This window comes from Nuphar pumila, chromosome 9, assembly GCF_984573655.1.
Source record: "Nuphar pumila chromosome 9, dmNupPumi1.hap1.1, whole genome shotgun sequence".
Taxonomy (NCBI): domain Eukaryota; kingdom Viridiplantae; phylum Streptophyta; class Magnoliopsida; order Nymphaeales; family Nymphaeaceae; genus Nuphar; species Nuphar pumila.
The window spans coordinates 121,400,698-121,472,786 of record NC_143257.1 but is presented as its reverse complement, the minus strand read 5'-3'; the positions used below and the strand labels follow the sequence as shown (position 1 = coordinate 121,472,786).

The 72,089-nt window shown below is 37.0% G+C and overlaps 2 long non-coding RNA genes and 1 pseudogene across 2 annotated transcripts; 2 read left to right on the top strand and 1 right to left on the bottom strand.

Annotated features, from left to right (window-relative positions):
- Window positions 1–5,347: 5,347 nt before the first annotated feature.
- LOC149829147 (uncharacterized) lies at window positions 5,348–6,962 on the bottom strand. Its single transcript, XR_016434196.1, has 2 exons — window positions 6,518–6,962; window positions 5,348–5,668 (listed from the first exon to the last, which is right to left on the bottom strand). It is a non-coding gene; the product is annotated as an uncharacterized LOC149829147 (long non-coding RNA).
- Window positions 6,963–25,080: 18,118 nt separating this feature from the next.
- LOC149829146 (uncharacterized) lies at window positions 25,081–26,649 on the top strand. The gene is made up of 2 exons (XR_016434195.1): window positions 25,081–25,254; window positions 26,150–26,649. It is a non-coding gene; the product is annotated as an uncharacterized LOC149829146 (long non-coding RNA).
- A 25,094-nt stretch (window positions 26,650–51,743) lies between these two features.
- LOC149829145 (inhibitor of trypsin and hageman factor pseudogene) lies at window positions 51,744–53,012 on the top strand (annotated as a pseudogene).
- The last annotated feature ends 19,077 nt before the right edge of the window (window positions 53,013–72,089 follow it).

The following is a 72,089-nucleotide window of genomic DNA, read 5'->3' as shown; positions in this document are numbered from 1 at the left end:
ATTTTGTTCGTTATGTAGCAAGTTCAATCTCCATGACATGGCGATTGGCTTGAGAGGGCGTGTTCAGGGAGATGACACAAAGATGGTGGGCATCTTGAACTTGAGGTGGCATGAGAAGGAAATTGCTGATCCTAGTGTTTCTCATCTTGATCCTGGTGATTTGGAGAATTAGACAAGTGGTCAAGAAAAACAACAATTCAAAAAAGCAGGAGAAGCAAGAATTGCAACACAAGAGATTAGAAGGACAAGTGTTGATATCAGCCATCACTTATAGAAAGAAGTCACACTACAATATGACAACCATGTAGGAGCAATATATTAGTAGGGCAATACATTCAGACAAGAAAGATAACAAGTGAGTCAAGATGGCCTTTCCATAATATGGCAAGACCACTAGAGTGGCATGCCCCACCCTGTATGGAGACTTGGATCCCAAATGAGTATAATAACATGGATTCAATGCAGATTAGGAAGTCCATCTTATGAGAAGACTTCCTTTATTGATCCATGTAATAGACTTGTATATTAATTGAGTCTCTGCAAAATTGTGAAAAGCGAGAGAGAGGGAGGGAGAGTGGGAGAGAGAGAGAATAAAGCGAGTTCTTACCTTTTTATGGATGTAGGCACACATTGCTTAACCGCTTAAACTATTTGTGTGTTATTTGCATGTGTTGAGTGTCTATTATATCTCTCATAACCTTTACACACTGAGCAGTGACAAATGCCAAAACGATATTTGTTGGATGCACCAATATTGCATACCATGTTTGTGTGAGTGTGTGGATGAGTATAGGGTCCATGCTCAGTGTGTCTCATCGATGAAGATTCAACCATACCCTTAAGCCTTGTTGGTAAATAGGTGAGTAGGCCAGGCGCCACTGAAATGCGATCTAGGCCCTACTTGAAATCTAGCTCATTATTAATTTAGTTAAGTTAGATTAAAACTTATCATGCTTCAAGCTGCAGAAGGATGCCCAAACGTAGCCCATCTTGTGTTGGGTACCCCACTACCCATCACATACCCAACTTGATGTCTTACGCTAAGGATAAATGATGGGAGAACTTAACCTTCTTTGGATTAATGGGAGGTAGGCCTACTCTTGTAGGTACATAGAACTAAAGCAACGAAGGGCTATATGTTAATTTAGCTAGGGATGGCAGAGGATCGGGGGAAATCGGGCTCCACCTCACCCCATTTGGATCGGGGATGAAGAACACAAAATGGGGATGGAGGTGAGCATGAAGGTTAAAATTTATCCTAGTAAGGGGATGGAGGTTGGATGGACTTACGCTTCTCCCATCCTGCTCTGTCTCTGTCCTGATCCCCGCCTTGGCCTGCCCTGCGCTATCCCCAATTCTTCTATGAGGTGAGAATAGAGCAAGGTGAATTGAAGCCCTCCCCCGCCTCGCCCCCATTTGGACTAGGTTTGAAGGACATGAAACGGGGATGAAGCCGGGATGGAGGTTAAAATCCATCCTTTGTGTGGGGATAGAGGTTTGAGTTTTGACATGCGGCAGGGGTGGAGACCTTGTCCCCCACCCCGGTCCATTGCCATCCCCAAATTTATGAATCAATTAATGCATACAATATTGCCCATCGATTGGAAAGTCTTTTGCGGCTCTCAACACTAAATTTGTTGTAAGCCACAGGGAGGGGGGACTTTTCTCCTTATTTGATAATCAAATAATAATAATAATAATAATAATGACAATAATAATAATAATAATAATAATAATTATTATTATTATTATTATTATAATAATACATACAATATTGGGTAACATCATCATACATTTGAAACCAACCAAATATCTTTGAAAGTGAGATAATTTTCTCTTTAATATTGTTGTATAATATTTTTTTTTTGTTTTCGAAAGAAAGAGAAATTTTATTACTGATAGGAAGAATTCAGCACAAACTTAACAATGAATAGGATGATGAGAAATCACCCACTGAACAATTCCGAACAAGAAATTGTAAATGAGATAGAAGAGAGATAAGAAGAGAGCAGAACATAGCACACAAATGCAGAGCAGACGATGATTAAACCATGCAGTTTCAGACCCTCTCACTGAAAGAACTAAGAAACTTCGATCTGGCCCCTTGAGGAAGATAAAGATGGGATCCAAAAAGGCTGTATCACAGTTTTGTTATAACCTGCAATTGAAATTTTCCATGACCAGAACTGTGGTAATGTGTCTTCCACGAATTGAATAAGAAAATGGATGATTGAAGCAATTTTCCAGCAAGTTTTGACTGGCTCTTCAAGAGGGCCCTGAAGAAGGAGCACAACTCACCATAAAGGATGAAATGGATAGATGCTTATATTTATAAGGTGTTAAATAAAATATGAAAAAAATTATACAAGAAGTGGTTCATGTAGAAATAGCCACAATAGGTCATGTAAGTGTGGGTGTCGAACACCAATAGCAATTATTCATGTTCAAGCACCAATGGCTGTTATTCATGTTCAAGCTGGTTCCAACAATACTATTGTTGTGAATCATCATTACCAACAAGGCTTCTGAAACTCATCCATGATATTGACAAACTTTTTTATTCATTAAATATTTCTGCTGATATATAATTGGTCATCAAACACACTTATTTAGTAATTATAAGTAACATTGTTACATATTTAAGAGTCATTTATTGTATGATAGGGGTGTGAGCAACCCTTCCATAGGAGTTAAGCAAGATGCAAACGCGGTCGCAAAAAATATCTTTAGTAGCACATATTGTCGCCCCCACAAAGGAAGCCTTTACATGGTGGTTCTCCCTTTCAATAATGGTTTTGGCAAAGCTTCCTTGTGTACCCACCAGTTCTGGCCATGCGATCTTACCTGCACCCAATTGTTGCATCTCATGTTCTTGAAGAAAAAGATTAATGATCAAAATAATTACAATTACAATGTTAAGATAAATGATTTGGTGCAACTTTGTCAAAAAGCCCTCAGAAGTAGAGTTGATCTAAGTTATGGTAGACGAATACGACCAATAAGGAAGTTCCAATCGATGGCTTCACCACAGTTTTTTCCATACTACTACTTATGAGGTTGAGTGACCTTCTTTTCTCTCTCTCTATGATGATAAAAAAATGCAATGTTTTCATGTGAGGAGCAACATAATGCCCCAACATGTCCCTACACTTGACGAAGCTCAGAGAAAACATGCAAACTAGCCTGCAAAGGGGTAGGATATAATTAGACAACCCATCCAAATCCAACATATTACTTTCAGATTCAGACCCAATAATAAGATCCAAATGTGATTTTGGATTGCATTCTGCTTTGCTAAATGGGAATTCATTTGGGATTGGATTTCCATCAGTATTTTAAGTCAGAATTAACTTTCTTACTTATAAAGATCCTATTTTTTATTGTTTTCATCACAGGTTCCACCATTACCACAAATATGTTGGATCCTAATTTAAGTAGCCCAACTATATTGGATCTTATTTGCATAGTAAATTTCAGTTGCAGATTCGGATCTAGCAACAATTTGCCTGTATCCAATCCATCTGCAGCCCTATTGCCAAGTAACCATGTATCCTATTACCATCCTTAAAGAAGGAGGCTGAACCATTGAAGGGTGCACTACACCGACCAAAGGAAGTAGAGGAAGAAGAGCTTATTAGAGAAGCGGCAACCCAAAGACGGAAAATTTATTAAATCATTAAGGATATTTTAGTTATTTGACTAACGGGCTTTGGGGATGAGACAAGGCAGAGCGGGGTCCCGCCTCCATACTCGCACGAGTTTTGATTTCAACTTCCATCCTAGCCTACATCTCTGTTTCATGTCCTCCATTCTCATTCCAAATGGGGTAAGGTGGGTTGTCGGCAGGTCTACTGTCAGGGCCCCACTTGATGGCCAATTTTTGACCGGCTCAACAAATTATAGCCCTATATGGAATAGGAATAAGCCTTATCATGATACATTTTTTTAAGGCATAGGCCCAACGTTTGCTACTTTGGTTGACATTATTTACTCATGATTTTCCAATCAGTGGAGTTCAAAAGAATTCTTAATCAAAGAAATCAGCTTAAAAATAAACTTGATTTTATTTTTAACTAAATTTTTAATTACGGGCCTAGCTTAGTATAAAATTTCATAAAACCATACCGTTTAATTAATAATCGAACCTCATGGACTTATGCTTCCCCAGTCCTGCTCCGTCTCTGTCCCGATCCTCGCCTCACCCCATCCCCTATCCTTCTATGGGGGTGACAATAGAGAAAGAAGAAATGAAGACCCACTTCGCCTCCATTTGGACCGTGGTTGAAGGACATGAAACATGGATGAAGCCGGGGGTGGAGGATAATATTCATCCTTGTGTGGTGATGAAGCTTTGAGTTACTACATGGGGCGGGGGTGGAGACCTTGTCCCCTACCCCTCTCTATTACCATCCCTAAATTTAGGGGTCAATAATGCATACAATATTGCCCCTAAACAGGAATGTCTTTTGCAGTTCTCAACACTAATTTTGTTGTAAACCACAAGTTGGGGACTTTTGTCCTCGCATGATAATAAAATAATAATAATAATAATAATAATAATAATAATTATTATTATTATTATTATACATATAATATTGGGTAACATCATCGTACATTTGACACCAACCAAATATCTTTAAAAGTGAGGTATATTTTTTTTAATATTGTCGAATTCTATTTCTTTTTGTTTTTGAAAGAAAGAGAAATTTTATTACTGATAGGAAGAATTCAGCACAAGATTAACAACGAATAGGATGACAAGAGGTCACCTACCGAACAATTCACAACAAGAAATTATAAATGAGATAGAAGAGAGATAAGAAGAGAGCATAACATAGCAGAAAAATGCAGAATAGACGATGATTAAACCATGCAGTTTCAGACCCTCTCCCTGAAAGAACCAAGAAAGGTCAATCAGACTCCCCTGGGGAAGATAAAGATGGGATCAGAAAAGGTTGTATCACAAGTTTGTTATAACCTGCAATTGAAATTGTCCATGACCAGAACTGTGGTAATGTCTCTTCCACAAAGTGAATAAGAAAATGGATGATAACAATTTTCTAGCAAGTTTTGACTGGCTCTTCAAGAGGGCCCTGAAGAATCAACATAACTCACCATAAAGGATGAAATGGATAGATCCTTATATTTATAAGATGTTAAATAAAATATGACAAAAACTATACAAGAAGTGGTTCATGTAGAAATAGCCACAATAGGTCATGTAAGTGTGGGTGTTCTTGTTCAAGCACCAATAGCAGTTATTCATGTTCAAGCACCAATAACTGTTGTTCATGTTCAAGCTAGTTCCAACAATACTATTGTTGTGAATCGTCATTACCAACAAGGCTTCTGAAACTCATCCATTATATTGACAAACTTTTTTATTCATTAAATATTTCTGCTGATACATAAATGGTCATCAAGCACACTTATTTAGTAATTATAAGTAACATTGTTACATATTTAAGAGCCATTTATAGTATGTTAGGGGTGCGAGCAACCCTTCCATAGGAGTTAAGCAAGATGCAAACGCGGTCGCAGCGAATATCTCTAGTAGCACAAAATGGATCCCCCTCAAAGGCAGCCTTTACATGGTGGTTCTCCCTTTCAATAATGGTTTTGGCAAAGCTTCCTTGTGTACCGACCAGTTCTGGCCATGCGCTCTTACCTGCATCCAATTGTTGCATCTCATGTTAGCAACTCATGGTCTTGAAGCAAAAGATTAATGATCAAAATAATTATAATTACAATGTTAAGACATGATTTGGTGCAACTTCATGAGAAAACCCTCAAAAGAAGAGTTGATCTAAGTTATGGTAGATGAATCCGACCAATAAGCAAGATCCAATCTATGTCTGCCATACTACTACCTATGAGGTTGAGTGGCCTCTCTCTCTCTCTCTCTCTCTCTCTCTCTTTGAAGAGAAAAAAATGCAATGTTTCCATGTGAGGAGCATCATAATGCCCCAACATGTCCCTATACTTGACGAAGCTCATAGAAAACTTGCAAACTAGCCTGCAAGCGAGCAAGTATAATTAGACAACCCATCCAAATCCAACATATTACTTTCAGATTCAGACCCAATAATAAGATCCAAATGTGATTTTGGATTGTATTCTGCTTTGCTAAATGGGAATTCATTTGGGACTGGATTTCGATCAGTATTTTAAGTAGGAACAAACTTTCTTACATGTAAAGAGCCTAGTTTTTATTGTTTTCATCACAGGTTCCACTATTATCACAAATATGTTGGGTCCTAATTTAGCCCTACTGTATTGGATCTTATCTGGATAGTAAATTTCAGTTGCTGATTCGGATCTAGCAAGAAATTGCCTGTATCCCATCCATTTGCAGCCCTAATGCCAAGTAACCATGTATCCAAGAAACTAGATGATTGATTTCATGTTCTAGCTGATAACATGCAAAGCCTAGGACATTATCCAAACAGGAGTTAAAAGGAGGAAGATTGTTATATCGATGTGCATGAATGACATATGCATGTATATAAATATATACCTTTGCAATCGAGGCGGCCGGCAGCCATGGATGATCCAACAAGGAAGAAGAGGATGACAGCCACACCCATGACATTCACTATATTTGATGACCTGCACCTCATGGCTTTGTGTTGGGTTCTAATCTCTCTCTTTAAGAGGTTCACTTGCAGTTAAGGTATATTACTTGTTGGAAATTTATAGATGAGGTTCATTACAAGTGGGAAATATATAGACGTAGTACTTTGACTAACATGGCCGTCTTGTTTGAATGTTAACTTTACAACCAGAGAGAGATAAAGAGAGATCTAACTAGTACTTGAAGAAACTGAAAAAGTCAAGAGTTGTGATAAGGTTATCCCAGTTAGTATGTATTGGTGGATAAGCACTGTCATCAGCTGCCATTCCCACCAACCCACTTTTTTGAGAAACCTGAGTCGGTAGAAGTTTTAGAAACGCATGCCCTTTCTTACCAAATACTCTCTCTTTCTCTTGATCTTGGCATTTTGGTTTATTTAAGATGTGTGTGTATGTGTATCAGCCACACAAAACACAGAAAATCACTAAGGCGTGTAGCTATTTTTTTTGGTGTAAAACACTAACACCAAAAATCACTACGCGGACGGTGATATTCTGTATAAAACACAAAACACAGAAAATCGTTAATGCACAGCGATTTTCTGTGTTTTGTGTGGACCGAGTAGTTTAATTTGTAAAGTACTCGGGCCCAATCATTGGATATGCTCTGGATACTTGGTGTAACAGTCTGCGTAGTGGGCTCAAAACAGGAAAATAACTCTAATTTTTTATAATGAGATATTGAACTTTTTATTCTTCCCACCTTTTTATTGGAAAATATCGCCAATAAAATTAATAAAAAATAAAAAAAACTTTTCTTACATAGTAAAGAAAAAATTCAGAAAACACCCGATTAATAAATAGCTTCATCTTTGGGGCTATTTCTAGTTTGTTTGTCCCTTGTCCGATACAAACAAAGTTAGGGAAAAGAGGCATTTTTTGTTAGTTTATCAAATATAGGATGCAAAGAGGCATAAACAAACGGGGTGGGGGTGGTGTCGGCAGGTCCACTGCCAGGGCCCCACCTGATGGCCAATTTTTTGACCGGCTCAAGAAATTCTGGCCTTACATGGATGGAATAGGGATAAGCCTTATCATGACACGTTTTTTTAGGCATATGCCTAACGTTTGCTACTTTGGTTGACATTATTTACTCCAGCTTTTCCAAACAGTGGAGTTCAAAAGAATAATTAATCAAAGAAATCAGCTTAAAAATAAACTTGATTTTATTTTTTAAGGAAATATTTAATTTTGGGCCTAGCTTGGTATAAAATTTCATAAAACCATACAACAACTACGCTTTCATCCGAAAACAATTGGGGTCGGCGATATGAACCAAAAAAGAAAATCATTCTGGGTCTTCCACATGAATCCTTCTCCTCCAATCATTTCTATCCAATGTCATGTCCTCATTGAGGTTTAAAGCATTCATATCCTTTCCTATCACCTTCATCCACGTCTTCCTAAGCCAACCCCGACCTCTTTTAACTAATATATTTTTCCATTTCTCCATCCTTCTAACTGGAGCATCATTAAGCCTTCGCCGAACATGTCCAAACCACCGTAAACAATTCTCTCATCTTATTTTCAATGGGTGAAACGCCTACCTTCTTACGTATCTCGTCGTTCTAAATCTTATCTTTTATTGTATTTCCACGCATCCATCTCAGCATACGCATCTCAGCTATACTCATTTTTTGAGTATGATGTCTCTTGGCAGCCCAACATTCTGTACCATATAGTAAAGCGGGCCTAATAGTCGTCCTATAAAACTTTTTCTTCAACCGCAATCACTATAGCAAATAGGAAAGAGCTTAAAGCAGATCCTTGATGTAACCCAACCACTCTTTACTACTCCTTCATACATATCTATAATTATACTAATGTACTTGAGAGAAACATCTTTCTTCATCATTGTTCATCAGAGAACGTCCCTAGGTACTCTATCATCTGCCTTCTCCAAATCAATAAAAACCATATGCAAATTTGTGTTCCTCTCTCTATTTCTCTCAATAAGTTGTCTAAGAAGATGTATAGCTTCCATAGTTGATCTTCCAGGCATAAAACCAAATTGATTCTCCGATATCATGACAACCTTTCTCAACCTAGACTCAATCACCCACTCCCAAAATTTCATAAAACCATATTGTTTAATAATCGAAATTGATGGGTTTGACCCGAATAAATAATCGGGGACCCTGTTCTTTGTAACCAAATGCTGACCCTATAGAATCCGGTACGGGTGGGGATCGAGTCATACCTCGATCCATTGATACCCCTAATATGAATACATTGCACACGTGCCTTAGATGTCGTTCATCTTAGGATGAAGATAAGTGGCATCCAAGGCTGTCATGCTTGTTCCCGAACGCGTTGTACTTTGATTTTGAGTAATTTACAAAAACACCAGCGAATTTATCATCTATTTACAAATAGCTGCCCAATATATTGATGATTACACGTAGCTGTTGGTTTTTTCCATTATATTTCAAAGACACAGTTGACCATAAGTCATTTAAGTTGAACTGTGTGTGTCGTGCTACTTTTCTTGTAAGTAGCTGATAAGTTGGGCAGCTTGTCGTAAATTATTATTTTTCAAGCTATTCAATGCTTGCGATGATGCACTCCAACTTTTGATTTTCAAAGAATTATCAATCAAGAAATTTAAGACTATTTTTCAAAAAAGTGGTCAAGTTTTACGCTTTTGGGACACTGATAATAATTACGGAAGGCAGAGCTATCGAAAAAAGGTGGTCTAAGTCAACTTTCTAAAATGCATAATTAACCTAAAGTTTTTTTTATCTTGAAGGCCACTATTACATCAAATACAAATTATTAAAACTAACATGGGCACATGGTTCCACGCCAGATCTCAACTTTTTGCAAACTGCTGAGCTCAAAACCCCAGATCTGAGCTCTCCAAAAAGCCCACTTAAATCATGAAGATCCACAGTTTTGAGATTCAAGTCTCTAAAACACAGCCTCAAACTGAAATCTGTGTTTTGTCTGGTTGATTAACTGTTTAGTTTGTTTAGAATAGTTGGATTTGAAACCATAAACTGTAAATGAACACAGACACACATACAAAAGCATGCATCACTAGTAAACTAGATTGTGAAATCGGATTAGTGTTGTTTTTATTATTAGGTAGTATCAAGATAAAGATAGTTTTTTACAGCAGAATCTTTTACCAACTCAACAAATCCCAATGGATCTAAGATAATTTAGTTACAACAACCCATACACATACTCCCGGGACACACTTACCCCAGAACTCACCAAGCTGCAGTTGAGCAAGGGCTTATATCCCTTTCTCTCATTAATGCAAGGGAATGATGCTCGTAGGAATGAAACCCTCACCACCCGCCACAGGTCTAGTGGCAAGAAGAAGCAGGTTATATTTCTCCCCCACTGAACAGAGTCTTTGGCGGTTCAAATGAGCACCACATATGTAAGCACATGGGGCTCATATTCCCGTGTGTGTCAACATCAGTTAGCATCGGAGTCCAGTGCGATTGCAAAGACTTAAGTACACTTTCTCACCATGAAACAATGATTCTAGAAAAGGATAAAAATATCTTTCATCTAAAAAAGGAAGAATAACGTTCTGTTTTTGCCCTAAACAATAAAGTCCTCTACTGTAACAGGAGCTCCTCTCAATATTTTGCCATAAACGTTCCAGATCACTCTTAGACGATGCACCATCTACGGTAATAGGAGCTCTCCTTGACGACACACCCTTTGCTACTGTAAGCTATCGTTGAAGCACCCTTAGCCGTCGTGTGCTCAGTGAGAGCATTGTTGCCACCATCAGCTGCATCTACCTTGTTTGTGTTTTTCCTCCACTGTCGGATTACCAAAACTCATGTCATGTGAGTTTCGTGTAAGGTTTCATTATGTAAACAAATCAATTTGTAAATCTGAATGCTAAATCTTATAATTGATTGTACTATTCAAGCTAAATAACACCTATTTTCGTACTAAAATAAATTGACTTTTTACCCATCCACCTTTTGTGCATCAAAAAATAGTTACCATGATATGTTCTTTTGAAGGTCAAACATTACAACGATATGTACTTATGAAGTCTAAATTCTCTAACAATGTTGTCAATAAAGTATTTTATTTCTTGTTGTGAGCTCCCTTTACCGATAATATCATCCATGTATACCAGAACATATATTACGGAGTGAGAAAATTTCTTAATAAATAAAGAGGAACCAACTTTAGATACCATAAAAGCAAGTCCAACCAAATAATCCCTAAGTCTTTTATAACAAACACATTGGGCTTATTTAAGACACTAAAGATATTTAGTGAGTTTACATATATGATATTTATACTCTTTACTTTCAAAAGTAGGAGGTTGAGACATATATATCTCTTCCTTTAAGAAACCATATAAAAAAACATTGTTAACATCTACCTATCGAATTTGCCACCCTAACTAGTAGCAATAGATAAAATGACTCTAATGACTCTATCAAAACTGCGTATACATCAAACATCTCTTCCTACCCTATGGTGTGACAATCTTGGCATATTATATCTTGTTGCCAATCTTATTTTTTATGCCTGAACAAAACATATTAAAACAGACACACTTTGTAGATGAAAAAGTTGCCAACCAGAAAATTCAAGTCAAATTCATTCCCTTTGATGATCAACCTACTGATATATTTACTAAAGCTCTTGTGGGACCCAGATTTTATTCGTTATGTAGCAAGTTCAATCTCCATGACATGGCGATTGGCTTGAGAGGGCGTGTTCAGGGAGATGACACAAAGATGGTGGGCATCTTGAACTTGAGGTGGCATGAGAAGGAAATTGCTGATCCTAGTGTTTCTCATCTTGATCCTGGTGATTTGGAGAATTAGACAAGTGGTCAAGAAAAACAACAATTCAAAAAAGCAGGAGAAGCAAGAATTGCAACACAAGAGATTAGAAGGACAAGTGTTGATATCAGCCATCACTTATAGAAAGAAGTCACACTACAGTATGACAACCATGTAGGAGCAATATATTAGTAGGGCAGTACATTCAGACAAGAAAGATAACAAGTGATTCAAGATGGCCTTTCCATAATATGGCAAGACCACTAGAGTGGCATGCCCCACCCTGTATGGAGACTTGGATCCCAAATGAGTATAATAACATGGATTCAATGCAGATTAGGAAGTCCATCTTATGAGAAGACTTCCTTTATTGATCCATGTAATAGACTTGTATATTAATTGAGTCTCTGCAAAATTGTGTAAAGCGAGAGAGAGGGAGGGAGAGTGGGAGAGAGAGAAAATAAAGCGAGTTCTTACCTTTTTATGGATGTAGGCACACATTGCTTAACCGCTTAAACTATTTGTGTGTTATTTGCATGTGTTGAGTGTCTCTTATATCTCTCATAACCTTTACACACTGAGCAGTGACAAATGCCAAAACGATATTTGTTGGATGCACCAATATTGCATACCGTGTTTGTGTGAGTGTGTGGATGAGTATAGGGTCCATGCTCAGTGTGTCTCATCGATGACGATTCAATCTTACCCTTAAGCCTTGTTGGTAAATAGGTGAGTAGGCCAGGCACCACTGAAATGCGATCTAGGCCCTACTTGAAATCTAGCTCATTATTAATTTAGTTAAGTTAGATTAAAACTTATCATGCTTCAAGCTGCAGAAGGATGCCCAAACGTAGCCCATCTTGTGTTGGGTACCCCACTACCCATCACATACCCAACTTGATGTCTTACGCTAAGGATAAATGATGGGACAACTTAACCTTCTTTGGATTAATGGGAGGTAGGCCTACTCTTGTAGGTACATAGAACTAAAGCAACGAAGGGCTATATGTTAATTTAGCTAGGGATGGCAGAGGATTGGGGTAAATCGGGCTCCACCTCACCCCATTTGGATCGGGGATGAAGGACACAAAACGGGGATGGAGGTGAGCATGAAGGTTAAAATTTATCCCAGTAAGGGGATGGACTTACGCTTCTCCCATCCTGCTCTGTCTCTGTCTTGATCCCCGCCTTGGCCTGCCCTGCGCTATCCCCAATTCTTCTATGAGGTGAGAATAGAGCAAGGTGAATTGAAGCCCTCCCCCGCCTCGCCCCCATTTGGACTAGGTTTGAAGGACATGAAACGGGGATGAAGCCGGGATGGAGGTTAAAATCCATCCTTTGTGTGGGGATAGAGGTTTGAGTTTTGACATGCGGCAGGGGTGGAGACCTTGTCCCCCACCCCGGTCCATTGCCATCCCCAAATTTATGGGTCAATTAATGCATACAATATTGCCCATCGATTGGAAAGTCTTTTGCGGCTCTCAACACTAATTTTGTTGTAAGCCACAGGGAGAGGGGACTTTTCTCCTTGCTTGATAATCAAATAATAATAATAATAATAATGACAATAATAATAATAATTATTATTATTATTATAATAATACATACAATATTGGGTAACATCATCATACATTTGAAACCAACCAAATATCTTTGAAAGTGAGATAATTTTCTCTTTAATATTGTTGTATAATATTTTTTTTTGTTTTCAAAAGAAAGAGAAATTTTATTACTGATAGGAAGAATTCAACACAAACTTAACAACGAATAGGATGATGAGAAATCACCCACTAAACAATTCACAACAAGAAATTGTAAATGAGATAGAAGAGAGATAAGAAGAGAGCAGAACATAGCACACAAATGCATAGTAGACGATGATTAAACCATGCAGTTTCAGACCCTCTCCCTGAAAGAACTAAGAAACTTTGATCTGGCCCCTTGAGGAAGATAAAGATGGGATCCAAAAGGGCTGTATCACAGTTTTGTTATAACCTGCAATTGAAATTTGCCATGACCAGAACTGTGGTAATGTGTCTTCCACGAATTGAATAAGAAAATGGATGATTGAAGCAATTTTCCATCAAGTTTTGACTGGCTCTTCAAAAGGGCCCTGAGGAATCAGCACAACTCACCATAAAGGATGAAATGGATGGATTCTTATATTTATTAGGTGTTAAACAAAATATGACAAAAATTATACAAGTGGTTCATGTAGAAATAGTCACAATAGGTCATGTAAGTGTGGGTGTCGAACACCAACAACAGTTATTCATGTTCAAGCACCAATGGTTGTTATTCATGTTCAATATGGTTCCAACAATACTATTGTTGTGAATCATCATTACCAACAAGTCTTCTGAAACTCATCCATGATATTGACAAACTTTTTTATTCATTAAATATTTCTGCTGATACATAATTGGTCATTAAGCACACTTATTTATTAATTATAAGTAACATTGTTACATATTTAAGAGCCATTTATTGTATGTTAGGGGTGCGAGCAACCCTTCCATGGGAGTTAAGCAAGATGCAAACGCGGTCACAACGAATATCTCTAGTAGCACATATTAGCTCTCCCATAAAGGCAGCCATTACATTGTGGTTCTCCCTTTCAATAATGGTTTTGGCAAAGCTTCCTTGTGTACCCACCAGTTCTGGCCATGTGCTCTTACCTGCACCCAATTGTTGCATCTCATGTTCTTGAAGCAAAAGATTAATGATCAAAATAATTACAATTACAATGTTAAGATAAATGATTTGGTGCAACTTCATCAGAAAGCCCTCAGAAGTAGAGTTGATCTAAGTTATGGTAGACGAATCCGACCAATAAGCAAGATCCAATCGATGGCTTCACCACAGTTTTTTTCATACTACTACTTATGAGGTTGAGTGACCTTCTTTTCTCTCTCTCTATGATGATAAAAAAAATGTAATGTTTTCATGTGAGGAGCAACATAATGCCCCAACATGTCCCTATACTTGACGAAGCTTAGAGAAAACATGCAAACTAGCCTGCAAGCGGGTAGGATATAATTAGACAACCCATCCAAATCCAACATATTACTTTCAGATTCAGACCCAATAATAAGATCCAAATGTGATTTTGGATTGCATTCTGCTTTGCTAAATGGGAATTCATTTGGGATTGGATTTCCATCAGTATTTTAAGTCGGAACGAACTTTCTTACTTATAAAGATCCTAGTTTTAATTGTTTTCATCACAGGTTCCACCATTACCACAAATATGTTGGATCCTAATTTAATTAGTCCAACTGTATTGGATCTTATCTGCATAGTAAATTTCAGTTGCAGATTTGGATCTAGCAAGAATTTGCCTGTATCCAATCCATTTGCAGCCCTAATGCCAAGTAACCATGTATCCTATTACCATCCTTAAAGAAGGAGGTTGAACACGGACCAGAGGAAGTAGAGGAAGGAGAGCTTATTGGAGAAGCGGCAACCCAAAGACGGGAATTTTATTAAATCATTAAGGATATTTTAGTTATTTTACTAACGGGCTTCGGGGATGAGACAAGGCAGAGCGGGGTCCCGCCTCCATACTTGCATGAGTTTTGATTTCAACTTCCATCCCAGCCTACATCCATGTTTCATGTCTTCCATTCTCATTCAAAATGGGGTAAGGTGGGGTGTCGGCAGGTCCACTGTCAGGGCCACACCTGATGGCTAATGTTTGACTGGCTCAACAAATTATAGCCCTATATGGAATAGGGATAAGCCTTATCATGATACATTTTTTTAAGGCATAGGCCCAACGTTTTCTACTTTGGTTGACATTATTTGCTTCAGATTTTCCAATCAGTGGAGTTCAAAAGAATTCTTAATCAAAGAAATCAACTTAAAAATAAACTTGATTTTATTTTTAACTAAATTTTTAATTACGAGCCTAGCTTGGTATAAAATTTCATAAAACCATACTGTTTAATAACCGAACTTCATGGACTTATGCTTCCCCAGTCCTGCTCCATCTCTGTCCCAATCCCCGCCTCGCCCCATCCCCTATCCTTCTATGGGGTGACAATAGAGAAAGAAGAAATGGAGCCCCACCTCGCCCCCATTTGGACTGTGGTTGAAGGACATGAAACAGGGATGAAGCCGGGGGTGGAGGATAATATACATCTTTGTGTGGGGATGGAGGTTTGAGTTACTACATGGGGCGGGGGTGGAGAACTTATGCCCTACCCCTGTCCATTACCATCCCTAAATTTAGGGGTCAATAATGCATACAATATTGCCCCTAAACTGGAATGTCTTTTGCGGTTCTCAACACTAATTTTGTTGTAGACCACAAGTTGGGGGACTTTTGCCCTCGCATGATAATAAAATAATAATAATAATTATTATTATTATTATACATACAATATTGGGTAACATCATCGTACATTTGACACCAACCAAATATCTTTAAAAGTGAGATATATTTTTTTTAATATTGTTGAATTCTATCTTTTTGTTTTTGAAAGAAAGAGAAATTTTATTACTGATAGGAAGAATTCAGCACAAGATTAACAACGAATAGGATGACGAGAGGTCACCTACTGAACAATTCACAACAAGAAATTATAAATGAGATAGAAGAGAGATAAGAAGAGAGCAGAACATAGCAGAAAAATGCAGAATAGACGATGATTAAACCATGCAGTTTCAGACCCTCTCCCTGAAAGAACCAAGAAAGGTCAATCTGCCCTCCCTGAGGAAGATAAAGATGGGATCAGAAAAGGTTGTATCACAAGTTTGTTATAACCTGCAATTGAAATTGGCCATGACCAGAACTGTGGTAATGTCTCTTCCACAAAGTGAATAAGAAAATGGATGATAACAATTTTCTAGCAAGTTTTGACTGGCTCTTCAAGAGGGCCCTGAAGAATCAGCACAACTCACCATAAAGGATGAAATGGATAGATCCTTATATTTATAAGATGTTAAATAAAATATGACAAAAACTATACAAGAAGTGGTTCATGTAGAAATAGCCACAATAGGTCATGTAAGTGTGGGTGTTCATGTTCAAGCACCAATAGCAGTTATTCATGTTCAAGCACCAATAGCAATTATTTATGTTCAAGCGAGTTCCAACTATACTATTGTTGTGAATCATCATTACCAGCAAGGCTTATGAAACTCATCCATGATATTGGCAAACTTTTTTATTTATTAAATATTTTTGCTGATACATAAATGGTGAACAAGCACACTTATTTAGTAATTATAAGTAACATTGTTACATATTTAAGAGTCATTTATCCTACGGTAGGGGTTTGAGCCACCCTTCCATAGGTGTTAAGATAGACGCAAACGCGGCTGCAGAGAAAAATTTTAGTAGCACATGTTATCCCCGGCGCAAAGCTAGCCTTTACATTGGGGTTCTCCCTTTCAATAATGGCTAAGGCTAAGCTTCCTTGTGTACCCACCAGTTCTGGCCATGCACTCTTACCTGCATCCAATTGTTGTATCTCATGTTAGCAACTCATGGTCTTGAAGCAAAAGATTAATGACCAAAATAATTACAATTACAATGTTAAGACAAGTGATTTGGTGCAACTTCATGAGTAAACCCTCAACAGTAGAGTTGATATAAGTTATGGTAGATGAATCCGACCAATAAGCAAGATCCAATCTATGGCTTCACTAGCACAGTTTTTGCCATACTACTACCTATGAGGTTGAGTGGCCTTCCCCCCACCCCCCTCTCTCTCTCTCAAGAGAAAAAAATGCAATGTTTCCATGTGAGGAGCAGCATAATGCCCCAACATGTCCCTATACTTCACGAAGCTCAGAGAAAACATGCAAACTAGCCTCCAAGCGGGCAGGATATAATTAGACAACCCATCCAAATCCAACATATTACTTTCAGATTTAGACCCAATAATAAGATCCAAATGTGATTTTGGATTGCATTCTGCTTTGCTAAATGGGAATTCATTTGGGATTGGATTTTGATCCGTATTTTAATTCGAAACAAACTTTCTTTCATGTAAAGAGCCTAGTTTTTATTGTTTTCATCACAGGTTCGATTATTACCACAAATATGTTGGATCCTAATTTAGCCCTACTGTATTGGATCTTATCTGGATAGTAAATTTCAGTTGCTGATTCGGATCTAGCAAGAAATTGCCTGTATCCGATCCATTTGCAGCTCTAATGCCAAGTAACCATGTATCCAAGAAACTAGCTGATCGATTTCATGTTCTAGCTGATAACATGCAAAGCCTAGGACATTATCCAAACAGGAGTTAAAGGAGGAAGATTGTTATATCGATGTGCATGAATGATGTATATATACCTTTGCAACGACTGGCAGCCATGGATGATCCAACAAGGAAGAAGAGGATGACAGCCACCCCCATGACATTCACTATATTTGATGACCTGCATCCCATGGCTTTGTGTTGGGTTGTAATCTCTGTCTCTCTTCACTTGCAGGTAAGGTATATTACTAGTTGGAAATTTATAGATGAGGTTCATTAGAAGTGGGAAATTTATAGACGTACTACTTTGACTAACATGGTCGTCTTGTTTGAATGTTAACTTTACAAGAAGAGAGAGAGAGAGAGAGAGAGAGAGAGAGAGAGAGAGAGAGAGAGATCTAACTTAAAGTTGTGATAAGGCTTATCCCAGTTGGTATGTATTGGTGGATAAGCACCGTCATCAGCTGCCATTCCCACCAACCCTCTTTTATGAGAAAGCTGAGTTGGTAGAAGTTTTAGAAACGCATGCCCTTTCTTACCAAATACTTACTGTGGAGCTTTATCTTGGCATTTTGGTTTATTTAAGATGTGTGTGCATGTGCATCAGCCACACAAAACCCAGAAAATCACTAAAAGCGTGTATCGACTTTTCTTGTGTAAAACACTAACACGAAAAATCACTACGCAGACGGTGATATTCTGTATAAAACACAAAACACAGAAAATCGTTAATGCACAGCGATTTTCTGTGTTTTGTGTGGCCCGAGTAGTTCAATTTGTAAAGTACACGGTCCCGATCATTGGATCAGCTCTGGATACTTGAAATTTTTATTCTTCTCACCTTTTTATCTGAAAATATCGCCTATAAAATTAATTAAAAATAAAAAAACTTTTCTTACATAGTAAAGAAAAAATTCAGAAAACACCCGATTAATAAATAGCTTCATGCTTTGGGGCTATTTCTAGTTTGTTTGTCCCTTATCCGATACAAACAAAGTTAGGGAAAAGAGGCATTTTTTGTTAGTTTTATCAAATATATAGGATGCAAAGAGGCATAAAGTGGCAATGGTGCAAAATGAACCAAGTTAGGGAAAAAACTTTTTTGTTAAAATGCTTGGCTAAACAAACGGGGTGGGGGTGGTGTCGGCAGGTCCACTGCCAGGGCCCCACCTGATGGCCAATTTTTTGACCGGCTCAAGAAATTCTGGCCCTACATGGATGGAATAGGGATAAGCCTTATCATGACACGTTTTTTTTAGGCATGATTTTATTTTTTAACGGAATTTTTATATACGGGCCAAACTTTTGCCTGTAATTACAAAAATAAGCCCCATATTTCTGAAATTCCAGATATGGATCTTTGTTTTCCTGAAAACAGCCAAAGGGTTTGAATTTTTTATTATTCTTTAATAAAAGTTAAATAAAAATCAAATTACAATAATGACCTTCATTCTCATGTCCCTCCTTTACAAACTCATAAATTTTTGAAGGACAATACATGAAACAAATACCCAATCACGATGATAGATGTTGACATGAGTATATATATATATATATATAGGGCTCCTCTTTAGCCTTGGGTTTTGTTGCTTCTTTGGGTTGGGTAGGTTTCTTAGGAGATTTAATAGGAATAACATATAAATATCATTTGTTGTAAAAATGAAGTTCCTCTTTCACAAGAATACAAAATTCAAACACTGCAATATGACAAGTGGACTTACTCAAACCGCCTACAAAGTAATGGGTTTTGAACCTTATACCTGTCCTACACAAGGCCAACATCTTACCCACCTTAGACTATGCATAAAAGGATTCTATCTAATACGGTAGGGATAAATTCAGATCCAAAATATTTGTGGTAATAGTGGAACGTGTGCAAAACAATAAAAACTTAAGCTCTTTAAGGTTAATGTTGGGGGCATTATGCTGAAGAGCAACGCCACTCAATCCCATTGGTTGTATGGCAAGCCATAAATTGGATCTTGGTCATTGGTCGGATCCATACTTTACTTCTAAGCTCTTTGTGACGAAGTTAAACCAAATCATTTGCCTTAACATTGTAATTGTAATTATTTTCATCATTAATCTTTTGCTTCAAGACCATGAGATGCTAACATGAGATCAAACAATTGGGTGAAGGGAAGAGCAAATGGCCAGAACTGCTGGGTACATGAGGAAGCTTTGCCACAGCCATTGTTGAAAGAGAGAACCACCATGTTGTGAAGGTGGGAACATGTGTTACTAAAGATTTTTGCTGCGACTACGTTCGCTTCTGGGTTAACACCCATGGAAGGGTTTCTCTCACCCCTATCATAGGATAAATGGCCTCTTAAATATGTAACAATGTTACCTATAATTACTAAATAAATATGCTTGATGACCATTTATGAATCAGCACGAATAGATAATGAATAAAAAAGTTTGCCAATATCATGGATGAGTTTTAGAAGCCTTGTTGGTGAAGATGATTCACAGCAATTTATGGTTGGAACACGCTTGAACATGGATAACGGCTATCGATCGGCGTTCAATACCCACACTTACATGACCTATTGTGGCTATTTTTACATGTACCACTTCTTGTATAGTTTTTGTCATATTCAATTTAACATCTTGTAAATATAAGGATCTATCCATTTCATCCTTTATGGTGAGTTGTGCTGATTTTTCGGGGAACTGTTGAAGAATCAGTCAAAACTTGCTGGAAAATTCCTTCAATCATCCATTTTCTTAGCCAATTCGTGGAAGACACATTACCACAGTTCTAGTCATGGCCAATTTCAATTGCAGGTTATAACAAACCTGTTATACAGCCATTTTGGAGCCCATCTTTATCTTCCTCAAGAGTTCGATCATGCTTTCTTGGTTCTTTCAGGGAGAGGGTCTGAAACTGCGTGGTTTAATCATCGTCTGTTCTGCATTTTTCTGCTATGGTCTGCTCTCTTCTATCTCATTTCTAATTATTTGTTCTAAATTGTTCGGTGGGTGACCTCTCATCATCCTATTTTCTGTTAATCTTGTGTTGAATTCTTCCTATCAGTAATAAAATTTTTCTTTCTTTCAAAAAAAGAAAAGAAATAAAATACAAATTTATTAAAGAGAAAATTATCTCACTTTTAAAGATATTTGATTGGTGACAAATGTATGATATGATGTTACCCAATATTGTATGCATTAACATAACAATAACAATAATAATAATTATTTGATTATCAAGCAACGGGAAAAGTCCTCCTCCCTGGCTTACAACAAAATTAGTGTTGAGAGCTGACAAAGATGAGAGGGTGTTGTGTTTTCTTCCCCGAAGACAAATTTGTGTGTTCCGGTGTGTACAGAGAAATATCTTGGGACCCGCAATAATTCATATGCCAATGTTACCTATGATGATTTTATAATAAAATAACATATAAAAAAGGTAGATATGCGTTTGACAAAAATGTTCAACCGTAACCGTAAGATAGATATGTGTTTGACAAAAATGTTCTCTCGTAAATAGCTTCGCCTGCGACTCTTATCATTGTCTTGGTTTTTAGCTTGGGTTATAAAACATTGCCGCCTTCTCGTACCTCGCGGTCAAGAAACAAGCTCCCAAGCTACTCATCTTTTTTATTGAGTAGGTCAACATTTGCCTTTGTAAGGTACAATTTTAAAACAGTAGCAGCCTCCTTAGCCAACCTTTCAACTGCTCCCACGTATATTTTCCTCTCCAACGAGGCTGAACAGAATATCAATCACCATGTTCTAGTTATCAAATATAATAAAGAAAAAAAAATTAAACAAATTGCGCAAGCTGGTCCAGACCAAAACGTCAGAACAAGTATGCTGAAGATAATTACAAGTGACACATTAGGCCAAAGGCCTACTAAAATGAATCAGTAGGTGGAGTTGGGCAGACATGTTGCATATGATTTCATGTTCTAGCTGATAACATGGAAGGCCTATGACAATGATCCAACAAGGAAGAGGATGACAACCACCCCCATGACATACACTATATTTGATGACCTGAATCCCATGGCTTTGTGTTGGGTTGTACTCTCTCTCTCTCTCTCTCTCTACAAGAAATAATTCACTTGCAGTTAAGGCTTTACTAGTGGAAATTTTATAGATGTAGTTTCATAAGTTCATTACTAATGGAAAATATATAGATGTTTCATAAATTCTCATAATAGTCCCGAATTCCCCTTCAGCCTCTTCAGTTTTCTTTTTTTCTGAACCCGCTACCTCTTCCCCCTTCAGCTATTTTTTTGGAAAAAAAAACAAAGGTGAGTACGCCATACAAAGTGAAATGGGGGAGAGAGAGGATCGGGTGCAATATGACTGCACAAAAATTGTGCATTAAGCATCTGATGGCGTTCATTAGGTCTTGGGCCCCACACCTTACAAGCCTCTCCTCAGGATGGAAGGACATGGAAAAGAAATAGACGGAGAATGGAATTTAAAATTAAAACCTGCTTGGGAATTTAGGAGGAGATTGACTTACTCTTGCCCTCATACTGTTCGACTCCATCCTCATACTGTTCGAATCCGTCGCTAATTAGCGATGGCATTTTTTCGTCGCTAATTCTCAATACAAGAAAACCATTAATTAGTGACAGAAATTTGTGACAGATAAATTCTGTCGCAAATTAGCAACAAAATTTTTCATCGCTAATTAACGATTAAATTTTTTCGTCGCTAATTAACGTTGGAAAAATTCTATCGCTAATCCATCGCTACTTTTTTATTTAAATTGACCCATCTAGGGCACAAAATTTTTCCTCTCTCCACGTGCGAAATTTAAACTGACCTCTTCGTCGTTCGATTTAAACCGACTTCTTCGTGGAGGGCCTCCTTGACTTCTCGAACGAGGATAGCTTCGTGGTGGAGGAATGCGAGGAAGAAGAGGAGTCAGAGTCGTCGACGCTAGAGGACCAGGTCGGTCTGACCTCTCCGATCTCGAATGACTCTTCTTTCACCAGTTTCGTTGACGTTCTTAACGACAACGAGCTTTTCATCCCAGTAAGTGGTTTTCTTTTCCGAGCATGGCTTTTCGTTCTCGGCCTAATGATTTTGTTGGGGGTTCTGGTTTCAGGTCGACGAACAAGCGAGGGAACCAGGTCGGAAGGGCGCCAGAGAGCGCACCGGTTTGGAGGTGCAACCACTGCCTTGTGCAGAAGATCCCACAGTGGCGGGCCGGGCCGCTCGGGTCTAAGACCCTGTGCAACGCCTGTGGGGTGAGGTACAAGTCCGGCCTATTGCTGCCGGAATACCGCTCGACAGGGAACAATTTTTTTTATTTTAAATTTAGCGATGGATAATATTTGTCGCTAATCTATCACTAAAATAGCCACACCTCGTTTAGACCAAGGATGTAGGACATGAAATGGGAATGGAGGTTGGGATGAAGGTTAAAATCAAAACCCAGTGGGAATGAAGGTGGGGATGGAGGGCAGAATTTTGAGACTGAGTAAGGATGGAGACCTTGTCCCCCTCATCCACTCCGGTCTACTGTCATTCCTACCTTCGATGCCTCACATCTCAAGTGTGAAACTTATTTTTTAGTGGCACTTTTTAAGTCGTTGATTGCCTGATGCTTTTCATGCAAAGATCAGACATCATAAAAAAGAAAAATTTACAAAAAAAACACTAAATTTATCAGCTTTTTACAAGAAGCGACTTGTCATTTCCATTCTTACACTTAGTTGTCTGCATTAACTAGTCTTAAGGATTAAGTAAATGGTTTAGACTTTGACTTAGATTCTAAACCTGAAATCTAAGTGTGTTTTTTATGCAAATAAAAGTTCAATTAGCCAAGAAAGGATTAAGTTACTCTACTCCCATGAATGAAACTCAAAGAAAACCAGGAGGGCAAAAGTTTTCGATTGAGCCTGAACTTGGATTTCAGTGGGTTAGGGTTAGGGTTAGGGTTATAGTTGTTAGGCTCTAAGGGGGCCAAGGTCTGATGTCATCAGCTCGATGGTGAGGCGTGATCTAGTGTTCAGAGGTTAGGTGTTGGGCCCATTGAATAGGAGGGAGACATGTAACCCCCTTTTTTTATGGAGGACAACCACTATGTCTCTCTAGGGGTGTCAACAACTTGGGTTTGGTTTGAACCCAGGTGAAACCAAACTTGGACCAGATTTTTGGGTATGGTATCGGGTTCAGACTCAGATCTAATCGGGTTTACGATAAGAGAAACCATACCTGGACCCAATAAGAACTACATGAACCACCAGATCTGGTAAAAATAACATTTTTTATCATCTTTACATTGAAAATTCTTGGATATTAATCTGGACTCGGGTTGGGCCCGGGTCTGGTATAAAATTTCACAAACTATACCAGGGTCCATGTATTAATGAGACCTTCAAGTCCGGACCCTGGTCTTAATCAGGCCTTCTTATTCGTCACCATTCCCGGACCCTATAGGGTTTGGTCAGGGTTGGGTCTGGGTAAAACCGACCCATTGACACCCCTATGTGGCTCCCTCCGGTTAGTCTGAAAACGTTATAAGGTGTTCGTCCCTGAACATTGGATATTCTTCACTCGATGTCCATCCTTATTTGGCTTTTGTTTAGCCAAGTATTTTAACAGAAAAGATTTGTTGAGTGCCTCGTGATTTTGCCCTAACTTGGTTCATTTGCACCATAGCCACTGAATGCCCCCTTTGCATTCTATATTTGATAAACTAACAAAAAATAGCCCCAGGTGGCCACTGAGTGCACCTTTGTATTCGATAAGGAACAAACAAACTAGAAATAGCCCCAAAGCATGAAGCTATTTATTAATCAGGTCTTTTCTGAATTTTTACTTTTCTATGTAAGAAAAAAATATTTTTAATTAATTTTATTGGCGATATTTTCCAATAAAAAGGTGAGAAGAATAAAAAGTTCAATATCTCATTATAAAAAATTAGAGTTATTTTCCTGTTTTAAACCCACTACGTCAGACTGTTACACCAAGTATCCAGAGCAGATCCAATGATCGGGCACGAGTACTTTACAAAGTGAACTACTCGGGCTACACAAAACACAGAAAATCGCTGTGCATTAACGATTTTCTATGTTTTGTGTTTTATACAGAATATCACAGTCCGCGTAGTGATTTTTCGTGTTAGTGAGAAAATTAGCTACACGCCTTAGTGATTTTTTGTGTTTGGTGTGGCTGATACACACACACATCTTAAATAAACCAAAATGCCAAGATCAAGCTCAAGAGAAAGAGTATTTCAACTAATTGAGTGGGTTGGTTGGAATGGCAGCTGATGACGGTGCTTTCACAACTCTTGATTTTTTCAGTTTCTTCAAGTACAAGTTAGATCTCTCTCTCTCTCTCTCTCTCTCTCTCTCTCTCTCTCTCTCTCTCTCTCTCTCTCTCTCTCTCTCGTGTTGTAAAGTTAACATTCAAACAAGATGGCCATGTTAGTCAAAGTACTACGTCTATATATTTCCCACTTGCAATGAACCTCATCTATAAATTTTCAACAAGTAATATACCTTAACTGCAAGTGAACCTCTTAGAGAGAGAGAGAGAGATTACAACCCAACACAAAGCCATGGGATGCAGGTCATCAAATATAGTGAATATCATGGGGGTGGCTGTCATCCTCTTCTTCCTTGTTGGATCATCCATGGCTGCCAGTCGTTGCAAAGGTATATATTTATATACATGCATATGTCATTCATGTACATCGATATAACAATCTTCCTCCTTTTAACTCCTGTTTGGATAATGTCCTAGGTTTTGCATGTTATCAGCTAGAACATGAAATCGATCATCTAGTAGTTTCTTGGATATATGGTTACTTGGCATTAGGGCTGCAAATACAGACAAATTCTTGCTACATCCGAATCTGCAACTGAAATTTACTATGCAGATAAAATCCAATACAGTAGGGTTAAATTAGGATCCAACATATTTGTGGTAATAATGGAACCTGTGATGAAAACAATAAAAACTAGGCTCTTTACATGAAAGAAAGTTTGTTTCGACTTAAAATATGGATCAAAATCCAATCCCAAATGAATTCCCATTTAGCAAAGCAGAATGCAATCCAAAATCACATTTGGATCTTATTATTGGGTCTGAATCTGAAAGTAATATGTTGGATTTGGATGGGTTGTCTAATTATATCCTGCCCGCTTGTAGGCTAGTTTGCATGTTTTCTTTGAGCTTCGTCAAGTATAGGGACATGTTGGGTAATTATGCTGCTCCTCACATGGAAACATTGCATTTTTTTCTCATGAGAGAGAGATAGAGAGAGAGAGAGAGAGAGAGAGAGAGAGAGAGAGAGAAGAAGAAGAAGAAGAAGGCCACTCAACCTCATAGGTAGTAGTATGGAAAAAGTTGTGCTAGTGAAGCCATAGATTGGATCTTGCTTATTTGTCGGATTCGTCTACCATAACTTAGATCAACTCTACTTTTGAGGGTTTTCTCATGAAGTTGCACCAAATCATGTCTTAACATTGTAATTATAATTATTTTGATCATTAATCTTTTGCTTCAAGACCATGAGTTGCTAACATGAGATGCAACAATTGGGTGCAGGTAAGAGTGCATGGCCAGAACTGGTGGGTACACAAGGAAGCTTTGCCTTAGCCATTATTCAAAGGGAGAACCACTATGTAAGGGTTGTCTTTGCAGGGAACCCAATATGTTTTAGTAAAGATATTCGCTGCGACCGCGTTTGCATCTTGCTTAACACCTATGGAAGGGTTGCTCGCACCCCTATCGTACAATAAATGGCTCTTAAATATGTAACAATGTTACTTATAATTACTAAATAAGTGTGCTTGATGACAATTTATGTATCAACAAAAATATTTAATGAATAAAAAAGTTTGTCAATATCATGGATGAGTTTGAGAAGCCTTGTTGGTAATGATGATTCACAACAATAGTATTGTTGGAACTCGCTTGAACATGTATAACTGCTATTGGTGCTTGAACATGAATAATTGTTATTTCTACATGAACCACTTCTTGTATAGTTTTGGTCATATTTTATTTAACATCTTATAAATATAAGGATCTATCCATTTCCATCCTTTATGGTGACTTGTGATGATTCTTCAGGGCCCTCTTGAAGAGTCAATTAAAACTTGCTGGAAAATTGCTTCAATTATCCATTTTCTTATTCAATTCATGAAAGACACATTACCACAGTTCTGGTCATGGCCAATTTCAATTGCAGGATATAAGAAACCTTTTATACGCCCTTTTTGGCTTCTATCTTTATCTTCCTCAGGGGGGCAGATCGACCTTTCTTGGTTCTTTCTGGGAGAGGGTTTGAAACTGCGTGGTTTAATCATCGTCTGTGCTGCATTTTTCTACTATGTTCTGCTCTCTTCTTTATCTCTCTTCTATCTCATTTATAATTTCTTGTTGTGAATTGTTATGTGGGTGACCTCTCGCTGTCCTATTAGCTGTTAATCTTGTGCTGAATTCTTTCTATCAGTAATAAAATTTCTCTTTCTTTCAAAAACAAAAAAAAAATATTATACATAGAACAATATTAAAGAAAATATTATCTCACTTTCAAAGATATTTGGTTGGTGTCAAATGTATGATGATATTACCCAATATTGTATGTATTATAATAATAATAATAATAATAATTATTATTATTATTATTGTTTTTATTATTATTATTTTATTATCAAGGGAGGGGAAAAGTCCTCTTCCCTCTCGCTTAGAACAAAATTAGTTTTGAGAGCTGCAAAAGACATTCCAATTGAGGGGCAATATTGTATGCATTATTGACCCCTACAGCCCCCCCCCCCCCCCCCTCCCCCACACACACACACCTAGCTTCGCCTTTGGCGGCAACCCAAAGACGGAAAAGATCATTTTCGCTTTAGGGTTAGAAATTAAGCATACATATGTAAAAGAATTATATGAAATTTCATTAAATCATTAAGAGTATTTTAGTTATTTTACTAACAGGCATCGGGGATGGGACAGGGCGGAGCTGGGTGAGGGAAAACGTAGGCCCATCCCCGCCTCCATCTCTGTTTCATATACTCCGTTCTCATCCAAACGGGGTGAGGCGGGGCTGGGTGGTGTCGGCAGGTCCACTGTCAGGGCCCCACCTGATGGCCAATTTTTGACAGGCTCAATAAATTGTAGCCCGATATGGAATAGGGATAAGCCTTATCATGACACGTTTTTTTAGGCATATGCCTAACGTTTGCTAATTTTGTTGACATTATTGACTCCAGCTTTTCCAATTATTGGAGTTCAAAAGAATTCTTTATCATCGAAATCAGGTTAAAAATAAACTTGATTTTATTTTTTAACGGAATTTTTAATTACGGGCTTGGCTTGGTATAAAATTTCATAAAACCATACCGTTTAATAATAGAACTTCATGGGTTTGACCAGGATAATTAATCGGACCCGGTTCTTTGTAACCAAATGCTGACCCTATAGGATCCGGTACGGGTGGGGATCGAGTCATACCCAGATCCATTGATACCCCTAATATGAATACATTGCACAAGTGCCTTAGATGTCGTTCATCTTAGGATGAAGATAAGCGGCATCCAAGGCTGTCATGTTTGTTCCGAAACGCGTCGTACTTTGATTTTGAGTAATTTACAAAAACACCAGCCAATTTATCATCTATTTACAAATAGCAGCCCAACATTTTGATTATTACACGTAGCTGTTGGTAAATTTAATACCAAAGACGCACTTGACCCTAAGTCATTTAAGTTGACCTTTGAGTATTGTGGTGCTTTTCTTGTAAGTAGCTGATAAGTTGGACAGCTTGTCGTAAATTATAATTTTTCAAGCTATTCAATGCTTGGGGTGAACATCATCAGGGGAATCAACGGCTGAAAAAGTGCCCCACCCAATTTATTTCATCTTAGGGATGAACGGCATCCAAGGCCCACCTGATGACAGTGCTTATCCTCCTATAATAAGCCTTGTCTTGTCACAACTCTTGAATTTATCAGTCATATGCCCAACGTTTGCTTGATGCACTCCAACTTTTGATTTTCAAAGAATTATCAATCAATAAGTCAGCTAAAATAAATTTAATACTATTTTTTCAAAAAAGTGTTCAAGTTTTACGCTATCGGGACAGTGATAATAAGTACGGAAGGCAGAGCTATAAAAAAAGGGTGGTCTAAGTCAACTTTTTAAAATGAATAATTAACCTAAAGTTTTTTCATCTTGTATGCCACTATTACCTCACATACAAATTATTAAAACTGACATGAGCACATGGGTCCACGCCAGATCTCAACTTTTTGCAAACTGCTGAGCTCAAAACCCCTGATCTGAGATCTCCAAAAAGCCCCCTTAAACTGTAAATGTTTTGAGATTCATGGCTCTAAAACACAGCCTGAAACTGAAATCTATCTGTGTTTTGTCCAGTTGATTTACTGTTTAGTTTGTTTAGAACAGTTGGATTTGAAACCATAAACTGTAAATGAACACAGACACACATACAAAAGCATACATCACAAGTAAACTGAAATAGTTGTTTTTATTATTAGGTAGTATAAGATAGTTTATTTACAGCAGAATCTTTTACCAAGTCAACAAATCTCAATGAATCTAAGTCAACAGCTTACTTTTTTTCTCGTGAAAGACTGGAAAACCATCTTCTAAATCAGAGACTTACCCATACCACCAGACACACTTACCCCAGAAGTCACCAAGCTTCAATTGAGCAAGGGCTTATCCCTTGCTCTCATTAATGCAAGGGAATGATGCTCATAGGAATGAAACCCTAATCACCCACCACAAGTTTAGTGGCAAGACGAAGCAGGTTATATGTTCCCTCTCCCAAACATGCAGGTGCATCGTCTGCTGTCGCCGGAGTACCTTTTTGCCATAGTGTACGCAGTGGGAGCACCGTTGTCATCATCGACTGCATTTACCTTCTAGGTGTTTCTCATCCACTGTCGGATTACCAAAACTCTTATTGTTTCAGTGAGTTTTGTGTAAGGTTTCGTTATGTAAACAATTCAATTTATAAATTTGAATGCTAAATCTTACAATTGATTGTACTATTAATGTTAAATAACACCTATTTTCATATTGAAACAAATTGATTTTTACCTATCCACCTTTTGCGTGTCGAAAAATAGTTAGCACGATCTGTTCTTTTGAAGGTCAAACATTACAACGATATGTACTTATGAAGCCTAAATTTCTACAATGATTTGTACATTTCAATGCAGTAATGATTTATACATTTTATGCAGTAGCGATTTGTATGTTTGATGCAAAAATGATTTATACGTTTGAAGCAGTAGCGATTTGTATTTAAGTTTACTAAATTGTACAACGATGTTTACTTATGAATCCCAAACATTACAGTGATATGTACTTATGAAGGGTGTGATTTCTGCAATGATTTGTATGTTTGAAGCAACACTGATTTATATGTTTGATGCAGTAGTGATGTGTATTGATGAAGTTACCTCGATTTGTACTTAAGTTTGCTAAATCTTACAACGATGTTTACTTATAAAGCCAAATATTGCGATGATTTGTAATGTTGGTGATTGTGTAATGAATATGATAATTTGTAATAATATATATTTGGGGAGTTGATTGTAACATATAATGATGCAGTTAAATTTATGTGTTGTGCATGTTATAAATGACTAACATTTGTAAGACAAGAAAGCCTTCACCGTTCGAGGGGATGACTCTTGAAGAAATCATCCACGAGTTTGATATGTATAAGCATACAAAAAAATAATGAAGATTGAGAACGATAAATAAAGGAAGAAAGCGTTGGAAATGTATAAAGAAGAACCTAATCCATCAGATTTTGAAGATGAAAATCCAATGAAGAATGATGATGAAAAACTAAAGATGAAGAAGAAGAAGAAGGATGACAAAGAGAAGAAAAAGCAAAGAAAGGAGGAGGAGAATGAAAAGCAAAAGAAAAAAAAAACAAATGAAGGAGGAGGAGAGGGAAAGGCAAAGGAAGAATAAAGAAGATGAAGAGAAGCAAAGGCAATTGAAGAAGAAGAATGGGGAGGAGTAGAGGAAAAGGCAAATGATGAAGGAAGAGGAAAGACAAATGGAGGCGATTCAAGACAAGGAAGGGAATGAAAGACAAAGGAAGGAGAAGGAGGACAAGGAAGAGAAGGAAAGGCAAAGGAAGGAGAAGGAGAACAAGGAAGATAAGGAAAGGGAAAGGAAGAAGCAGGAGGAAGAAGAGAAAAAAAGTTTAAGGAAAAAGCAGGAAGAGAAAAAGAAGGAAAGGAAAAGGAAGAAGCAAGATGAGGAATAGAAGGAAAGGGAAAGGAATGAAGAAGTAGAAAAACAGAGGATGGAGGCGAATGAGCGAAGAAAGAAAGATGTACAAAAGCGGAGGAGGCAGGGAGGAGATGAAGAGGAGAAAAGTGTGACCAAGGTACGTTAATCGCTTCTATCTGTCATGATTTACCATGATAAGTATTATTATATATAACTATTACTGTGATAACGATTACTATGTATATCGATTATTGTAATAGTGATTACTATGATAGCGAATACTATGTACAACGACTGTAGAAGTACAAAAGAGACTAATAGTGATTTGATACGTAAATCACTCATATTAGTCACAATTTATTGTGATAGATATTATTATATATAGTGATTACTGTGATAACGATTATTATGTATAATGATTACTATGATAGCGATTACTATGTATAGTGATTATTGTAATTGTAATTACTATGATAGCAAATACTATGATAACGATTACTATGTATAACGACGTGTAGAAGTACAAATAGGACTAATAGTGATTTGATATATAAATCGCTCATGTTTGTCATGATTTACTATGCTAGGTATTATTATGTATAGTGATTTTTGTGATAGCAATTATTATGTATATCGATTACTGTAATAACGATTACTATGTATAGAGATTACTGTAACAACGATTACTATGTTAGTAAATACTATGATAGTGATTATTATGTATATCAATTACTATGTATAGCGATTACTACAATAGTGATTACTATGATAGCGAATATTATAATAGCGATTACTATGTACAATGACATATAGAAGTACAAATGAAACTAATAGTAATTTGATACCTAAATCACTCTTGTCGGTCATGATTTACTATGATAGTTATTATTATGTATAACGATTATTGTGATAATGATCACTATTTATAGCAATTAATGTGATAGCGATTACTATGTATAATGTGACTAACTATGATTTAAATTTTTATGTTAAAAGAGAAGTAGAGCAGTAGGTAAAAAGCTGAAAGGGCGGTGTCAGTGGCCTATAGTTCTATCGTGGTATGAACAGCTGGGTGAATATCAGAAGGATGAATTACAAAATATGCATTTTGGTTGCCTTCTGGACCAGCATTATTTTAAAACTTGATGGAACACCATGACCCACCTGGTCAATAAATGAAATCATAAGACGAACACATTTCAGTTTGATGGTTTTGAGATGACCATGATTCTAAAAGATATGGCATGAATTATAGGTCTTAAGTGTCATGGAAGTACTATCCTAGCACGAGATTCAAACTATAATACAAGGGACAAGTGCATGACCCTTCTAGGAATATCGATGGAGGAATGGGGTCAATGTATTTCTAGTGGAAGCAATTCCACATCGATGAAGGTTTCTTCTTTTTGTAATAAATGGGAAGGCCGGTCCGCAACATGTGCATCTAAAGTAGCTGGTCAAGAGTTGCAAGGCTTTCTTCTTTATTTTTTTGGACTTACTTTATTTTTGGATTTGTCTGGTTCGAGGATAAGTTACCAGTGGCTGCAGTTCCTGAAAGATTTAGATGAAGTCGACAACTATGCATAGGGTGAAGCTATTCTCGCACACTTATACAGTCAACTTTACCGTGCGAGTAAGGGTACAAAAATCGTTGGGGGTTTTTGGCCATTTGTACAAGTAATTATCTATTACATATTTAGTAGTTGAAGACTAAGATTGTTGAAGGTTGTAGTTTTATTAATATATTATTTTTGTAGGCCTGAACGTGTCAACATATTTTCACCTTGCATCCTCATTGTGGCCTTGCAGTTTGTGGTTTTCCCAAGATCGGCCAGTGAGCTACAATAAATGTCAAGGAGGATAATGCTATGATCATTTTAGATGGTCTACAATTAAATGAGGTAAATGGTTTAAAATCATTTACAATCGTTTTAGCATTTATCATTCATTAGTATAAATCGTTGAAATGTTTAGCATTCTTAAGTAATCATCGTTGTAGGATTTTGTCTTCTTTAATCTAAATCGTTATTGTATTAACATTTAGCATTCATTATTATAAATCATTCTAAAGTTTAACATTTTTAAGTAATGATCATTGCAGGATTTTGTATTCCTTAGTATAAATCGTTATCGTTTTAGCATTTAACTTTCATTAGCGTAAATCATTGTAATATTTAGCATTCTTAAGTAATCATCGTTGTTGGATTTTGTCCTTCTTTGTACAAATTGTTATTGTATTAGCATTTAGCATTCATTAGTATAAATTGTTCTAATGTTTAGCATTCTTGAGTAATAATCGTTTCATTATTTTATATTCCTTAGTACAAATCATCGTTGCATGAATGATTATGTCTATACCTAAACCACAATCTCGATTATACAAGTTATGTGGAGATCGTATGGAGATGGGGAGGACGAAGACAAAGAGGTTGTTGCTTTCACTATGATATTTGACTGTTTAGCAAATCTGAAGCCGAGTTACAGAATGATAATTGAGTACTCCTATAAGCTGGCTTGGGACAATCGACATCAAACGAGCCTGTGGTATTGAGAAGGAAGATGAATAGTGGTGGGGCCAAAAACATTAATTGCTATGAACGCTTCAGAAAACAATTGGATAACTGGAACAAAGGAGGTGTTTGTGGCATACCATATGATTATAAAGAACGACAATATGAGCCCAACTATTTCAAAAATTATTGAGAACCCATGCATCAAAATCTGGAGATTGAGAAGAAGCAACCTGGAAGTATGGTCCCTTCTCTCCCCCAGCATAGACATAATGTCCATCATGTCACTTTGGCTACAACTAGGATTCCCTCTGTTGTAGTACATGATGATGAGCCAACACAACTCACAAAGAAGAAGGTAGTCTTCACCACAAGGTTAGAGATGTTGGAGAGGGAGAATAAGGAGTTATAGAAGCATGTGCAGAATTTGGAGAGACAAATGCGGTCATAATATGATATAATGGTAGAGATGATTACCAATGATTTTAATAAAATTGAGAGAACCAAGAGGCCACTGAGGAAAGAGAGTCCACCAAGGAAAAGCTAGAGACGATTTGTATGTCATAGTCCAACTGAGTCATCAAGTGCCACTGAATAAACATTATGTGTTTTTTGTATCTCGATAATTCTTTGTTTTAATTCTATAATTTCTTTTTGTAACGTGACATTCTATAATTGTATAATTCTTTTTTTAATAAGTGTAACACACAAGTGCCACTGAACAAATCAAGGTAACTTCATAAATACATTTTGACTTATAACCACATCGATTTATGTTTTGTAGTATAAGCATGTTTTAGTAACAACAGGAAAATCGTTGTAGCTGAAATAGACGTCATTGTGTAAATTGCAAAGACATATTGTTAACAAAGACATGCCGAATTACAAAAATTCTTGTCGCTTCAGTGAGTTTTGTGTAAGGTTTCGTTATGTAAACAAATTGATTTGTAAATTTGAATTCTAAATCATACAATTGGTTATACTATTCATGCTAAATAACACTTATTTTCATATTATGTATAATAATAGGAATTATTTTGTATAGCAATTACTGTGATAGCGATTATTCTCTATAGCGATAACTGTGATAGCGATTACTATGTATAGTGATTATGAAGTTACTCCTTATTTTTACTTAAGTTTGCTAAATCGTACAATGATGTTTACTTATAAATCCTAAACGTTACAACGATATGTACTTATGAATGGTGCAATTTCTACAACGATTTATATGTTTGAAGCAATGATGTATACATTTTAAACAACAATGATTTATGAATGGTTTAGGGTTTAGGGAATAATACTCAAATCGCTCTTGTCTATCGCGATGTACTGTGATAGGTATTATTATGTATAGCAATTACTGAGATAATGATTACTCTGTATAGCGATAACTATGATAATGATTACTATGTATAGCGATTATTGTGATAGCGATTATGAAGTTACCACGACTTGTACTTATGTTTGTTAAATCGTACATCGATGTTTATTTATGAATCCCAAACGTTACAACGATATGTACTTATGAATGGTACAATTTCTACAATGAGATTTGACCTATTGTTTATAAGAATTATGCATGCATATGAAAAATTATGTGATGACTTGTATGTCCTGAATGCATATGAATTAGGCTTCATGATGTGAGTTAATGTCAAATAAAATACTAAGTGATGAAATGTTTTTAAATGCTTGATATTTTTCTTTAAGTTTGGGATTGGTTTCCCTATCAGGCTTTAGTGAGTTTGACCCCATTCTATAGGGACAGGTAATGTAGATAAATAATGAGTAACTGAAGCAAAAGATTGGTCGAGTTGCATCCTCGAAGGCCCACTCTTACCTTACGATCTTGAAAGGTATGATCTTTTTATTTTAAGTACTTGATCATGTAAAGTCTGAACAATTATTTTTATACTCTTATTTGGAATGAAATTAAAACTCCTTATATTTTGGTTTTAAATTGTACGTTGTTTGAAATATGTATATCTCGTATGTCTTGGTTTGATTTTATATCTAGTGTGACCTCGCCTAAAGTCTTAACCATTTGAGAAAATTATTTTTATATTAAAAGATTTGATTTACTTATCAAAAAAAAAAATGGGCCATGATAAAATTTTATAAACATAACATTTGGGCCATAATAAAATTGTTAATTAATGTCTAACTCACATTGAAGGTGTTAACTGTTGCTTATTTGAGCACAGATTTTTGGGTTTTCGATTAGTGAGGCTATATTTTTTCATGATAAATATTGGACACTCAGGATTTTGGCCATGGTGCAGGCTCCCTCTCTAGCTAATGTCAAGCTTACTTCGTAGGGAAGAATAATAGTTTAAGGTTTACGGTTTAGGGTTTATGGAAGAATAAGGGTTTAGGGTTTATGGTTTAGGGAAGAATAATGGTTTAGGGTTTAGGGTTTAGTGTTTAGAAAAAAATAATGGTTTAGGGTTTAGGGAAGAATAAGGGTTTAGTGTTTAGTGTTTAGTGTTTAGGGTTTAATGTTTAGTGTTTAGGGTTTAGAGTTTAGGGAAGAATAAGGGTTTAGTGTTTAGGGAAGAACAAGGGTTTAGGGTTTAGGTTTTAATGTTTACGATTTATGGAAGAATAAGGTTGTAGGGTTTAGGGTTTAGGGTTTATGGTTTAGTGTTGAGGGTTTAGGGTTTAGGTTTTAACGTTTACGATTTAGGGAAGAATAAGGTTGTAGGGTTTAGGGTTTATGGTTTAGTGTTGAGGGTTTAGAGTTTAGGGTTTAGTGAAGAATAATGGTTTAGGGTTTAGGAAAGAATAATGATTTAGGATTTAGGGTTTAGGGAAGAATAAGGGTTTAGTGTTTTGGGTTTAGGGTTTAGGGTTTAGGGAAGAATAAGGGTTTAGAGTTTAGGTTTTAGGGTTTAGAGTTTAGGGTTTAGGGAAGAATACTCAAATCGCTCATGTCTGTCACGATGTATTGTGATAGTGATTACTCTATATAGCGATAATTGTGATAACGATTACTATGTATAGCGATTACCGTGATAGCGATTATTATGTATATAGATTATGAAGTTACCATGATTTGTACTTAAGTTTGCTAAATCGTATAACGATGTTTACTTATGAATCTCAAACATTAAAAAGATATGTACTTATGAAGGGTGTGATTTCTAAAATGATTTGTACATTTGAAATACTGATTTGTATATTTGAAGCAACAACAATTTATGAATGGTTTAGGGTTTAGAAAAGAATAAGGGTTTAGGGTTTAGGGTTTATGTACAACGACGTGTAGAAGTTTAAATGAGACTAATTGTGATTTGATATGTAAATCACTCTGGCAATCATGATTTATTGTGATAGGTATTATTATGTATAGTGATTACTATGTGTAGCAATTATTGTGATAGTGATTACTATGTATAGCAATTACTGTGATAGTGATGGTTGTGACCAATGTATAGGGATTACCGTAATAGTGATTCGTACGTATAGCGATTATTAGTATGTATAGCGATTAGTATGATGTTTTTTAATTTATGCTCAATGTAATTTATTTGTTTATTATATACTTTATACACGATTTGTTTAAAATGATCGGGATGTGAAACAACGTTAGTACGTATAAATGAATGACATGTCGCATAAGTACAAGAGGGTGTTGTTTCATGAACAAGGAACAGACTAACTCTCATTTTCTTTAACCTGCTTCGTGAGCAAAGAATAGACAAACCAACGTTTCCTTTAACCTACTTCATCGCAAAAGGTGTATCCATGGCAAGAATGGAGACGACGAATTAGTGGAACATCCACAGAGGAATGTATCTTCAAAATTTGTCTCTTTTATGTCATATATTCAATTTGTTTTTTCTACTATATAAAGAAATTGTAATATAATGTGATAGATCATTTACTGCTAATGTCAATGAAACAACTACAAAAAAGTGCCCCAAAACTCAACAAATTGGTCGACGAGAACATCAACCAAATGTGAGATGAATTTACAGAATAAAATACTATCAATAATTTTGTATGCATGAGACCACTATCCGTTATACATTTACGTATGTCATGGGTAATGTATATTAACAAGTGCATATTTGTTGAAAGCAGACTATATACGATTTTGTCATGTATATTCAAAGCAACGCAACAACCAATATGAGATGTGTCGTCAACCCTTATTTTATGGTATATTAGTTCTCTTATATGTGTATTTTCTTTTTTGATTTACTCTTGTACCTTCATGTTTCAACTTTACTATTATCACTATTTCGTTCAACAGAGTGTCATCCACCGACTACCATACATGGCTGGATTTCAAGATGAACTACAATACTGGGCCAACGGTGACCAATGCGGAGACTTTATGTCAAATGTAAAGGTAAGTGAAAAAACCTGTTGTCCAAGGTTTGTGAGGCATAACAGTCATAACACGATTTCTATGTTGATTCTTAATATCGATTTTTAAGCTATCAATAAAAATTTCTATATTGATTTGTAAGATATTTTATAATCTATTTACATATATTGATTCCTACACTGTGGCAATCGACTAAGCATTGGGTCTTATACGTGATGAATTCATGAAAACAACTATTGTTGTACAACTCATTAGACTTTCAAACTGGTGTAGGATGTGACATTGTGCATTTGATAAGTTTATATCTATAAGTGTATCACATCTTGTACAATGACCCAAAATTTACTTGCTTCTGCATTAACCACAAGCGGGATTCCTCAAAGATATCTTGGGTATCGACATTAGGGAGTGGAGGTTTCACTACACAGACGATGCACCTTTACAAAATAATGACATCGATTATGGCGTATTTATAATGAAGTATATTGAAGAAATATGCAACAGACAAGAACCTGATTTTGACGTTGTATGTTGTACACCTAAACATGTTTTATTATCCTATATTATTGGAGACTCAATTTCTATATTGATCTAACATTACCTTTTTGTTGCAGGATTATATACCTAGATTCTGTACAAAACTATGCAAAAAATTGATGGAGTTTCTAATTGCAGAAGAGACAAAAACTCATACAACAAGAATACATAAAAGGCAATGAACGACATGAGCCCCCCATAAGTAATATGATCCATTTCCCTCCCCGATCCTTCAAGACCTTCTAATACCCATCTCCCAACTTACTATGCACACCTAATTTCTTTCCGATCACGTTACTACTTGGATGCAGATTTAGTTGACAGTTCAAGTGATGATTCTGTAAGAGGGAGTCATTTTAAATGTCTACCCTCTCTCAAGGATAATGTGAAGATGGTTACATTTTATTGTTGAGAGAGATCAATTTTTGGTTCAACATTCAATTTGCCGAACATGACAATTTTTTGGTGTACAAACATTTATAACAGATTTTGTAGACTGTGTATACAAATTTTGTAAGACTGGGTATACTAATTTTGTAAACTTTGTATCAAACCCTCTCTTCTGATTAAATATGTCTCCTATGTTCTTTGTTGCATTATGAAAGATACGCCATAAAATCAACTTGCATTGTTACTTGATGACTTTAAAGTATAAGTCGGGAAAGATTTATCCTATCGCGATTTACACACTGACTGATAAATTTTTAAAAAAGAAAGAAAAAACAAATTGACACGATGTTTATTGGTAAAGTATAAATCGTACTAACTTGATAAATACAAATCAACTTACAACCACATCGATTTATGTTTGATACTATAAATTGACTTGCATTGTTACTTGATGACTTTAAAGTACAAGTCGGGAAGGATTTGTTCTATCACAATTTACACACTCACTGATAAATGGCGAGAAAGAGAAAGAAAAAACAAATTGACATGATGTTTATTGGTAAAGTACAAATCATACTAACTTGATAAATACAAATTGAATTACGACCACATCGATTGACATTTTATTTTGTAAATCGACTTGCATTGTTACTTGATGACTTTAAACTACAAGTTGGGATGAATTTGTCCTATCGTGATTTACACACTGACTAATAAATGGTAAAAAAGAGAAAGATAAAACAAATCGACATGATATTTATTGGTAAAGTATAAATCAAGGTAACTTCATAAATAAAAATTGACATGATTTACAACCATATTGATTTACAAAATATATGCCTTAAATGCTAGACCCTAAACCCTAAACCCTAAACCTTAAACCCCAAACCCTATGCCCTAAACCTGAGACCCAAATTAGGAAAAGCAATTGAAGAAGAAGGAGGAGGGTGAGAAGAAAAGACAATTGAAGAAGGAGAAGGATGAGGAGATGGAAATGCAAAGAAAGAAGATTTAGGATGAGGAAGAGAAGGAAAATCAAAGGAAGGAGGAAGACATGGAAGAGAACGAAATACAAAAGAAAGGACAAAGAGGACGAGGAAGATAAGGAAAGGGAAAGGAAAAGTAAAAAAATAGAGGAGGGAGGCGAAGGAGCGAAGGAAAGAAGAAGTACAAAATCAGAGGAGGCAGACAGTGGAGTGAAGGAGCAACAAGAAAGATATTTGAGGAGGAGAGAATGAATGAGGAACAAAAAAGGTAGAGGAGGGAGGAGGAGGAGCGAATGATGGAGCAAAATTGCTCCTGTCTATCACGATGTACTGTGATAGGTATTATTAGGTATAGTGATTACTGTGATAATGACTACTATTTACATCGATTACTGTGATAGCGATTATTATGTATAATGGGACTAATTGTGATTTCATATTTTGTGTAACGGGAAAGTCAGAAGAGAAGTAGAGCATCAGGTGAAAAGTTGAAAGGGCATCTGAGGATACATCCATATCGTTCATCGTCGAGTTCATTTTCTACTGCAAAGTGATTCTATGTGCAGCTGAGGATACAAGCTCATAAGTAATGGCGGTGCACTGCACCATTTTCCTCAAACTGAGGCTCATTCTTAGAGACTCTAGAAATGGTGCACTCTTGAGAATATGCTTCACAAACTTCAACTCGAACTTATTAAACAGAGAATAGTGATTTACAATTAAAATAATGGTGGAAGCATCGAACTGAATAGACAAAGAGCATCGATTTGCAACAGAGATCAGATCCGAGAGTAACGATCTGATAATGGTGGAAGAAATCCTTTTGCCTGACTTTGTTCATGCTGTGAGGAAGGAATATAATAAATTGGAAATTAAACATCGTTCTAAAAGAGATGTCAAGTGGAATGTTGATATATATTTTGAAGATTTAGCTGACATGAAAATCAAGAAGATAATAAGATTTGGTGAATTTTCTAAAACGAAGCCCAATGTTCTTATGTTATATGTATATCTCTCCCTCTCTTGATTTAGTTTGACAATTCTATTCCTTATTTAATATAAAAAAGATTTTTGGCATTTTTTTAGGATGGACAAGATGTCGTTTATGCTTGCTAGGTGCGTAATTTTACTTAAGTTTGTTAAATCATACAACGATGTTTACTTATGAAGCCCAAACATTACAACGATGTGTAGTTATGAAGGGTGTGATTTCTGCAACGATTTAAAGATCCAATGCAATACATGCAGTAGGCAATGCATTTATGGGGTGCCTCACCCATGCATGTCACACGTCACAACATTCTAAAGTTTTGTCCCCTATATAGGTGTTTTGAGCGCTGACTCCCCACTGACAAGAGGAACCCGAAAAGCACATGGGGAACCATAAATTTTTTTTGACCCCAATTGTCGTCACAGTGAGCAACACGTGCCACAACCACTGATGCTCTGTGTCGCAATTGTGTGCATCAAGTGCATGCAACCACAACCATAAGTACCACAACCGCCTGAACCATGTGTCGTAGCGATGCACGAGGTGCCGCTGCAGCAGCCCACCGTGTGCTGCGAGGATCAATAAAAAATTATGGTCCCCTATATAGATGTTTTGGGCGTTTACCCCTGCTTGAAGAAAATTCAAATGCCTCATAACACATGCATATCCTACCAATTTCTATGATCCATTAATAGATATTGTTGCCTCAGTGATAGTTTCTTCACTCGTCATACCTATAATAAAAAACTAATAATTTCCTACACAACTTAATTTGAGGATATAAGTAAATAAGTCGGCAAAGAAAACTCACATGAAATTGAATTACAAAAAAGAAATGTAAAAGGGCAATAAAAATGCAAAAATAATATGAAAATCATGCCATTATTCCCTAATCATCTTTATAATACAAGATAAAAAAAATAAACAACCAAATTCAATGATAGAGACTTACCAAATTAAGGAAAAGAAGAGGACAAAAAGAGAGAGACATAAAATTAAATTAAACAAAAAAATAAAACAAGCTATAGAATATGCAAAAATAACTTAAAAATTATGTCATTGTTTCATAAAATAACTTATTCATGTCTTTCAAAAACTAACGATAACTATTACAAGGAGCGAAACTTGTTCTTACAAGAAGATAAATGGCACCATGCTGGAAAAAACCTACCAGGAGAAACAAATTGGTGACCACAAAACCCTAACTAAGAACCCTAATTTTCAGCAAAAAATGTCCTCATATGCGAAACAAAGCTTTCATACAAATGAAGCTTATATTTAATGCTTGTATAGAGGTTCACAAACATTTTGTGTGAGTATGAGAAGATTTACATAAACATCATGAGAATATTTGTGAATCTCATGTTGAATATGTGAATAACTAGAATGTTCACAACTGAGGTCATAAGTTTTGCACATACAAAATATGTTCGTGAGTCTTCTCAAGAACCTCAGGAGAACATCCACAAATGTGTAGAGGACATTCACATGTGGAGGTAAGGATATTCTCATCTTAATTATATTTGTTTTGCAATAATAAGAGTCTTGCATATAACGTTTGTTGATGTGAAACTTTTGCAAATGTCCAAATTTGTGGATATACGTCTTGACGTTCTTCAATTTTACTTAAAGGAGGTTTGCATATTATATATGTGAAGGTTGTGATGTCCACAAATGTGTGACAGAAACTTGTAATCAGAAAATATGTAAAGGTAAGGACATAGTCACATATTTGTGAAAGTCAGGATACACGTTTGTATATCCAAAATTTATATGAGTTTTACTAAAAGGAGGTTCACATGGTATGTAAGTGAAGGTCATGAACTTGCCAAGCAAAAAACTGAAAATACATGAAGTTTTAAGGGCATTCACAACACAAATTTGAGAAAGTCAGAAACATATTTTTGGACGTTTGTCTTGACATTGAAAAGTTTTTAGCTAAATGAGGTTTGCATGATGTATACTTGAATGTCAAAAGATCTGCAAATTTGATATGGCAAGTTAGCACATTTCAATTATAGAAGGTTCACATTAGAATTGCGAACCTTAGAAGATGTATACTTTTGATATATGAATCCCCTTTGTTGGGATTCAACATAGGTAAGCTCAAAAATTTAGGTCCATGAAATGTTCATGACAATGTCCTTTTTATTGAGATCTTGTGACCTTCGGATGTCGTACGTATCTATCGCATGATCTTTAACAGGTTTGTGTGAAGGGTAAGAATGTCTTAAAAAATGTCAAACATCAAAATTTTGAACATGAGGAGGATTTGGGGAAATTGTGAGGCACTTTGGAGTTTGTGCCATTTTCGAAGGATCAGTAAATAAAATATAACAAAAAATATATACCAAGAAATAGTCCACCCAGAAATAGCCACATTAGTTCATGTAAGAGTGGGTGTCGAACACCAACAACAATTATTCATGTTCAAGTGAGTTCCAACAAAACTACTATTGTGAATCATCATTACCAACAAGGCTTCCAAAACTCATCCATGATATTGACAAACTTTTTTATTCATTAACTATTTCTATTGATACAAAAATGGTCATCAAGCACACTTATTTAGTAATTATAAGTAATATTGTTACATATTTAAGAGCCATTTATCCTATGTCAAGGGTGCAAGCAACCCTTCCATGGGTGTTAACCCAGATGCAAGCGCGGTTGCAGCAAAAATCTTTAGTAGCACATATTGGCCCCTTCACAATGACAGCCTTTACATGGTGGTTCTCCCTTTCAATAATGGTTGTGGCAAAGCCTCCTTGTGTACCCACCAGTTTTGGCCATGCGCTCTTACCTGCACCCACTTGTTGCATCTCATGTTAGCATCTCATGGTCTTGAAGCAAAAGATTAATGATCTAAATAATTATAATTACAATTACAATGTTAAGATAAATGATTTGGTGCAACTTCCTCAAAAAGCACTCAGAAGTAGAGTTGATCTAAGTTATGGTAGACAAAACCAACCAATAAGCAAAATCCAATCTATGGCTTCACTAGCACAATTTTTGCCATACTACTACCTATGGGGTTGAGTTGCCTTCTTCTTCTTCTTCTCTCTCTCTCGGATGGAAAATATCGCCAATAAAATTAATTTTAAATAAAAAATCTATTCTTACATAGAAAAGTAAAAAATCATAAAACACCTGATTAATAAATAGCTTCATGCTTTGGGGCTATTTCTAGTTTGTTTGTCCCTTATTGGATACAAAGGTGCACTCAATGGCCACCTGAGGCTATTTTTTGTTAGTTTATCAAATATAGGATGCAAAGAGGCGTTCAGTGGCTATGGTGCAAATAAACCAAGTTAGGGAAAAATCAAGAGGCACTCAACAAATCTTTTTTGTTAAAATGCTTGTCTAAACAAAGGCCAAATAAGGATGGACATCGAGTGAAGAATATCCAATGTTCAGGGACAAACACCTTATAACGTTTTTAATCTAACCGAGGGGATCCACATAGGGGTGTTAATGGGTCAATTTTACCCAGACCCAACCCTGACCAAACCCTATAGGGTTCAAGAATGGTGAAAAATTAGAAGGCCTGATTAAGACTAGGGTCCGAACTTGAAGGTCTCATTAATACATGGACCCCGGTATAGTTTGTGAAATTTTATACCAGACTCAGAACCGACCCAAGTTCAGATTTAGACCCAAGAATTTTCATTGTAAAGATGATAAAAAATGTTATTTTACCAGGTCAGGTTCATGTAGTTCTTATTGGGTCTGGGTATGGTTTCTCTTATCGTAAACCCGATTAGATCTAGATCCAAACCCGATACCATACCCAAAAATCTAGTCCAAGTCTGGTTCCACATGGGTCTGAACCAAACCCAACCTGTTAACACCCATAGAGAACCATGGGTTTAATACAGGAAAATAACTCTAATTTGATCATTAATATTTTGCATCAAGACCATGAGTTGCTAACATGAGATGCAACAAGAACCACCATGTAAAGGCTGCCTTTGAGGAGGGGGGGGGGGGGGGGGAATATGTGCTTCTAAAATTTTTCTCTGCGATCGTGTTTGCATCTTGCTTGACACCAATGGAAGGGTTGCTCGCACCCCTGTCATTGGATAAATGGCTCTTAAATATGTAACAATGTTACTTATAATTACTAAATAAGTGTGCTTGATGACCATTTATGTATCAACATAAATATTTAATGAATAAAAAAGCTTGTCGATATCATGGAAGAGTTTTAGAAGCCTTGTTGGTAATGATGATTCACAGCAATAGTATTGTTGGAACTCGCTTGAACATGAATAATTGCTATTGGTGTTCGACACCCACACTTACATGACCTATTGTGGCTATTTCTACCTGAACCACTTCTTGTATAGTTTTTGCCATATTTTATTTAACATCTTATAAATATAAGGATCTATCAATTCCATCCTTCATGGTGAATTGTGTTAATTCTTCATGGCTCTCTTGAAGAGTCACTCAAAACCTGCTGGAAAATTGCTTCAATCATCCATTTTCTCATTCAATTTGTGGAAGACACATTATCACAATTCTGGTCATGGCCAATTTCAATTGTTGGTTATAACAAACCTGTGATATAGCCTTTTTGGATCCCATCTTTATCTTCCTCAGGAGCCAGATCGACCTTTCTTGGTTCTTTTAGGGAGAGGGTCTGAAACTGCATGGTTTAACCATCGTTTGTTCTGCATTTTTTCTGCTATGTTCTGCTCCTTTCTTATCTCTCTTCTATCTCAATTATAATTTCTTGTTGTGAATTGTTCGGTGGGTGACCTCTAGCATTTCAGTGAAGCCTGGCCTACTCACCTATTTACTAACAAGGCTTAAGGGTATGGTTGAATCACCATCGACGAGACACATTGAGCATGGGCCCTATACTCATCCACACACTCACACAAACATGGTATGTAATAATGGTGCATCCCACAAATGTCATTTTGGCATCTGCCACTGCTCAGTGTGTAAAGGTTATGAGAGATATAAGAGACACTCAACACACACAAATAACACACAAATAGTTTAAGTGGTTAAGCAATGTGTGCCTACATCCATAGAAAGGTAAGAACTCTCTTTATTATCTTTCTCTCCCTCTCTCCCTCCCTATCTCTCGCTTTACACAATTTCGCAGAGACTCAATTAATATACAAATCTATTACATGGATCAATAAAGGAAGTCTTCTCATAAAATGGACTTCCTAATTTGCATTGAATCCATGTTATTATACTCTTTTGGGATCCAAGTCTCCATACAGGGTGGGGCATGCCACTCTAGTGGTCCTGCCATATTATGGAAAGGCCATCTTGAATCACTTGTTATCTTTCTTGTATGAAATTACTACCCTACTGATATTTTGCTCCTACATGGTTGTCATATTGTAGTGTGACTTTTTTCTGTAGGTGATGGCTAATATCAACACTTGCTCTTATAATCTCTTGTGTTGCAATTCTTGCTTCTCCTGCTTTTCTTAACTGTTGTTTTTCTTGACCACTTGTATGATTCTCCAAATCACCAGGATCAAGATGAGAAACACTAGGATCATCCATTTCCTTCTCATGCCCCCTCAAGTTCAAGATGTCCACCATGTTTGTGTCATCTCCCTTGCCCTCTCAAGCCAATCGCCATGTCATGAAGATTGAGCTTGCTACATAACGAACAAAATCTGGGTCCCACAAGAGCTTTAGTAAATATATCAGTAGGTTGATCATCAAAGGGAATGAATTTGACTTGAATTTTCTGGTTGGCAACTTTTTCATCTACAAAGTGTGTCTATTTTAATATGTTTTGTTCATGCATAAAAAATAAGATTGGCAACAAGATATAATATGCCAAGATTGTCACACCATAGGGTAGGAAGAGATGTTTGATGTATACGCAGTTTTGATAGAGTCATTAGAGTCATTTTATCTATTGCTACTAGTTAGGGTGGCAAATTCGATAGGTAGATGTTAACAATGTTTTTTTACATGGTTTCTTAAGGGAAGAGATATATATGTCTTAACCTCCTAGTTTTGAAAGTAAAGAGTATAAATATCATATATGTAAACTCACTAAAAATCTTTATGGTCTTAAATAAGCCAAATGTGTTTGTTATAAAAGACTTAAGAATTATTTGGTTGGACTTGCTTTTATGGAATCTAAAGTTGGTTCCTCTTTATTTATTAAGAGATTTGCTCACTCTGTCATATATGTTCTGGTATACATGGATGATATTATCAGTAAAGGGAGCTCACAACAAGAAATAAAATACCTTATTGACAACATTGTTAGATAATTTTTTATCAAAGATCTTGGAATTCTTCATGTATTTTTCTTGAAATTGAGGTTCACAAAGCTATCAATGACCTTTTATTACAACAAAAATATATTTATGATCTCTTGGTCAAAACCCAAATGATTGAATCTAAAGCCATGGTCGCACCACAACAAGATTGAACCCTTTATTAGAAGTAGAAATGTTCAACCCAAAATTGATAGAGTCTTCTTGAAACACGGTTTGGGGAGCCACTTCACTAGGAATATCGGGTTGGAGAACATGATTGACTTCTTGAGACACATGTTGAGTAGTAGGATCGGCTGCATAGTGGTTGATGCATGATTGCTTATCAGGTTTAACGATCAGGCTGTTTAGATAGACATGTTGGTTGGTGGTCTTCTCAAGAGAGTAAAACTCTTTGCACTATTGATATTTAAGCCAAGAATTTACTTCAATGGCAATAGTGGGTTCTTGTATTCTTGCATACTAGAAATTGTGCTCATCGAAAGCAACATGATGGGAGATAAAGACTCTTTTGGCTTTATGAAATGTTTCATATCCAAGGAAATCAAAAGGTATGGACTTAGGTGACAATTTAGACTGATTAAAAGGAACAAGGTGGGGGTAACAAGTGCATCAAAAGATTTTGAAATAATCATACTAAAAAGACCTTTTAAACACCATCTCAAAAGGTGACTTATCATTTAATGTGGTACTTGGGAGTTTGTTTATAATATGATCTGTCATGCGAAAAACATCATTAAACTATACCCATCTTAAGCACATGGATGTGTTTTCTTTCAAAAACTTTGTTTAGTTGTGGTGTGTGAGGATAGGACAACCACCTTTTAATACCATAGCTTACTAAAAATCCAGAAAAAATTGTTATTAAGAAATTCATTACCTCCATCACAATAAAAAGATTTGATCTCATGCACAAGTTGTTTTTCAACAATGGGTTTGAAAATTTTAAAACATCATTAGGTGTCAAACTTTCTAGATAATGGGAAAAACCATGAAAACCTTGAGTAATCATCAACCAAAAGAAGATAGTATATGAATCCTTGTCTTGACACGCATGGAGCAGGTCCTCATAAATCAACATGATTTAATTCAAGTGGTTGAAATGCATGAAAATCTACATGATCCAAAGTTAATTTATGCATTTTTGGTAATCACACAAGTAGAAAAAAATTGAAGAAATGTGTCCAAATCAATAGATAAAACGTTGTTTTTCTTAAGTGCAACTAACACCTTCCTCTCTAGATGGCCTAATCGACAGTGCCAAGTAACTGAACTTATTCCATTAATAGAAATGAACGCCATTGTCTTCTTACTACCATTTTTGGGTGAAAAATCATGCCACATGTATAGGACGACCCTAATCAATCCTCTTTTAAGGATGATTCATTTCTCTAAATCCTTCGCAGTAAATCCATTAGAGTTAAATTCAAACATACAATTGTTGTCATGAGTAAACTTGGCCACAAGCAAAAGGTTCTTTTTAATATTAAGATCCCGATGAACATCTTTTAAAATAAAAGACTTTGAGTTTGAGTTGAAGAAAATATTACTAAAATTAGAGATTGGCATATTAACACCATTTTTTACCATGATAGAGTTATTTCCTTGGTACTCTTTCTTATCTTTCATGTCATGATCCTCAAAGGACATATGATTTATGATACTAGTATGAAGGTATTAAACATCATCTTGGGAGGAGGAGCTTATAGTCATAACAACAAAAGCCTTGGGTATGTCATAACACCTGCAAGCCATGTGATTTTTGAGTCCATCAAATTGAACAACCACATGACCATCTTGGTTAGAATTGGGAGCTGGATTAAAGGAAGATTTCTGAGACTGAAAAATATTTTTAGCGTTCCTACTAAATCCATGACCTCTTCCTTCATGACCTTAAAAGTTATTTTCTTGACCTATACTACTTTATGAAAAGAAAGCAGTATAGCTGGATTCCACTTGGTGTGGTTGCTTAGCTATAAATGACTCAAGTCTCTTTTCTTGAGTAAGAAACATATCAAAAATCTCAACAAAGGTAGGTAGCTTATCTTGAAAAGCAGTAGTAATAAAGCTTTCATATTCAGAAGAGCGACCATTGAGAGCATGAAGAACAAGATATTCATCTTTGACTTTATTACCTATAGCACTCACAGAATCCGCAATAAATTTGACATGGTTGAGATATTCAACCATAGACTTTTCTTCTTTCTTAACATTTTCAAGTTCTATTTTTTAATTGAAGAACTCTTAACTTAGAGAGTGACGAATATGAATGTTCCAGTGCAAGCCAGACTTCTTAGGTAGTATAGAATCTTATGATTTGACGCATAACAGGCTCAGAGAGTGTATCCTTTATCCAGTTAAGGGTCAGTAGATCTTCCCTTTTTCATGAATAAAGAACTGGATTGGGGGATGACTACTCACCTTGAACAACAATCTGATTTGGTTGCAGATAAGACTTGTCTATATACTTGATTAGGTATTGACTATACATGACTGATTATATATGTGATCACCATAGCAAATAGTTTGAATTGTCAAGTTTGATGAAGACAAGAGTGGAAAAGACATTCTACAGAACAACAGGGCTGGAAGAAGAATTTGAACTAGTTGACAAGCTAGAGCTGGCCATGAGAAAACTTAGAGAGCACTATAGGGGATGATTTTACCGAATTGATTGTATCTGCTCTGATACCATGTAAAGGTTGTGAGAGATATATGAGGCACTCAACACACATATAGTTTATGTGGTTCACCAATGTGTGCCTACATCCATGGAAAGGTAAGAACTCTCATTATTTTCTTTCTCTTTCTCTTTCTATCTCTCTCTACATGATTTTTGAGGGATTCCATTAATATAAAACAAGTCTATTGCATGACTCAACAAAGGAAGTCTTCTCACAAAATGAACTTCCTAATATGTTGTGGAAAGGCCATCTTGAATCACCTCTTGCCTTTCTTGTCTGGATGTATTGCACTATTGATATATAGCTCCTACATGGTTTTCATATTGTAGTGTGGCTTCTTTATGTGGGTGATGGTTGGTGTCAACACTTTCTCTTTTGATCTTTTGTGTTGCAATTCCTGCTTCTCCTATTTTTTCTTAATTGTCACCCTTTTTGACAACTTTCATAATTCCCCAAATTACTACGATTAAGCCTAGAATCACTAGGATTAACACTTTCCTTCTCACTCACCCTCAAGTCCAATGTCTCCACTATGTTTGTGTCATCTCCCTTAATAGAGTGTGCCCCCATTGAACAATGGAGGATGGACAACCATGGGCACACAAAAAAATTGTTTTTTGGCATGTGGACAGGTCAGGCTAATCCATCATGTCCTATCCACAGATGCTAGTGGACATCATGTGCTATCTTGTCCAAGGGCCATATATGATTTAAACTCATCCTAAAGGGCTGGATCCAAAATGACCTCAATATATCTCCAAAAGTTTTTGATTGAGCTAGAACTTGACAAGGGCCGGGTAAGGATTTCAGTGGGTTTGGGTTAGGGTTAAAGTTCTTAGGCTCTAATGGGGTCAAGGCCTGATGTCACCCACCCGATGTTGAGGCATGATCCAGTGTTCAGGGGGTTAGGTGTTTGGCTCACTGAATAGGAAGGGAGACATGTACCCCCCTTTTTTTATGGAGAGGGACAGACACCATGTGTCTCTAGGGGTGTTAACAGGTTGGGTTTGGTTTGGACCCAGGTGGATCCAGACTTGGACCAGATTTTTGGGTATGGTATCGGGTTCGGACCCAGATCTAATCGGGTTTATGATAACAGAAACCATACCCGGACCCAGTAAGAACTACATGAACCAGACCTGGTAAAATAACATTTTATCATCTTTACAATGAAAATTCTTGGGTCTTAATCTGAACTCAGATCAGGCCCAGGTCTAGTATAAAATTTCACAAACTATACCAGGGTTCATGTATTAACGAGACCTTCAAGTCTGGACCCTGGTCTTAATCAGGCCTTCTTATTTGTCACCATTCCCGGACCCTATAGGGTTTGGTCAGGGTTGGGTCCGAGTAAAACTGACCCATTGACACCCCTATGTGGCTCCCCCATTTAGACTGAAAACGTTATAAGTTGTTTGTCATTGAACATTGGATATTCTTCACTCGATGTCCATCCTTATTTAGCCTTTGTTTAGCCAAGCATTTTAACAAAAAAGATTTGTTGAGTGCCTCCTAATTTTGCCCTAACTTGGTTCATTTGCACCATAGCCACTGAATGCCCCTTTGCATCCTATATTTGATAAAGTAACAAAAAATAGCACCAGGTGGCCACTGAGTGCACCTTTGTATCTGATAAGGGACAAACAAACTAGAAATAGCCCCAAAGCATGAAGCTATTTATTAATCACGTCTTTTTTGAATTTTTACTTTTCTATGTAAGAAAAGATTTTTTTAATTAATTTTATTGGCGATATTTGCTAATAAAAAGGTGAGAACAAAAAGTTCAATATATCATTATAAAAAACTTCAAACAACTCAGCTTTCTCATAAAAGTTCCTTCATGGGGGTAGGTGGGAATGACATCCAAAGCCCCAGATGATGACAGTGCTTATCCTCCTATATTGGGATAAGCCTTATCACAACTGTTGCCTTTTTCAGTTTCTTCAAGTACAAGTTAGATCTCTCTCTCTCTCTCTCTCTCTCTCTCTCTCTCTCTCTCTCTCTCTCTCTCTCTCTCTGTTGTTGTAAAGATAACATTCAAACAAGACGGCCATGTTAGTCAAAGTAGCCAAATTTATGGAACGACGTCTATAAATTTCCCACTTGTAATGAACTTCATTTATAAATTTTCAACTAGTACTACCTTAACTGCAAGTGAACCTCTTAGAGAGAGAGAGAGAGATTACAACCCAACACAAAGCCATGGGATGCAGGTCATCAAATATAGTGAATGTCATAGGGGTGGTTGTTATCCTCTTCTTCCTTGTTGGATCATCCATGGCTGTCGGCAATTGCAAAGGTATATCTATATACATCATTCATGCGCATCGATATAACAATCTTCCTCTTTTAACTCCTGTTTGGATAATGTCCTAGGCTTTGCATGTTATTAGCTAGAACATGAAATCGATCATTTGTTTTATTGGGTACATGATTGCTTGGCATTAGGGCTAGAAATGGATTGGATACAGGCAAATTCTTGCTAGATCAGAATCTGCAATTGAAATTTACTATGCAGATAAGATCAAATACAGTAGGGCTGAATTCGGATCCAAAATATTTGTGGTAATAGTGGAACCTGTGATGAAAACAATAAAAACTAAGATCTTTACATGTGAGAAACAAAACTTGATCAAGATCCAAATTTGTTCCGACTTAAAATACTAAAAAAAATCCAATCCCAAATGAATTCCCATTTAGCAAAGCAGAATGCAATCCAAAATCACATTTGGATCTTATTATAGGGTCTGAATCTGAAAGTAATATGTTGGATTGGGATGGGATATCTAATTATATCCTACCCGTTTGCAACCTAGTTTGCATGTTTTCTCTGGGCTTCGTCAAGTATAGGGACATGTTGAGGCATTATGCTGCTCCTTACATGGAAACATTGCATTTTTTTTCTCATCAGAGAGAGAGAGAGAGAGGGGCCACTCAACCCCATAGGTAGTAGTATGGCAAAAACTGTGCTAGTGAAGCCATAGACTGGATCTTGGTTAATTATTGATCGGATTCGTCTACCATAACTTAGATCAACTCTACTTCTAAGGACTTTCTGATGAAGTTGCACCAAATCATTTATCTTTACATTATAATTGTGATTATTTTGATCATTAATCTTTTGCTTCAAGACCATGAGATGCTAACATGGGATGCAACAATTGGGTGCAGGTAAGAGCGAATGGCCAGAACTGGTGGGTACACAAGGAAGGATTGCCGCAGCCATTATTGAAAGGGAGAACCACCATGTAAAGGCTGCCATTGTGAAGGTGGGAACAGGTGTTACTAAAGATTTTCGCTGCGACCGCGTTCGCGTCTGGGTTAACACCCATGGAAGGGTTGCTAGCACCCCTATCATACGATAAATGGCTCTTAAATATGTAACAATGTTACTTATAATTACTAAATAAGTTTGCTTGATGACCATTTATGTATCAACATAAATAGTTAATGAATAAAAAAGTTTGTCAATATCATGGATGAGTTTTGGAAGCCTTGTTGGTAATGATGATTCACAGCAATAGTATTGTTGAAGCTCGCTTGAACAACAATAACTGCTATTGGTGTTCGACACCCACTCTTACATGAACTAATGTGGGTATTTCTATGTAGATTATTTCTTGGTATAGTTTTTTGTTACATTTTATTTACTGAAAATGTCCCTACTGTCCTTGGAAAATGGCATGATCTCCAAAGTGCCTCACAATTTAACAAAATCCTCCCATATTTAAAATTTTGATTTTTGACTTTTTAAGCCATTTTTACCTTTCACATAAGCAAACCTGATCATGCGATAGATACATATGGCATCTGAAGGTCACAGCATCTCAATAAAAAGGACATTATCATGAACATTTCACTGATCTGAATTTTTTGAACTTAGCTAAGTTTAATCCCAACAAAGGAGATTCACATATCAAAAGTACACATCTTCTGAGGTTCTCAATTCCTATGTGAACCTTCTACAATTGAAATGTTCTAACTCATCATATCAAACTTGCAGATCTTTTGACATTCCTGCATACATCATGCAAACCTCCTTTAACTAAAAACTTGCTTAAAGTCAAGACAAACGTTCACAAATATGTGTCCGACTTTCTTAAATTTGTGTTGTGAATATCCTTAAAACTTCATGTATTTTCTGTTTTGAGCTCGACAAGTTCATGACCTTTGCTCAAATACCATGTGAACCACCTTTTAGTAAAATTCTTATAAAGTCTGGATACACATTCGCAAATGTGTATCCTGACTTTCACAAATATGTGTGTACGTCCTTACCTTTACATGTTTTTTTATTATAGGTTTTTCACACATTTGTGGACATCTCAACCTTCACACATATAATATGCAAACCTCCTTTAATTAAAATTACAGAACATCAGGACGCATATCCATAAATTCAGACATTTGCAAAAGGTTCACATCAGCAAGTGTTATACGTGAGACTCTTATTAATGCAAAACAAATATAATTAAGATGAGAATATCCTTACTTGCACATGTGAATGTCCTTCACACATTTGCAGATGTTCTCCTGAGGTTATTGACAAGACTCACAGACATCTTTTGTATATGAAAAACTTATGTCCTCAGTTGTGGACATTCTAGACATTCACATATTCAACATGAGATTCACAAATATTCTCATGACTTTTTTGTGAATCTCCTCATCCTCACACAAAATATTTGTGAACCTCTGTACAAGCATTAAATGCGAGCTTGTTTTATATGAAAGTTTTGTTTTCCATATGAGGACCATTTTTGCTTAAAATTAGGATTCTTAGTTAGGGTTTTGTAGTCATCAATCTATTTCTCCTGGTATGTTTTTTTCAGCAAGGTGACATTTATCTTGCCTTATCTCTACCATGCAGTGGCACATCAAACGAGTTTTTGAGTGTTCGACATATCATCATAGCAAAAAAAATTTGTAAGCACAAGTTTCGCTCATTGTAATAGTTATTAGTTAAATTTTGAAAGACATGAATAAGTCATTTTATGAAACAATGACATAATTCTCAAGTTATTTTTGCATATTCAATAGTCTATTTTATTTTTTGTTTAATTTAATTTCATGTGAGTCACTTTTTGTCTACTTCTTTTCCTTAATTTGGTAAGTCTCTATCATCGAATTTGGTTGTTTATTTTGTATTATAAAGATGATTAGGAAACAATGGCATAATTTTTATGTTATTTTTGTATTTTTATTGCCCTATTCCATTTCTTTTATGCAATTCAATTTTATGTGAGTCTTCTTTGCTTGATTATTTACTTATATCCTCGAATTTAGTTGTGTAAAAAATTATTAGTTTTTTATTATAAAAATAATGAGTGAAGAAACTGTCATTAAGGAAACAACACCTATTAATGGATCATAGAAATTGGTAGGATATGCGCGTGCTATAGAGAGGCATTTAAATTTTCTCTCTCTACCATAAATCTTGTGTAATATACTGAAATTGTTTTCTCTTGAATATTGTTTTTTTAGAAACAATACCCACTGGTTGATGGTTTGTAATATGTGGCATGAGAGAGGTTTGATACTTGGATAAATAGGAAACATGTGGCTAAGAGTATGAGTTTATGATATAATTCATAAAAAAATGTAGCATTGATATAAGATGAGGTCTAGGTTGATGCAATCAAATAAGAAGCCTCAAACATATTCACTAAAAAGGAGGCTTCAATACAAAAAAAATTGCTATAAAAAGGATGTGTTTGTATCTACAGTCATGTCTATCATCTAGGAAGCATTTAAAGAGGGAGATGATAGTGAGCGGTCAATGCTTAAGGAGTGTAAGAATCCATTAACTTTGGATTTCTTGATAGTTACTAACCTACAAACCCGACTAAAGAAAGCAAAAGACATAGCCACCTGTAGTGGCAATGATGAGATAAAAATGGAGAGGATGTATATCATGAGGGTGAAGAGGGTTGAGGAGGAACACCAGCAAGGAGAGGTTGTCAAGGCCGAGGTAGAGGAGACTATGGAGAAGAGACAAGATATGCTTCAAGCAAATAAAGAGATCAATGTTGTGGTAAAGAGTAAGGTTGTTGGTGGTGAGAGGGTAGAGAAGAAACCTAAGGGAGGAGAAGAAGGTTGTGGTTGGTGAGAGGATAGAAGAGGATTTACAACAAAAAAAGGAGGCTGAGGTGAAGCTTGACAGTGAAAAAAGGGTGGAGAAAGGGGAGGATAGAGTTCATCCCATGGAAGAGGTAATACACGCTTCCACGAAGGGGTTGCAATGGCTCACAACTAGTACTCATGGATATGTACTTTCTAGATTTATTGATGTGTATGCAATAGGAAAACATGTTTATAAGATGTTTGTGATCAATGTGAAACATGTTTATAAGATAACCACTTTGAATTTTGTAATTTATGATCATGTATTAAATGGTTGATGTTTATGCAATAGTGGGTCAATATTTTTTTTTATGTATGCAATTCTAGATGCAACACTTTTATACTCAAGTTTTAGATGCTAGATTAAAGGAACTGACCTTTGTTTATAGAATTTTTGATAGATTATAGACCTTGAAAACTAGATTCAATAGATATTTATATTTAATTATTTAAATATAAAGACTATATAGGTGCTTCATTCTAATGTGCTTGAAATGCTAGTGTCAAGTTTTGATTATTGTTACGGGCGATGCTTTAGTAAGCTAAAGGGATAAGAAAGATTTTGGAAGGTTAAATCTATGTGGTGCAAGGTTTAATAAGGTGGCTCTTAGCCTATCTTTCCTCATGGAAGTTTTTATTAAATAAGTTATGGCCAGTATAACAATAATTTAACTTAGTCAAACCATGATTTTGTAGTCATTAAAAGATTGTATTATATTACCAAAAGGTTAAGTTATTTTGGTTGTAAATTTTGATTATAGAATTGAAAATGATTTTTATTGTGTTAGAATAGTAACATTAGCTACTTTAATTATTTTTAATTAGAAATATGAAATCATCATTTTTGTTATTAGAATTGTATGTAACTAGACTAAAAATTGTGATTCTTAAAAACATTTTATTTGCCATGACAATTTGTAGGTCATTGTCTGAGAATTAAAAACAATCATGAAAGAAGAGGACCTGAATCAAGCATGCACATACAACTAAAGTTCACTACTCCACCTCAATCATCCTCTTGTCAGGTTTCAACAAGGGAGGAGGCTGCCTCCATCTTTCCACCTTCTGGTGATCTGATGTCCAAAAGGGTAGGCTGGCAGAGTCCAGTCCCCTTAGCGTGAGCTTTAGGCAGTGATACTCTCCCAAACCATCTAGGTGGGACAAGGGGCCCTCATTGGTCGGCTACTGTCAAGTGATACTCTGCTTGATGGTGCCAAGTGGTGGGATCACCACTCGTAGCTGATCAGATCATCATTTATCACTTGCTTGGATATTCTTTTCGTGGAACTGTATATATCAAGAATTGCAATAATTTATTATTTTCTTCTGGTAGAAAAATTTTAGAAGTGTAAGTTAGATCGAGACTTGGGGGCAAGTCTTTTCCAACCTAGGGAAAATGATGCAGAAGCAAAGTTGTGTGCAAGTTGGGTTCTCAAGATATTCATTTGGATCCAAATTTTTTAATTTTTTGATGCAGTAGATTCATCTTGGATCTGTAATAGACCTAGAATTTATCATGTTCCCTTATAAGTACTTATTATACGAGTTTCTCAATTGATAAATTAAATTATTAAATATTATTATTTTCTTTGATTTTTTTGCAATTTATATTAATTTTCTGCTTTTCTTTGAGTTTTGTTCATAGGAGTTGAGTAACTTAATCCTTTCTTGGTGAATCGTTTTTTGATTTGCATAAAAAACTCACTCAGATGCCAAAGCATATCCGATTAGTCAAAATCCGCAAAGGAAAAAATACCTAATTAATAATCAGATTCGGGTTTAGAATCTAAGTCAAAGTCTAAACCCTTTACATAATCCTTGAGACTAGTAATGTAGACAACTAAGTGTAAGAATGGAAATGACAAGTTGCCTCCTATAAAAAGCTGATAAATTTAGTGCCTTTTTTTGTAAATTTTTCTTTATTATGATGTTCGATCTTTGCATGAAAAGCATCAAGGAATCAACGGCTTAAAAAGTGGCACTAAAAAATAAGTTTCATACTTGAGATGTGAGGCATCCAGGGTAGGAATGACAGTGGAACGGAGTTGATGCGGGGACAAGGTCTCCACCCTTACTCCATCTCAAAATTCTGCCCTCCATCCCCACCTTCATTCCCACATGGGTTTTGATTTTATCCTTCATCCCTACCTCCATCCCTACCTCCATCCCCATTTCATGTTCTCCATCCACAGTGTAAACAGGGTATGGCTATGCCCCTTTTTTTTTGGTCCATTGTCATCCTTAAAGAAGGAGGTTGAACCATCAAAGGTGGACCGCATTGACCAGAAGAAAGAGAGGAAGGAGAGCTTACTAGAAAAGCGGCGACCCAAAGAGGAAAAAAATCATTTTAGCTTTAGGATTAGAAATTAGGAATACATATATATAAGAGAGTTATATGAAATTTTATTAAATCATTAAAGGTATTTTAGTTATTTTACTAACAGGCACCGGGGATGGGATGGGGCAGAGCAGAGTGAGGAAAAGCGTAAGTCCATCCCCGCCTTCATCTTCGCACAGGTTTTGATTTTAATCTCCAACCTTGCCTCCATTGTCGTTTCATGTCCTCCATCTCCATTCCAAATGGGGTGAGGCAGGGCGGGGCAGTGTCCCCTTGTCCACTGTCGGAGCCTCACCTGATGGCCAATTTTTGCTCGGCTCAAGAAATTCTACACATGATGCATTTGAACAAGTCGAGCCCTATATGGAATAGGGATAAGCCTTATATCATGATACATTTTTTTTAGGCATATGCCTAACATTTGGTACATTGGTTGACATTATTTACTGCAGCTTTTCCAAACACTGGAGTTCAAAGGAATTCTTAATCAAAGAAATCAGGTTAAAAATAAATTTGATTTTATTTTTTAATGAATTTTGTAATTACGGAACAAACTTTTGCCTCTAATTGCAAAAATAGGCCTCATATTTATGAAATTCTAGATATGGATCTTTGTCTTCCTGAAAACAGCCAAACAAGGGTTTAAATTTATTATTATTCTTTAATAAAAGTTAAATAAAAATCAAATTACAATAATGACCTTCATTCCCATGTCCCTCCTTTACGAACTCTTCAATTTTCAAAGGACAGTACATGAAACAAATACCCAATCACATTTTCTGGATGATAGATGTTGACATGAGTAGGTATATATATATATATATATATATATATATATATATATATATATTACTGGGCTCCTCTTTAGCCTTAGGTTTTGTTGTTTCTTTGGGCTGGGTAGGTTTCTTAGCAGATTTAATAGGAAGAACATATAAATATCATTTGTTGTAAAAATGAAGTTCCTCTTCCATAATAATACAAAATTCAAATACTGCAATAAGACAAGTGGATGGAATATCTTATTCAAACCACCAACAAAGTAATGGGTTTTGAACCGTAGACCTGTCGTACACAAGGCCAACATCTTACCCACCAATGCAAAAATTTTCTCATTGTTTATTTTGCTAGAAATATAAAAACTTATATGAAAATTGTATATTTATATAACTCTATGACCCAAGTTGATTAAGTTTTATTGAGCTCGATTGCTTATTCAAATTGGGCATATTTATGTTAACCTTGCATGCCTTTACTTAACAAATGGGCCACACATTTTTTTAATTTCGCAATTGAAAAACGTGATTCTTAATTTTTTGGTTTCCTGTTGTCATGGGCTTATTTTAGAAGCACTGTACGACACTTGGCAAACCCAACTAGGTCAGCCTTTCGAGTCCGGAAAGCAACACAAACACTCCTCACAAGGGTGTACAATCACATCAAAGTACGCACAATCTCAAAGAGAGAGAGAAAACAACTTTCCTTCATAAGTTAGAGAGGGGGGGGGGGGGGGGGAGGGACCCGTAACTTATTTTTTAACCAAGGATCTTAGGCCAAAAGCCATGTATGTACACTAGAAAGAGCCAAAGAGGTATTTATATCAAGGAAAGAAGGTGTCAGCATGGCGGGGTGAAACACGCTCCCCCGCCTAAATTGGCACCATCTTCCTCTAATAGTCTTCAACTGCTTACTGAAGGTGACGAATATTTTGTGGAGACTCCCAACTAGCATCACTCTATGGTAGTCCTTTTCATTTAACAAGATACTTCTTCACTTCTCCTAGATAATTGTTGACATGATCCATGATGAATTTAATTTCTCTGAAAACCGGCACTACTGTTGTAAGACCCATAAAATTTTTGGAAAATTTTTAATGGCAATTTTGTTGAAAGAATATTTTTAGTCACCTGAGATGAGCCTCTGAACTTGTGAACACAGGAACGCAATTCAAATTTGATTTTCTAATAATTTGAGGGATTTTGACAAACTGAGTCAAACACTCATGGAATTTCATAAGAAATGAGTAATTTTGAAAGGAAAGAACCAAAATAAGAAAATCCAACACTCATAGGTCATTCTTAGGCATTTAAAAGACATTGGCATTGAGCCAACATCATTTAGTAGGCTTGGGCACATGCTGGAGTACAGCCCATGCTTAGGCTTGAAGTGACAAAAAAATTGATGAAAGGCCTAGAGGGGTGGTGGATACAGGGGCATTATTGAAAAATCCTTAGAAAACTGCCTATAAGGGCGTGGCAATGAGTGGATGGCTCCCAACCGTCCATCTTGCCTTTAAATCTACACTGTTCATTTCTTAAAACCCTAGGCTATAAATATGTTTTGAGAAGGAGAAGATAGAGAAAACCCTAGCCGATTTTCCCTCTCTCCCAACCGTGGAACTCTCCTTCCCCTTAGGCGCCGACCTCTTTCATTCCTCTCCACTTGGGTGTAGAGTCGGGTACCAACAAGGGACTCCGCTCTACACGTCCAAGCAAGGGAGAGAACCTCCTACCGTCCTCCATTTTTTCTTTCTCAAAAAAAAATCTGACGGTGAAGGTGAGATATTTTTCCACAAGGCTGCCATTTTCTTGAAAAAAAAAATCAAGCTTCTAGCATGAAGCCATGCCTCCCATCGTGTTTTATGAAATGCATGGGGGCTAGGCGGATTAGAACTCTTAATGGTTGTACTCTCTTTGTTTCATGTATGTAATGCACATCGCATGAACACACACACACAAGATTTCTTTCATGCATTTCGGTTTTTCAGACCCACACCATGGCGGGGTGCCCCACGACCTCTCTGTGGCCGTGTGGACCTCAAGCACAAGGAAAAAATCTTGGTGAGGGTGGCTGGAACACATCCTTGCTACATTGAGAGCAAGGGATGCCATTTTTGGCACCCCAACTCACAAGAAAAAAAATCTGTTATTGCTTTCTCTCTTGATTGCCTGCATTTTTCATCCTTCAAAACACATTTCTCGTGCAATCGACGGGTGAGGCCTGAACCAGGGAGTTCGGGCAGCCTCACCATTGTGGTTGCAGACCATGACCTACAACAAAAACTGCCTGGTTCATGGGTCGGTTTGTTGCAGGGCAGCCGCCCCCTTCCTCCTCGATTTTTTTTTGTTCTTCTTCATTGAGAAGGGCGAGTTTGGCACACTGGAAGCCAGTTTTTTTTTTTACGTTGTCAGATCCGGGTTTTGCCCTCCTAATGGCAACAACTCAAGTTTGTCAGGTCATGCTTTTGTTGAGTGGCCTTGGTGACACCAGTTGTGGCATCCTGCAGCTCGGATGTTCACCTGCTGGGGGAACTATAGCTAAGCTTCAGGCAGGCCAATCCTGGTCGGATCGGACTTCTCCTTGTAGCCTATGCGTAGTGCACCAATGAGGGGTGACAAGTCTAGACCATGGGTTCGGTTCAGACTTGTCACTGCCCGGGGCCACCTGTGTTGCCTCTCCCTTTCCTTTTCCCCTTGGGTGCCCTGCAGACCAGATGCATGAGGCTCGCTTGGATGGACAGCAACCGAGTCATTTTGGCAACCCCGGTCAGAACGTCCTATAATTCAGACGTCGGCCTGCCACAATGCTACAGGGGTCTCGCAGCTGGAACCTCCCCATGGCTGGACTGCAATGTCGAGCTACACTCTCCCTGTGTTCGACATCGCGGGAACCGATAGGGTCTGGCACAGTTCAGACCAACCTCTGCTCGGTTCTATCTCACATGCCCTGGTCCTTTCACCCTTGCCCTGTCTGCCACGCCTATCCACGTTGCGGACGGCGTATGGACCGACCATCGCAAGGAGTGCTAAGTTGGGACAAGACTGGTTTGATCCAGACCAGTCCATGTCTGGTCCCAACGTGTCACACTCTCCTGGATAGCATTTCAACTATCCTGATGCACCGACCTTTGCCTTAGTACAGGCCCGACTTGTACTCGTAGGGGTCCGACTAATCAAACCAGACCCACTTAGGTTGAATCCGTCGAGCTCAGTCCCTGTGCATACCTAGTCTGGCGTCTTGGCCTTAGGGTTTCCCACACTGCACACCCACGGTCTGGGTCTGCGCGTCAGGCTAGACCAGACCGTGTCATCATGGATGTTACAGCCCATCGGGCACTACAACTCATGTATGTCTAGTTGCAGAATCGACGTCTAGCAAAGACCGCCTTGGTTGCTGCAAATTTCTGCATCAACTGCACTGCTTCAAACCATGTTTCACAACCGCAAATGGTTGCGAAAGTGCATACCTTGGCAGCCCTTTGTGCTGCATTTTTTTTTTTGCAGTAAGTGTGTGTTGGGGCAGCGCCCCGTTGCTGCGTTTTTCTGCAGAAACAAGGGTAGCAAACAACACTCTATTCGCTGCAGTTTCTATAGAAAATGACACATCTTTGGCAGCGTTTTTGCTTCTGCAAATTTCCTGCAGCAGCGACTCATTGGAGTGGCACCTTGCTGCTGCCAAATTTTGCAGAACCGCGCTCTATGGTAGTGTGTCGCGCGTTGCAACAACCTGCAATAATGGTGCCCTATGACTGCACTTTTTTTGCTGCAAATCCTTCGTAGTTTAACGTGCTTTTGGCAGCACTTAGCTGCTGTAAATGTCTACAGTAGCGGGCTCTTTTGGCAATGATCCTCTTGCTGTAATTTTTCAGCAGTATTGGTGTAGCTGGCAGCACCTTAAGCACAGTGATTTTCTGCGACACAGATTGAGCAACATGATAGTCTTGATGGAACAACATATTTTCAAATCATAGAAATACATTTTAGCATGCCTAATGAATTATAATATGTCATATGCACTTCTCACACATCCTGACACGGTTGTGAAATGCCAACTATGAGCATGCTTTGATATTCAAGTGTCGTAGTTTTGTAGCATGATATGCCATGTAACACTTCAAAAGAATTCACATGCATTTTCTTTATAAATCATGTTGCACGTTACATATTGACACTTGTTTTGTCCCAAAATAAAAAGGGGACTTAGAGCACCACAATAGGAGTATGAATTGAGATCATGTTACATGCTGAAATTTTCATGACGAGTTGGTTGGGCGTTGGACCCATTTCGTGAGTTGAACTCACTTGATTATGAATGTCATACACCTTCGAAATAAAATGTGTGGTTATCGCCTTCACAGGCGAAGTGCTCCTCTTAGCCAAGATATGCTAAAGCACATGAATGGGCGAGCATGACCTCATTATGTTGTTCGTGTTGTCCTGCGGGGAACACAAGGCAAATGTGCCTAAGTACCATGAAAGGAGGGAGTGTTCACTAACAAAGCCTAATAAGATAAATTGCTCAGTAGCCCATTCACAAAACGATTCACCTTGGAGAGAGTGGATGGTACAACCCTGAGTGACAGGTTGATTTTATGATACATTTTGAGGAGCAAGGACATCCTCATGGCCTCTAGTCACTCAGAGTTAGGGAGGCGAGGTTGCCGGTTGTGGCCTGCCTCAGCTACTGCAGTAGTGTAGATTGCAATCTGTTACCTATGCGATGTTTCTCTCGGACGTAGACTGCTCGCATGAGGTTTACTCAGTTTATAGGTACCCCAATTATCACACTTAATGGAATAATAAACATTAATGGTATTTTTCAATGATGAGAGTTTTTTCTTCACGTACCCAAAGGAGTAAGCAAGACAAACCAACTAAACTAATTGTTGACTTATTAGTTGAGTACTTTTGCTTAGTTTTTCTTACTTGCATAGTGTAAATTTCAGCTACATGCTCATGTTAAAGAATATGGTCACTCCTTAGATGTTATGTTATTTTGTCTCTAATTTTAGTTGCACACTGCTTAGTATTAATCATGCTTATTCCTATTTACAATTATGTTAGCTTATATGTAAATATTTCTAATTGTTCTATCATGCTAGATTTGCTTATGTTTTTCACAAATGGTTAGTTATGTTGTTTTTTATCGGCTTGCAAGAGTTTTGACCCTGTTTTATAGGGTACAAGTGGTGATTGATAGATGGTGCGATGAGAGCAGGTGCACTGCGAGGATTGGACCCACACTTCTAAGCTTTTGTGAATCTCGTGGTCATTTTGGGGAATGTCCCAAGTTGATTGATATTTTATAAAAAGAAACTGTGTATCTTATCGTCTCATTTTATATTTAAAAGAACATATAGTGCTTCATGCTTTTGATGATTTTCGCCTATAATCCACTCAAAATTTCCAAGTGTTTTCCCCTTTGATGTTCCGCTTTGCGCAATCTTTCAAAGAATTTTTTTATAAAAATCTATGATTTTCTAAGTTGGTATTTTGGGGTGTTATAGCTGTAGAGGTTGGAGCTCGTTGAGGAATAAGAGCCCACTGAGGTAGACTGCAACTGAGATCTTCTTCATCTTCATTAAAGGGCTTCAAATTGCACACATGAAAGATGGGATGGACCTGGAAACTAGGAAGAAGGTCTAGCTTATATGCTAGTTTGCCAATCCTCTGGAGAATAGAAAAGGGTCCATCATATTTTCTAATGAGTCCTCAATGATGCCCTCGAAGGACACTTGTTCTCTCAGGGTACAACTTGACTAACACTTTTTTTCTGACTTGAAACTCGATGGCTCGACAATCCTGATTTGCCCACTTCTTCATTCACTTAGCAACTTTGTGTAGAAATGCTTTTGCTAGTTTTGTCTAATCATGCAAGTTCTTAACAAAGTTCTAAGCAAAAGGCGCCTTTCCTCAACCTTGAGCAGGTATAGAGTGGGGTGTCTGTGGTAGCTATCCTATCACAATCTCGAAGGGACTATGTCTCGATGATTCGCTCTTTTGAAGATTATAGCAGAACTGAGCGATATCTAATAGATCCATCCAATTCTTATGATTTGCATTCACAAAGTGTCTCAAGTAATCTTTCAACATTCCATTAATATGTTCAGTCTATGGGTAGAAACTAGTAGAGAAGTGCAATTTAGATCTCAATAACCAAAAAACTTCTTTCTAAAATTTTCCTGTAAACCGAGCATCCTGATCACTAATAATGCTCTCTAGAATACCCCAATACTTCACAAAGAGTCGAGCAGTATCCTTAGCCGAGCAAATGTTAGGACCAGGCACGAATGTCGCATATTTTGAGAACCTATCAACTGCAACGAAGATGATATTGCATCCTTCAACTTTTGATAGGTTGATGATAAAATCCATTGAAATGCTTTCCCAAGGTCGACTTCGTACGGGGAGAGGTTCCAACCATCCTGCCATCTTTTGGTTCATGGCCTTGTCTTGCTGATAGACCAAGCAAGTGCGCACATACCCGTCTACATCATCATGTATTTGAGGCCAGTAGTAAACTCATTCTATCAACGCAAAGGTCCTTTTTTGCCCTGGATGTCTTGCCCAAGGGGAGTCATGGCACTCCTTCAATATTTTCTGGCATAGGGATCCCTATCAAAGCACATATACTCGATTCCCAGTTGTCATCAACAATCCTTCTTGTTCCCAAAATCGTCTTGTTTTTCCTTTTTTCACCAGGGAGAATAGGTGTTGTGCCATGAGGTCTTCTTGCAAGCCCTCTTGAATTCTATCGAGGAGGTCACTTTGAGGTCCAATACCTCTGCTTGCATCTTCAATCAAGGCCACCAATATGGCCTTCCTGCTTAATGCATCTACTACTATATTGGTTCTTCCAGGTTTGTACTCCAGAATCATATCGAATTCTGCTAAAAAATTCTGGCACCAAATTTGTATGAGACTAAGCTTTTTTTGAGTTTGAAAGTATATCGTGGAAACGTTGTTCGTGTAGGCAATGAATGTTGACCCAAATAAGTAGTGCCTCCAGGCACACAAACAATGGACGATGGTGGTTATTTCCTGTTCAAGTATTGTATATCACCGTTCGACACTATTCAACTTTCGACTCTCAAAAGATATAGGCTGGTCGTCTTGCATCAGTACGCCTCCAATTACAAAATTTGATGCATCGGTATAGACTTCAAATGACTTTCCTTGATTTGGTAGTTGCAATACCGACTCTCTGGCCATAGCATCCTTTAGGACTTCGAATGCTCCTTGACAATCTTCTTGCCACTTCCAATTTTTTCTTTCTTCAATAATTTTGTTAGAGGCGCTGCGATAGCTGAATATCCTTTGATGAAGCGGTGATAGTAATTTGCTAGACACAAAAAGGATCAGAGCTTCGAAACTTTGGTTGGACTTCCCTAATTCTGAATAGCCCTTACCTTCTGACTATCTATCCTTAGACAACCCTTCCTAACCACATGGTCTAAGAAACTTATCTCTTCTTGGCCGAACATGCACTTTTCTCTTTTCACACACAACTCATTTATGTTTTAGAATCTGAAACACCATGCACAGATATCGCATATGTTCCTCCATATCCTGGCCATACACAACAATGTCATCTAGATATACAACCACAAAATGATCAAGATATGAATAAAATATTTGGTTCATCAGCATAGAGAATGTTGCAGGAGCATTCGTTAAACCAAATGGCATCACCAAAAACTCGAAAGCACAATATCATGTAACGCATATGGTCTTGGACGCATCTCCTTCGACAATCCTGACTTGCCAGTATCCCGATCGCAGATCCATTTTTGAGAAAACACGAGCTTCCCCTAACTGGTCAAACAAATCAGCGATCAAGGGTAAGGGATATTTATTCTTAACAGTCATTTTGTTCAATGTTATGTAATCCACACATAGCCTCTTGGACCCATCGTGTTTGGTCTGAAATGGTACAGGAGCTCTAAAAGGAGCCTTCGATGGATGAATGATTCCAACAGCCAATATATTGTCTAACTGCCTTCTAAGTTCTATCAGTTCAGGCAAAGCCATTCTGTATGACACCATTATGGAAGGTCTCGCACCTGGCACCAACTCTATCTGATGATCCACTTCTCTTTATGGCGGCAAATTCTTTGGCAATTCTTGAGGCATTACTTCTCAAAATTCTTTTAATATCGTAGCTATCGGTGGCGGCACTTCCTCAGGGAGCTTCTCACCTGATTCTTCTTGTACTGCCACTAGAAATGTTTGGTCACCTCGTTGGAGGCCCCTCTTAATTTGCAAGGCAAAAACCATATGGACGTTCAATGCTCCCAACGTCGAAGCGGGGATTGATCATGCATACATATTTGCATTTTATTCATCTTATTTTATGCATGATCCAATGAAAAATTGTTTTAAAAATCCAATTTTACCGTTAATTATAAGAAACCGTATTGAAATAGAAATTATCATAAAATCATGTATTTCAAAGCTTACCCTGCATTTTTAGTAGTTTAGGATTTTATTAATTATATTTTAATTAGGTTAGGTTTTAATTAACTAATTGTATTAGTTTAGAAAATTCTGAAATTTGAGAAACACATTTTTTCTAAATAGGGCCTTTTTAGAAATTATTGAAAATCTTGGGACTTGTTTTGAAAAAAAAATGTTTTAACCTACTTATAGTAGAATACATAGGATTTTTTTAGCATGAGGGGACATTTTTTCCCTCTTGAAAAAATGCCCCCTTTGCTCCCTCCTTGTCTTCTCTTTCTCCCTTATTTTCGCTCTGTGCTGATTTCTCCCCCTCTCTTATTCTTCTTCATGTTCTTCTTGTTTTTCTTGCTTCTCTCATCCAATCCATCGTCGACAACCACTTTTTTTCATTGGGGAGGTGTGTGTTCAGCTAGGATTAGCCATCTTCTCTTCTCATCCAATCTGTCGGAGGCGATCCATGATGGTTTGCTTCTTTCTCTCCCATTTCACCGTAGTTTAGTTTTGCATTGCATAAAGCATTGCATGCAGTTTTAGTTGATCATCACATCATCTGCATATTCATATGATTTAATCTAGTTAGTTTAGTTTTCTCGCATTTGAAAAATAAAAAGAAAATAAATAAATCTTGTTTTAAGTAGTGTAGCCATTTTCTTGATCTATGAATAGAGTAATCTTGATTTAAGTAAATTGTTAGTTTTAGAATAGGTTTTATATTTCTTTTCTTGTTTCTTGATTAGTTTTAGGTTAGATTTTAGGTTAGAATAGGTTAGAATTATTTATTTTAATTTAGATAATTGCAGATTAGTGATTTATGTCCAGAAGTAGATTAGTCAAGTTCAGAATTATTTTGATCAATTAATTAAGCCATCTTTTGATTTCATTCTTGTTGAATTAGGAAAGTAAATCATAACCGATAACTTTTTTTCAGCACTTTCTTGAGAATAGGTCAGATTACTACTATTAATTGTTTCTTTGTGTTTTGGCTTAACACTAACTTAGTTCTGTTAGTTAGATTTAAGGTTAGTCATGTCACTTGCATTCAGTTTTTTTTTTTGCTACCTCGAACAGTGCATAGATAGTTTACTAAATATTAGTTGATTCTTTTGTTTTCTTTGTGTTTATTTGCATTGATAAGTAATTAGATGTGTTTTAGTTTAGTTTTATTATTTCCAACATGCATTACTTAGTCTAGATCTGTAATATTATAAATATTGCTAGCTTATGGCCTAAACTAGTATAGTCGATTTTACCTTTTAGCCTTTATTATTTAAGTACATAGGTAGCATAAAATAGATAGTTAGTTCTTTATTATATTTTCAAAGTTTGTTAGATCAGCTTTACTTTCCATCCAGCATATAATTTATGATTAATTTAGTTTAGTTTGATATTTATTCTTGGCTTTTACTTTAGATGGGTTGTAGTTTGTTTAGTAATTTGTTTCTTGATTGTCAGTTAGATTGTTTTGCTATTCTGTCTTTTAGTGTTAGTTGTTAATAGTTTGTTCATAGTTAGTTACTTATTTTTAGTTGTTTCTAGTAGTTTGAATCTTGATTTTTGCTGATTTATATTGTCTATTAGCTAATAGATATTTGTTTAGTTCTATTCATACTGCTTTATTTTGTTTTGTTTTGTTTTTTGTTTTTGCATAAAAGCGTATGAACGTGCGGTAGAGCCTTTTTCATACCCCCGAAGAGCTCTCTGAGGTACCTAAAAGGTCCCCTCAAAAGGCCTTTCAGGCCCGTAGAAAGAGCCCTCAGGGAGCCTTCAAATTGAGAGAATAACGAAGACACCAACAACAAGAAGAAGGGCAACAAAGAGACTAAAGACTCGAAACACTGAAGACACTTTCTTTTATTTTTAGATTAAGATTTTTATTTATTAATTAAATTTGGGTTTGTAATAAAACCATTTATATTTATTTGTTTAAGCCCTCTGCGTAGGGCAACACTCTCTTATTTATTTATTTAATTAATTCTTTTATTTTGAAAATAAAGCATAATTAGATTGTGTGATTGAATATAAAGTATTTCTCATTCCTTGAGATTGACCCGAACTCCACCACTCGTGCAAGCTAGTTTTTATTAATTTTGGTGTTTGGCTTTTACTTAGTTCTTATTAAAAATATTATTTTAAAAAGTATTTTCCAAAACTGATACCAAATTTTGGCACCGTTGCTGGAAAATAATGAGTAATACGAGTATTCACTTTATTGCCATTGTTTGTTCTCATTTACTTAGGTTATTAGTTTGCTTTTTGTTCTTTACTTATGATTGTTTAGTTTACTTTTCCTGCTCATTACTTAGGATTGCTTAGTTTTTTTTTCATACTTAGGTTTAGAACCACGTGTTTGCACACTGTAAGTACCAACTTACCTTTCTTGCATGACCCATCTATTTGGATACCCTTAGAGGTGACTGCGCACGATTGGTACTGTGCTCATAGCTTACTTTTCGCAAGATATCTATTGAGTGCAATTGCGTGGTGCTTGTTTATTTTTTGTTTTCTAGTTTTTTTTTTACCTGTTTGTGATTTGTTGTGATTTGACCACACTGTACGTTAGGTAGGTAAAAAACCAGTGTCTTAGGATGGTTGTTGCACTGGTCTACCTTCAGGTGCATGTAAGGGTGACACTCGCTTGACCCCGAGCTTGATGAGTTAGTTGAGGACCCTGATTCCCTTATTAGGAAAGCTTGTCGATCCGACCCCATAGCCCAAGATTAACAGTTTGATCCATCCCCTAAGAGAGTATTTTAGGCCAAATGAATATACTCTCGCCTCCTGCATCACTAGGCCCATTGTAGGAGCAAACTAGTTTGAGATAAAGGTCAACATTATGCAAATGCTTCCATCTTTCTATGACCTGAGCAACGAAAACCCCTACTGCCATCTCGATGAATTTCTCGAGATCTGCTCTACGGTGTAGATCAATAATTTTGGGGATGACGCATTGAGGTTAATGTTTTTCTTGTTCTCCCTCAAGGATAAAGTCAAGCACTGGCTGAAGGCCCTAGATATTGTGTAGATTACCACTTGGGAACGCATGCAACATGAATTTCTCAAGAAATATTTTCCAATTGGTAAGACCAATTAATATCAAAAGGCTATAACCAGCTTTTCACAGCTTAAGGGAGAACTATTCCATGAGACATGGGAGCGGATAAAAGATCTTCTTTGAAAGCTTTTCCATCACCAAGTGACCCATTAGCAACTAGTGCAGTACTTCTACGGTGGGCTAACAAAGAAAATTTGTTAGATGGTTGACTCAGCCTGTGGGGGCACTTTCATGCTTAAGAGTGATGATAAAGCATGAGCTCTTTTTAAGATCCTGAGCAAGAACTCGATGCACCATGCTTCTGCCTCATGTTCTGAGAGGGTCACATATGTGCAAGATGGCACGAAGAAGGCTGACATATTCAAGATAAGGACACACATTGAGTTGCAAAACAATGTCGAATAGCTATCCCAAAAATTGGACCAACTGTTGTCAAATTTCTTTCCAGCCCTGCAGGTATGTGTGTTGTGTGCTAGCTCTGCACACCATATTTTTTACTGCACTGCGGCACCACAATACCCTGAGTTTATACAGGAGCAAGCTCAGATGGTGAAAAATTTCGTTAGGCTGATACCAAATCTATTTTTCAACACTTATAACCCAAGTTGGTGAAACTGTCCCAATTTCTCATAGAGAAATCCACAGCAACCATCCCCTTCCCAGCAACCACCCAGGCAAGGCGGTTATGGGCTTAGTTTTCAGAGACCTAGTTTCCCCCAATCTCTGTCATCCTATAGTCAGCCTCTATCCCAAGAGTCTGCGCCCAGCCAATCCTTTGAGGACAAGATGTTGCAGGCCTTCTCAGACATTAAGGCGAACCTGAGTTCCCACACTCAGTCGATTTTTAAGCTAGAGACACAGATGAAATAACTCATTGGGGCAATTAGCACGTGAAGCGAGGGGACTCTGCTCAGTCAGTCGGTAGTGAACCCTAGGGGTAAGGAGCCGATGCATGCCTTGCATAGAGCAAATGGTCATCAGGAGTAGGCTCAAGCAATTGTCACCCTTTGGAGTGGGAAGCAGTACCAGTCGAGGGAGGCTGCAGAAGAAAGTGAGAGATCATTTGAGCAGTCGGTCCCTATTGATCCACCTCAGGAAAGCGAGAAGACCCCTTCACATGAGCCTTCCAAATTGTATATACCTAAACCCCCCTTTCCTGAGGCACTAGAGAAGTCGAGGTAGTTTCGCAAGCAGGGGTGAGAATGCAGAAAATGCTTGAGATTTTCAAAAACGTATATATTAATCTTTGTCTGCTTGACGCCATTCAGCAAGTCCCTGTATATGCAAAGTTTTTCAAGGAGCTTTGTACACAGAAGCGAAAGTTAAAGTCCAATGTGCACAAAAAGATATATCTGACTGAGCAGGTGAGTGCAGTGCTTTAGCACCAAACTCCACTAAAGCTCAAGGACCTAGGGGATACTATCATTTCTTGTGTCATTGGAGACATCATTGTTGAGCGTGCCTTGCTTGACCTTGGGGCAAGTATGAACATCTTGCCGGGTTTCTTTTATGATGATTTCAAATTGAAGGAGATAAAGCTGACACCTATGACCCTGCAGTCGGCGGATTACTCTGTCAAGGTCCCGTGAGGGGTTCTTAAAGATGTGTTGGTCAAGGTGGAAGACTTCTAGTTCTCTGTTGACTTCATTATCTTAGACATAGAGGGAGTGGATAACATGAAGCAGATAGCCATTATTCTTGGTCGCCCCTTCTTGGCAACTGTCAATGCATGCATCAATTGTCACACTAGTGCAATGGACGTTTCATTTGTCAATAAGAAGATGAGGCTGAACATCTTC